Below are 72,089 nucleotides of genomic sequence, written 5' to 3' on the forward strand. Positions count from 1 at the left end.
GTGTGAGGACAAGTATATCTACATACATTGTCCCAGGCTAGTTAGGGATTGAATACTGTGGTGTGTGGTTCTGGCCAACCCTCTTCCTCATCACTACCATCATACACTGTAACAAGGAAATAAAGAGTTCAGTAGGTAATACTGTGTAGTTTTCAGACTTTTATTTGGTATATATGTTGTTACACAAAGAAGTTGTAGTTGATGACACTGAATGTTATATTATCAAACCATATTATGGTTTCTAGGATCTATATATCACTAAGGGAAAATTTAAAAAATGGAATATTTTTGGGCTTTTTACCCATTCACTGTCTTCTTTCTGTTATTCTTTATACCTAAGACAGAGTGCATAAGAAAAAGGGAAAACACAGTTTTCTGAGATTCTATAATCATCATTATTACAATACATAATCTGAATGTCACACTGACTTTCACATTCGCATTCATCACTCACATAGCACTTAATCGTGGAAGAGAATATTGAAATAAATGGATTTCATCATCTATCAATCACTCTTTTATTTATTAGTACTAAAGATATTTAGTAAGGATCTACTCAGATAAACAGCAATGTTATATTCTTCACAGCACAGTTTTATAAAAGCTATAGAAAGTATACCTGCTGAAAAATTTAAAGTTTAAAAGCACTACATAAGCCTTGGTATTCTTATAAATCAAAAAATTGTTCTCAACTTGTCGGATATGTTCAGAAATTCTTTGAAAATAGAAGGTAGAAACTGGCTAGGCAGTTTAAAAAAGAAGACAACTCAAAGAAAATACACAATTATTTTCCTGGTTAAAATCTAAAAATCCTTGGGACTCTTGGCAGCAAATTTTGTTAAAATTGTTTGTGGGCTCTGTCCTTTGCTCTAGCTTCTAAATACTTTTCCAGTGAACTCTTTAGAGGGAGTGATGTCATGAACAGAAAAATCCCCGGGTCAAGTGAATAGTATCTCTTGTCTAGGTAGAGACCTAACATTCCAATTTATCAGACTATGGGACTTTTAGGAAGATGGGCTCTACTTAAGCCATGAAGAATCATAGGCAGAATAATTAGTTATTTAATGAAATACTGTGCATTTTCTTCCCATAATAATCAACCCCAGGGCAGCCATGGAATTGGTAAGTCAGCTTGCTTTTCTAAGTTTCAAAAAAGAAGTAAACCTCTTTCTTTCTAAACATGTTTTCCTTAACTCTTTAGGGTGTTCCCAACATTTAGGTGTTCTTTATTACTTTCGTAGGACTACCATGTTATGTGGCTGCTTTACCATCATGGGGCCATCTTGTCAGCTTAAATAGCCAGTCTTTTTTTTAACTTTAGACTTATTCTGCAGGTAGTTGCAGATGTGTTACACCTTGCCTGTCTTGTTTTTTTTTTCTTTTTTTGTTCTATTTTGCTTTACTTTAATTAAAGAAAACACTGAAATAGAGTTGTCCTTGAATTTAAAAAGAAATTCCTAGTATAAATCATGGGTAAAATATGTATATATATTTTAACAATAAACGCTAATTATTTTCTAGAAACTCCCCTCAGAGCCATGTACTGAAATTGAATAGAAATATTTTATTGATGTTGTTGTTGTTGGAATAATGTTAAACATCTATAGCCATAAACATCTGAGCTATATATTCTATGGCCATCTTCTTGCCTTCTTAAACATCATGTTATACTATAAAAAATAGCCTTAGAAAATATAGACATTAGTAATTTTCCCTTTGTTTGCTTTAAATTGCTGTTTAGTAAATATAAAAATATATGTGTCTGTAAAGACAATTTTGTTCAGACTTTTAACATTGATTTTCTTGTTGGCCACAGTTTGTAGAACCCTGATGGAGAAGGCTGATTTCTTTTTTAATTTCACATAATAGCTTTACAACATTTTCTCACTAAGAAACTAGAAGCATTCTAGTTTTAGGTTCAACTTCACTCATTTGCACATCTTAGTTAAGATCATTAATAACGTTTTAAGCATTTCAAGTAAATTACAGATGAGTTCATGAATTTCACAGGCAAATGGATGGAACTAGAAAATATCATCACAGAAAAACACACATGGTATGCACTCACTGATAAGTGGATATTAGCCTAAATGTTCGAATTACCCAAGATGCAATGCACAGACCACATGAAACTCAAGAAGGATGACCAAAATTTGGATGTTTCAACCTTCTTAAAATGGGGAACAAAAATATCCATAGGAGGGGACAGGGAGGCAAAGTTTAGAGCAGAGACTGGAGGAACGGCCATTCAGAGCCTGCCCCACATGTGGCCCATACATAAATAGCCACAAAAACTAGATAAGATGGATGAAGCAAAGAAGTACAGGCTAACAGGAACCAGATGTAGATCTCTCCTGAGAGACACAGTCAGAACATGTCAAATACAGAGGCGAATGCCAGCAGCAGACCACTGAACTGAGAACGGGACCCCCGATGAAGGAATCAGAGAAAGGACTGGAAGAGCTTGAAGGGGCTCGAGACCCCATATGAACAACAATGCCAAGCAACTAGAGCTTCCAGGGACTAAGCCACTACCTAAAGACTATACATGGACTGACCCTAGGCTCCAACCTCATAGGTAGCAATGAATAGCCTAGTAAGAGCACCAGTGGAAGGGGAAGCCCTTGGTTCTGCCAAGACTGAACCCCCAGTGAAATGTAATTGTTGGAGGGAGGGTGATAATGGGGTGAGAATGGGGAGGGGAACACCCATACAGAAGGGAAGGGCTAGGGGTTAGGGGACTGATGGACAGGAAACCGAAAAAAGGAATAACTTTTGAAATGTAAATAAGAAGTAACCAATATAAAAAATGGAAAATAAATAAATTTTAAAATGTTAAAAAAAGAAAAAAATAAGAACCTTGGAAAATATGCTAAAAAATAAACAAAATATAATGTCGTACAATTCATATAATATTAGCTACTACATAACATTAACTAGCTTACCACTCTTGGTTATTTCTGATTTTGGGCTTCCTAGTTCAACTCACTTGTTCTGGATCAAACTTCTCTCCAGGATGCTTGATTCAATCTGGCTTCTCTTAGCTTCTCAATGAATTGCTCTGCTTAGCCTCAAACTAACTCTGGCTATTTACTCTAATTCTCTGGTTCCTCCTCATACTCTGGCATCAACTGCCTCTGCTGACCTGCACTGAGCTACATGAACTCAAGCACAAACTCAACTCCACTGCACTGCACTCCACTGAACTCAGTGAGAAACTCTAATGCATTCAACTCAAATGACTAAACAGAGCTAATTGAACTGTCTCTTCCTGCCCTGCTCTTAAATATCTTTTCTATTGAGAGTTAGGATTATACTATCTCTGATTCGTTCTGTCAAATATTTGTCATTTCATCTGTACCTCTATTAGATGTCATTGTTTGGGATTGAAGGGCTGTACTAAAGGAGTTTCTGCCTTCCAACTGGGTACACGGAAATAGGTATTTGCATGTGGTAAGAGTGGTAAAATTCACCTAAAATTAAATACAATGTGAAGCTTATATAATGATGCATGTATAGTCTATATTGCACATACATATATATTGTATATACATAACTTAGAATTCCATAAAAGTATATTTTATACTAAATATAAGAGGTTGTTTATTCTCATGTTTCTATTTTTCACATTTTTTACTGATTATTTTATTTATTTACATTTCAAATGTTATACCCCTTCACAGTTTCCCCTCCAAAAGCTCCCTATCCCCTTCTCCCTGCCCCCTACTTCTATCAGGGTGCTCCCCTACCTAACCACCCACTCCTGAATCAGCAGTCTAGCATTCCCCTATCCTGGGTCATCAAACCTCCACAGGAATAAGGGGCTCCACTCTCAGTGATATCAGATAAGGCCATCCTCTGCTACATATCCACCTGGAGCCATTGAGTACCTCCCGTGTACTACTTGGTTGGTGCTTTAGTCCATGAGAGATTTCTGGGGTCTACTTGGTTGATATTGTTTTTCTTCCTATGAGGTTGCAAACCACTTCGGCTCCTACAGTCCTTGCCCTAACTAATGAATTGAGGTGCCCGCCCTCAGTCCAATATTTGGCTGTGTACATCCACACATGTATTGATCTGGCTCTGGCTGAGCTTCTCAAAGGACATTTATAATGGGCTCCTGTCACTAAGTACTTCCTGGCATCAGCAATAGTGACTGGGTTTGGTGTCTGCAGGTGGGATGCATCCCTAGGTGGGGCACTCTCTGGATGTCCTTTCCTTCAATACTTGTTCCACTCTTTGTCCCTGCATTTCCTTTTGACAGTAGGAATTCTGGATTAATATTTTTGAGGTGGGTGGGTGGCCCTATCCCTCAACTATGGGCTGTACCTGTTCACTGGATATGGCCTCTAGAGGTTCTATCTACCCTTTTTGTTTTTGTTTTGTTTTGTTTTGTTTTGTTTTGGCTAAAGTCCTCCTTGTTGGATCCTGCAAACCTTGCAGGTCGCTGACATCTGGGACTTCCTAGTGGTTATCCTCAGTTTCCCCTCCAATACTGCTACAAACTTTCAAATTCCTGACCTTCTGTACTTCTCCCCCATCCTCTCCCATATCTAAACTGGTTCCCCTTTTCACCTCCCATCCTCTTTCCCTCCCATATAACTCTCTCCCTCTATTTCCCAGAGATTATTCTCTTCATACTACTGAGTCCTACTGTAGCATCCACACATTGATGTGGTCTTACTTCTTGTGTTTCATATGGTCTGTGGGTTGTATCATGTGCATTCCAAGGTTTTTTTTTTTTTTTCCGCTAATATCCACTTATCAGTGAGTACATAACATGTGTGTTCTTTTGTGACTGGCTACCTCACTCAGGATGATATTTTCTAGTTCCATCCATTTGCTTAAGAATTTCAAGAAGTCATTGTTTTTAATAGTTGAGTAGTACGCCATTGTGTAAATGTATCTGTATCCATTCCTCTGTTGAAGGACATCTGGGTTATTTCCAGCTTCTGGCTATTATAAATTATGCTGTTATGAACATAAGGGAGCACGTGTCCTTGTTATATGTTGGAGCACCTCTTAGGTATATGCTCAGGAATGGTATAGCTGGGTCCTCAGAACTATTTCCAGTTTTCAAAAGAACTGCTGGACTGATTTCCAGAGAGGGTGTACCAGCTTGCAATCCCACCAGCAATATAAGAGTGTTCCCATTCTCCACATCCTTGCCAGCATCTGCTGTCACCTGAGAATATTATCTTAGCCATTCTTAATGGTGTGTGGTAGAATTTCAGGGTTGTTTTGATTTTCATTTCCCTGATGACTAATGATGTTGAACATTTCTTTACGTGCTTCTCAGAAATTTGGAATTACTCAGTTAAGAATCTCTGTTTATCTATGTATCCCACTTTTTATTAGGGTTATTTGGTTCTCTAAAGCCTAACTTCTTGAGTTCTTTGTATAATTTGGATATTAGCCCTCTATCAGATGTAGGGTTGGTAAAGATTTTTTTTTTTTTTTTTGCAATCTGGGGATAGCCATTTTTTTCTATTGACTGTGTCCTTTGCCTTACAGAGAAGCTTTAGTTTTATGAGGTCCCATTTGTCAATTCTTGATCGTAGAGCATAAGCCATTGGTGTTCTGTTCAGAAAATTTTTACCTGTGCCAATGTGTTCCAGGTTCTTTTCCCACTTTCTCTTCTAAAGTGATTCAAAGTATCTGTATTGATGGGGAGTCCCTTGATCCACTTGGACTTGAACTTTGTACAAAGAGATAGGTCAATATGAGGTGAGGGATAGTGATTCTCCCAGAAGTTCTTTTATTGTTGAGAATAGTTTTTGCTATCCTGGGATTTTTGCTTTTCTAAATGAATTTTTAAATTGCTCTTTCTAATTCTATGAAGAATTGAGTTGGAATTTTGATGGGAATTGCATTAAACCTGTAGATTACTTTCGGCAAGATGGCCATTCTTACTAAATTAATCGTGCCAATCCATGAGTGTGGAAAAATTTTCCATCTTCTGAGATCTTTAATTTCTTTCTTCAGAGACTTCACGTATTTTTTTTTCTTTTCTGTTTTTTTCGTAGCTGGGGACCGAACCCAGGGCCTTGTGCTTGCTAGTCAAGCGCTCTACCACTGAGCTAAATCCACAACCCCCTCAAGTTCTTGTCATACAGATCTTTCAATTGCTTGGTTAAAGTCACACCAAGATATTTTATATTATTTGTGACTATTGTGAAGGATGACATTTCGGTTTTTTTCTCAGTCTGTTTATCCTTTGAGTAGAGGAAGACTACTGATTTGTTTGAGTTAATTTTATGTTCAGCCACTTTGCTGAAGGTTATCAGCTGTAGGAATACTCTGGTGGAATTTTTGGGATCACCTAAGTATACTATCATATTATCTACAAATAGTGATATTTTAACTTCTTCCTTTCAAATTAATATCTCTTTGACCTAGTTTTGTTGTCTAATTCCTCCGGCTAGGTCGTCAAGTACTATACTGAATAGGTAGGGAGTGACTCAGTAGAAAGACAGGATAAATTTTTTTAAGAACATTAATATTTTTTTAAAATTTGGAATTACCAGAATTGCATTAATTTTGAAAATGAAATAGAATGAATCTATTTACAAAATAACAATTGCTGCCTCACCTGTTTTGTAGTTATCATGTCTCCAAAATTACAGTAAGTAATAAAAATCTATATGGTCATATTGAATGTCCTATATATAAATCAAAAATTGAATGAGAAATTTGTGTGCTGTACTGAATAAGGACATGTTTAGTGTTTTATATGTAATTTTATGAATTACCCAACCAACTTTGTTTTTCAGAAGTATTTATGTCATAATTTCTAATATTCAAAGGGTTGTCATATACAGTAAAGCATGAGTGGATAAAAATATATGACTTGCCAAAATCCTGCTCACTGACTTCATAAGAGTCTCATGTCTCTTTTTCTGCTTTAATATTCATCTTGCATAATCAAGTTAATTGCATTCTTTAGCTTTAAGAAACTATAATATTGTCAGAAGGAGAAATTTCCACCAATTATCCATAGAACTCTTTTGTAAGCAGTAAAGGGTGTGCATGGTTGTTCTTTTCTCTGACATGTCTTCCAGCACTCTCAACTACTTTAGTCTTTGTAAAGCCTTCTGTCTTGAAGATAAAATTACCAACTTAATTTCATGTGGCTATCAGAATATATAATTTCCTTAATAAATATTGGTTTTTTGTATGTGATATATTTACATAACTAATAAGAACAGGTTAAAATAGTATAAATTCATTTATATTGGTGATAAAAATGAACTGTATTGATGATGTGAATATAGATCATATAGGATACCAGCCATGATGCACTTTGTAAGAATGATAACAGTTCTTTGCTTTTATGTTAAATTGTGTAAAATTTGTTTCTATGAAAAATGCTATTTTTTTATTGGTTCTTTCCTCTTCTGTCACTTTTTTAAAACCGTAGAATAACTCTCCCATTGCCATAGTTACACAACATGTCTATTTAATTGATGCATTTTAAATAAACCAAATGTCATTCAAGCAACAGATGGTTTCTGATTTGAATTACATAGGTTGGAATAACTATGCAGCATACAGTGAAAGAAGAAAAGCCTGGCATTTTCATCAATTACATAAACACTTGAATCAAAATATTCTCTGTTTAATGTCAGAGATATCAGCACAAAAATATGATGAGGAACAAAACTAGTTTAAAAATAATAATGATTAGATGATTTTCTCTTTTTAAAAGGAATGTACACAGTTGATCGTATGTCAGTGTGTTGAATTCATGCACATTGCTCACACATTTTAGAATAACTACAGTATATTTGAAATATATTGAAATATATTTTTTCATCTCTATTACCTGGTATTAATCAATATATTCTATACAATTGATATTTGTGTAAAATGTGCTACTTCCATAAAATTAAGTGAGGCAAAAAGCCACTATTCCCTTTGAGTCATCCCCATATTTAAGAAAATTTAGAGTTCTATATATCCTACAGATAATCAATGACAGAATTAAAATAGCTGAATTTCCTTGCTGTAACATTAGCTAAAAATATTGTATATGCAAGCAAGTCTGGGGTATATGACTTTGAGATTGGAGAGAAGCTACTGCAATCACTAGTATATGTAATACTGTTAAATTTTTTTACTTGTTTAAATCTCCTTAAATCATGAAGACTCTTTTTTAAGTTCCCTCAACTTATGAAGAAAATAAATTTCCAATATAGAAACACTATGCACACAGATATATACATGTGTAAACACACAGCATACAAACAAAAATCAAGCAAGTAAGCAACCAAAACGCCTCAACATGTCCAAGCATCAAGACTGAGAAAAAGAAAATCACGATTAAGCTTAGAGATGTTATATTAAAACAGATTTAGTATAAATAAGTGTAAATTGCATAATAATAACACATTATCCATTTAATAAAATTAATTACTCCTTAGTGTTCATTATGGAAAATCTGTTTTTACAGATATGGGAGTCAAGTCCAATCACAGAACTGTTAAAAGCACCGGGATGAATCTCATGATGTTGATGAACAAACTGCTAATGAAAATTTTTGGGTTAAGACTCTATAAAATCTCTAGTATTAAGAATGCTTTCATTTACATTTCTGCCAAGAACAAGATTGAATTAAAATAATGTTTCAATTTACTAAATCTTTTAAAGTGTATGATTTCTGGTAGAAATTTATTGGTAGTTTTAATTAATACAAATTAAAAAGATTATACACTACAAATTACAGATATATTCTGTTATTGGCTCCTTCAAAATCTTATTAGGTTTCAAAATAATTTTGAACTTTTGACTTCAGTAAGGGATCATCACATAAAATCCTAAAAGTAAAATAATTATTTCATTGGATTTTTAACATGTGTTCATTATTCTTAGTGATTCTCAACATTAATACTTAGTTATAAAAAGTATGTTTGGCGGCTGAGAAGCACCTAAAGAAGTGTTCAACATCCTTAGTCATCAGGGAAATACAAATCAAAACAACCCTGAGATTCCACCTCACACCAGTCAAAATGGCTAAGATAAAACTCAGGTGACAGCAGATTCTGCATGGATGTGGAGAAAGAGGAACACTCCTCCATTGTTGGTGGGATTGCAAACTGGTACAACCTTTCTGGAAATCAGTATGGAGGTTCCTCAGAAAATTGGACACTGCATTAACCAAGGACCCAGGTATACCTCTCTTGGCCATATACGCAAAAGATGCTCCAACATACAACAAAGACACATGCTCCATTATGTTCATAGCAGCGTTATTTGTAATAGCCAGAAGCTGGAAAGAACCCATATGCCCTTCAACAGAGGAATGGATACAGAAAATGTGGTACATCTGCACAATGGAGTACTACTCTGCTATCAAATACAATGTCTTCATGAAATTCATAGGCAAATGGATTGAATAAGAAAATATCCTGAGTAAGGTAACCCAATCACAGGAAAACACAACATGGTATGCGACTCATTAATAAGTGGATATTAGTTTCCAAAAGCTTGAATTATCCAAGATACAATCCACAGACCACAAGAAGCTCAAGAAGACAGATGATTAAAAGTGCAGATGTTTTTTCCTTTTTAAAAGGTGTGGAACCAAAATATTCATAGGAGGAATATGGAGGCAAAAAGTTTGGAGCAGAGGCTGAAGGAATGTAATATTTAGAGACTGCCCCACCTGTCTCACACACACACACACACACACACACACACACACACACACACACACACACACACACACACACACACACACACACACACGGATAAGATTGATGAAGCTTAAATGTATGCTGACAGGAACTGGATATAGAGCCTGCTGGAGAGACACAGCCAGAGTATATCAAAATGCATAGGCGAATACTTCAAAGCAGCAAACCACTGAACTGAGAACCGACCACCGCTTTAGAATTAGAGAACGGACTGAAGAGCTGAAGGGCTTGCAACCCCATAAGAACAATAATGCCAACAAACCAGAGCTCCCAGTGACTAAACCACTACCCAAAGACTATACCATGGACTGACCCAGGCCCTCACTGCATATGTAGTGAGGACGCCTTGTTGGGCACCAATGGAAGAAGAAGCCCTTCGTCCTGCTAAGGTTGGACCCCCAGTGCAAGGGAATGATGGGGAGTGTTGGAAGGAGGGCCGATGGGGAGGGCACACCCTTATAGAAGAATGGGGAGAGGAGATAGGGGGCTTATGGACAGGAAACTGGGGAAAGGAATAACATTCGAAATGTAAATAAATATCCAACTTAAAAAAAGTATGTTTGGAATAAATATTTTAAATACTTCTAGATTCTAGTATAATAATGACCTTTTAGTAAATAAAATTTGGTTAATTCATGACACAGAACAACGATCCTAGCTAATATTTTAATTTCAGGAAAACATTAAAAAGAATGGCGAAATTAAAATTATTAAAAAATTAATCTTATAAATATATAAATAAAACTTTATAAGTAATATTAACTAGAGGATGGAAGACCTATGTGCTAACATTTGCTTATGTATTAACATTAATATTTAAAATATTTTGCTAATATTTTAAAATAAAGATATGCAGAGTATAAAAAACTGTTGAACACACAGACCAAAATATGATATCTTTATCAATTACCTCCAGTCAAGGTTCATGGAACCTTAAGGAAGAGGGTGCAGAAAGATTGTCAGAGCTAGAAGTTATGGAGTACACCAAGAAAACAAGGCCCTCTAAATCAAAATGAGCTAAACTCATACGCACTGACAAAGACTCTAAATAGCATATATAGGTCCTGCTTACTTCTGCACTGGGTTCTCTATATATGCTTCATAGATTTCAGTTTAGTATTTTATGGGATTCTTCAGTTTGTGAACTAGTGATTATTTGATTATTTTGACTTCTCAGACTCTTTTCCTCCTGTTTCCTTGTTTTGTCTAACTCTGATGTATCAGTTTTTGTTTATTCTTATTATATTTTGTTTCATTTTACTGTCTTATTATTCCTTAGAAGTCTGTTTATTTTCTAACAAAAGAATTAAAGGAAGTGGATTCAGATGGGAGGCATGGTAGAGACAATCTAGAAGGAGTGGAGGTGGGAGAAAATTTTAATCAGGACAAGTTATGTGTTAAAAATCCCATTTTTAATAAAAGGAGTAGATATAGAATTAAATAAATTCACCAAAATAGAAAGTAATGGAGTTAGAAAAAAAGAAACCAATGGAGTACATCTGAAAATAACCAAAATAATGCACATGTTTATATTGATTATGAATTGTCTCAAATATGTGAGGAAACATTTATTTCATTATGCTTGTTCTGAAATATTTTTGAAATACCAGTTATAACTGAACGAACCATTTATAAGTTTTTTCAAACTTTTATTAGTATAGGATCAACAAATGTTACTAAAATTCTTTTTTAATTAATTATTTTTTCTTCTATTAGATATTTTCTTTATTTACATTTCAAATCTTTTCCCCTTTACTGTTTTCCCCTCTGGCATCCCTCATCCCATCCCCACTCCCACTGTTTCTATGAAGGTGTTCCTGCAACCACTCACACATTCCTACCTCCCTGCCCTGACATTCCCCTACACTGGGGAAGGGGCCTTCATAGGACCAAGAGCCTCTCCTCCCATTGATGCCAGATAAAGCCATCCTCTGCTACATATGCAGCTGGAGCCATGGGTCTCTCCAGGTGTACCCTTTGGCTGCTCATTTAGTCTCTGGGACCTCTGGTGTGATCTGGTTGGTTGATGTTGTTGCTCTTCTTGTGGGGTTGCAAATCCCTTCAGTTCCTCAAGCCCTTTCTCGAACTCCTCCATTGGGGACACTGTTCTCAGTCCAATGGTGTGCTGTGAGCATCTCAGCATCCACCTTTGTATTTGTCATGCTCTAGCAGAGCCTCTCAGGAGACAGCTATATCAAACCAGTCAGCATGCACTTCTTTGCATACACAATAGTGCCTGGGTTTGGAGAGGTAACATTATGCATACTTAGCAGGTAGTATTTATGTATTTAGGAATATACATCTAATAATATACCATCTTATATTTTATTATATTGTTAGGTTATACATGCAAAAATACAGAGTTGAAAACTATGAACTTGAAAGAGAATGGTAATATATGGGAAATGGTAGGGAATGAAAAATGAGGGGAAAATGATGTAATTATATCATGTTTTATAAAAGCAACAAATATATAAGTGCAAAGAAATAATTAATGGAAAGTTTAAAAAATCAGACAGATTAAATTGAGTCAATAGATTCATTATGAAAGAAGTACTTTTGTTCAGCACTCTCACATATGTATATGGTTAAAAATACAAAACAGAAAAAATGAAAATGACACATTTTTAAATTTTGAAAATAGAATCATAATATTTATGATAAACCGTGTCAGATTATGTAATTACGTGACATATCCTCAGTCAAATGTCTTGCATAGAGTTGTAAAATTTGAAAAATTTCCCCTGTGGTTTATGACAAGTCAGTTCATATCTTAGTAGCACTGGTGGTTCTAAGTGACTGAAAATAAATAAATGCATTTTAAAAAGATGACATAAATATGATAGGTTATGTGGAAAAAAGAGTGAATAATGTGGCTTATATATGTATGAAACTTTAAAGAATAAAAAAAGCATGACATAGGTAATAAATATATGCCTACATATACACAAACACTTATAGATATAAAATAATAAGTGTTAACAGAGGTTACATATCAAAGACTCAGTATAATATTAATAAGTGTATAAGTATAGAAAATCTTGTAACATAAATGTAAAAGATAAAAATCTTATCAAAAATTCTTTCATGGGGTTGGGGATTTAGCTCAGCAGTAGAGCGCTTGCCTAGCGAGCGCAAGGCCCTGGGTTCGGTCCCCAGCTCTGAAAAAAAAAAAATTCTTTCATGATTATGTTGGAAGTATGGTTAATTTAAAATGAAGATCGCATCTGTTATATAATCTGTTTTAAATCTTATTTTCAAATGTATCTATACCATTCCAGAATGCAAGGGACACTTCAGGTTTCCACAGTCTTTAGACAATATGAGTCATGCTACAATTGTTTGATAAAACTAGACCATTTGGAAACCCAATTCTTTCTTCCTGATACACCTTCTACAATATTATTGGCATATACTATGAATGTCAAAGAGAAAAGATTAGCATTTTAAAGATTCTGACTTAATTTTGAATAAATTTTAGAGATTAAAAGAAATGGAATTTTCCCAATAAATACACATTTTAAAAGTAGTAAAAATCTAAATATTATAAAAGGCTCACATAATCTGACATAACTGTTTCTGACCTAGGTTCTCATTGTGCATTCCAGGATAGCCTAGCCAGAACATTATTATTCATCTCACATCTGTCTTTTCAGTGTTAGGATTAATGGTGTATAATACTACATCCAGAGGAATTTTCTTTTCATCAATAAATATAAGACAGAAAATATATTATGTAGTACCTATGACTTTTTGTTTTATAATTACTTAATAATAATTAATAATATTTATTAATTAAATGCCCTAATTATTATTTTATGTAATCTAAATATATTAATCATATAATCATTTATAATATCACATTAATCATTGATAATATATTAATCATATTTAACATAATTATCTTAATAATGCAGTGTTAAATAATACCATCTGGTAGAAAGAAATTTCCATTGTTATTCCTAAAACATTAAATGATATTACTTGAAAATGAATAAATAAATCTAACTTATTTTTCTTTGTGCAGTACATAGGGAGAATTACAGCAAAAATTAAATACATACATAGATAAAGCTGGAAGAATAAAATTGGAAAGCATTACTTAGTATTTGAAATATAATTGGAAAATGTTTTTGACTATCAGGGAAGTCAAAATGGCTTTATTCTTTTAGGTTCATTTTTGTAGAACTTTCTTGAGTTTACTAGATTCTTAAGGCATTTGTAAGACTGTGTAAGACACAGCCAATTGCAATAATGTCAACCCCCCAAAAAACTTGGTTTTATACATCATTAAGGATATTCTTGTTTTCCTTTTCACCTGCTCTGCCTATCCAGATTATATATTCTATTATTAAAGTATTATCACTAGATATTTTCAGTATGCTACCAACTAATGCATAGATAGATGCAGTAATTACTAGAATAAACAAGTCGGAAACAGACTAAACATTAAGTCTAAATGTTACACACAAAATATTAAATTTTGAAAAAAATCTAAACATATTTGGATTGAGAGAATATACATTTATTAACATTTAAAAATTTTTATTATTTTTCCATTGTTATAATAATTGTTGATTATTGAATAGTAACATATTTAAATTTCAAATAACTATAAAAATCTTGCTGCCAATAATATTTTAAAATGTATGGATTCCAGCACCTGGTGATTGGCATAGACTTAAAAAATAATTGGAGTTTTCAAAGTAGATGAATATCATTATATTTGTGGAAGAAATTTCAAGAATTCAAAGAAAACTTTGAAAATGCTAATTAATACACCTTGCTTGTAATTAAGTCTAAGTAACACTGATTGTTCTGTCAATACCCTATTATCCCAGGAGAATATGTTTGTACTCTAGGTGTCTATATTCCATTCTGTGACAGATGTTTGTATTATTATGAAGTGTAAGAATTTCAATGAATTGGAAGTCTTGTGCTCAGCTCCTTTACCTCTAAGAAATTTGGAATTCATTGTTAATTTTATTGTCTATAATTTTTTTAATAAAAGGTATAGCTAAATGTTTTCTAGCCAAAGATTTTATGTCTGGCACATAGGTTAAGGGTGACTGAAAATTAGTGGTGTGGTATCCAAAGTTAAAGACATTGGTATCTAAGTGTATCATATCACAAGGGGGTCTGAAATAGCTATTACAGATTTTATTTAACTCTCTTACAACTAACTTAGAAGTAATTTAAAGAACTTTGCCATACACTTGCCACTTAAAAGGAGTTTTCAAAATAGATGAATGTTGTTACATTTATAGTAACAAAATGGGCCAACGTTTCTTTCATTAACTTTAATTTCTTTTAATTTTACCAGAAACCGTGAACAATTAAGAAGTAAGTGGCATTTCTCTATAGTGTAGATAAAAACTGTTAATACCTTAATTGCTATATGTAGTGTAGTATATGGTAGCTGTATGTGGTGTGTGTGTGTGTGTGTGTGTGTGTGTGTGTGTGTGTGTTTGTACATGTGTATTTAAACATTTTATATGGAAAAAATTCATGACTTGCAGCAATTTACAGAAGATGTACACAATAAAGGAGTTTAAATAAATAAAAGGTCTCATCTATAATATCCAAAAAGAATTTTGAGTAATTATATATCTGCTATAAATGAAGTTAACACTACTTCTTTTTCATTAATTCTCCTGTTACAAAAGTATTTAATGTTTAAGGTAGACAACATGGTATGTGTTAAACTAGCCACTTCTTGTATTGTGTTAATTTAATTATTTAAAATATTTTATTAAAAATATCTTAAAATTGTAGATGGATTGACAATGAGAGTCCAAAGTACTCTGCCCAAGGAGCAGATTGGAGGTATACAGTTCCATAAAAGAATGTTGCTGTTCCCAGTGTAAGGAACTCAATCCTGAAATGGAGACCACTGTCAATGCCATTGTCACTCGAGTACTGACTAGCTATCCTCCCATTAGACTCATGAGTTTTATATCCATTCTATTACTCTAGCCCTATAATGGCTTTGTTCTAGAATAATCTATTTTAGGATGGCCCCTTCAGTGCACTTAGAGCACTTGGACTTCCATATTTCTGCAAAGCTGAGTGTCTGCGATGCAATACTTAGCCATGCAGCAAGAAATAAACATATGAAATGGTGATTTCTGCCCTCCTGCTACAGAAGAATAAGGGACAAAAGTAGATTTTCATCACTGACAATCAGTCTGTCCCTGACAAAGGACAAAGTGTTCTCAGAATCTGATGACTCCCTAGATGTTCCATTTAATGTCACTGAGCACCTAGACAACATTGAGTCTGATGACAAGGGTAAGCGACTTTGGTTTGGATATTTCACAGGCTTCTACAAATTGCTCAAACTTTGGGAAATTTACTTCATACAAATTCTGCAACAAAAACTGTGTGACAAAGTGAAAGGCTATTGTAGTCACCATGAAGGTCCCAGTATTTGAGGCCATGGATTTCAGAACCACATTTGACAAAAATGCAAAAGATTCATAGACTTGTTTTTGTTGGTATGTGAGTGGCAATTATATTGTGCTGATTCAGACATGGATACATTATCTTTTGGTATCAGCTGACACTAGAAAATTCAGTCTTGTGAAGTTTCCAATGTGCTACAAGTATAATGGAAGCCCTCAATGTCCCTAAGGTTTATTCAAAGAGTGACTTAGTTTCTAGGCTTGTGAAAGGTTAGCCTTCTACTATCAGTGACTGTAGTTGACAGTCTATGGCTCCAGTCATGATGAAATAGGGGAGGTAAGAAAAGAATAAAGTTTATTTGCCATTAGGTACAGTTTTTTGTTTATTTGGCTTATATTGTTGGGGGGAGGGCAGCAAGGTGGGGAGGATGGGGAGGGGAACACCCAGAAAGAAGGGAAGGGGGGAGGGGGATGTTTGCCCGGAAACCGGGAAAGGGAATAACACTCGAAATGTATATAAGAAATACTCAAGTTAATAAAAAAAAAAAGATATGATCTTATTTACATTTGTTTCTTAAACTAGCAAGTCCAGTCATGTTTTCTTCACAGCTGCTTTTCCCATAGGAGAGGAGGTGTACTGGCCATCTGTGCGCCTGTGGATGACTGAAATCACAGGACAGTGCCCAAAGGTTCAGAGAGGAGTAAAGCCTATATTGGTGATGATGATTGAGGAAGCTGATTTCTCCTCTACATTTGCAGATGGAACTATAGTCACCCTAAAGCCCTGAGTCTCCAGCAAGCTCAAGCAGTATGTTCCCACTGGCCACTGCTTTTTCTTCAGCTTCAACTCCATACATTTTGCTTCAATTTCCCATCTACTTAGAGCGATCTCTTTCTCAGATGTGGTACATTAATGTCATGACTCATATTTTGTTTTATTCTATTTGTATCATGCAATATGCATATGGGAATGCAGATATGCATTCCCATCCTTTTCCTTCTCACAGATACTCACATACTTTCCCATCTAGATCTACAACCTTTCTCACCTTAGGGGAAAAACAGGTATCTAAATGATAATAATAAAATAAAACATGATAAAACAAAACAAAAACCTAACGGATTGGAATAAACAAAACAAGAAATAAAAAGGAGAGAGCCAAAGAATCAGCACAAAAAACAAATATAAATACAAATACCCATTCATTTAAAATGCTCAGGAATCCCATCAAAACACAAAGCAAGATGTGTCCAGGCCCTGTACATACTGAATCATGAAGATCCTGTGCATACTGTGTAAGTCTTTATGAGTTTATATGTGTTTCATGATGTTTTAGAAAACCTTGTGTCTTAGATGCCCTCCACTCTCCACTCCCAGCTCTTACATTTTTTCTATATAGTCATGATAAATGCATTCTAAAGGTTTCCTTAAGCTGTGAGGGGAGAGATTAGATGGAAACAAGTGTTTTACTACATATTGTCTAGCTGTGGGTCTCTGTATTTGTTTCATTTGTTTATTGTGAATTTTAGCTGTTAAGTCAATGATAGCTTAAGCCTTATCCATGGGAACAAATAAGGTTAGGTATGAGTAGGGGCCTATGGGGAGGGCTAGATTTCCCAAGGAAGCAAAACTAGAAAGTTATGGGATTAAAAATAAGCAGGACAGGAATGGAAACCACAAAGAAGAGAGGGGTAGAGAAGAGGGAGATGAGGGAGAGAATATGGAGAAGGAGAGTAAATTTAAGGATTATTACTGTGGTAGTATCAAAAACTAACATATTTGGAATCTTTCAAAATATATACATAGATGAAGGTGATGACAATGAAATCACCAAAGAATGGGGCAGACATATCCCCATGACATATCATGTTACCAAATGATTCTTTCTTCAGGTACCAGTAAGGCCGTGTATCAAATTGAATTGTTGATCAAGTATTCACAAAGGACACACAAACAACCAAGGCTATTGCCAATGTTATAAGTTGTTCTCCAGAAATGATGAGAAGGCCTTATTGCTGAAGAAAACACATACACAATACATTGAACATGAAGAAGTCAAGTTGCTGCATACATAGAGCCTTCACTACATGGCGTAATCTTTATTATGGGAAGATACTCTTCATGTTATTAAAAGAAAAATGTAACAGCAATCTAGGTACAAATCCTTTGATCTACCATGGTGTTCTCCCTGCAAGGTATGTAAGTATAGAATTCCAAAGCTTGTGGGAATAATCAATTAATTTCTGATTTGATTTAAGTCACACTCCACAAGATGGAAATGATACCTGACTCTGCTTCAGTGAGCAAGAGCCTGAGACTAGATAGCACATGAACCTAAAGGAAAGTTCTATTAAAGGAAAATAGCAATAAAATGACTCCTGATGATATTTTATAAGGCCCATAGATCAGTGCCTTGCTCAGCCATCATCAGAGAAATTTCTTATGAGGCAGATATCCCATGTTTCTAATGAAGACTGAGAAGCAAAAGAAATTAAAAAGAAAAAAAGAAAACACAAACAAACCCTTTTTGTGCAATTCATTTTTAAATTGTGTTTTGTTCTTCACTAAAAGCTAACCTCCTGACCGGTATAATAAAAGAGAATACGTAAGTTTTGCCTGAGATAAGCACTTTCCCTTTTTCCTGACCCCATGTTTGTATTCCAGAAAAGAGCAACACATCAGTTACTGGAAAGTTCCTGGTCTTCATCTTGGATCATGGATTACAGCACTGTGACAGGGCAGATAAGATGTGATGTTTAGATTTTCCTTTCATCTTTTGTGGGAGCTTTCTAAGCACTAAAATTCGCCCTGATTTACCAGAAAGTTCAAAGATAAGATCTGTATTCACTTGTCTGTCTGGTATGTGAGCTGTTTTCTTCAAGAAATAAAGAGCTTTCCTTTCCCAGACATTCCAGTTTAAGGCTTTATCTCAGATGTTTGAGTGTCACATTCGGAATACCCTAGATACCACCAAAAATGTTTCTCTTGGTTGGCAATATACAATAATATTGAGAACACTTTGCAAGCACCAGAAGATAATTTAATTGGCGTTTCTATTTAACATATATTTGTAAAGGAATATGGGGTAGGGCCCCAACAAATGTTTCTGTGTTATTTTAGATGTTTGTCAAATCTGTGGTAGTAGAGATTAACTGTTCTTAATTATATTTGACTACAATGCTTTTATCAAAGCTCTTGTGAGACTTTTGGAAATTTTGCTGTCATATAGAACTCCAAACCCTGTGATTTTTCTTAGGAATGAAAACATTGCTTTTATTTAAGGAAGCTTGTAAAATATTTTTACATGCATAGTTCTAAAAATGTGGGGGAGGATCTTTTGTTTTTTAAGTTTGTTAAAGTGAATGTTCCATTTTCTTATTGAAGTGTGAGATTTGCCTGAGGCAAGAGGTAAAGTAATACAGAGCTATGATTATTCAGAATCAGAGACTCTGGACCAGCCCAACAAAGAACACTGTGCTCTCTATAACTTCAAATTTCAGCAAAAGTAATGTATCAAGTACTTTTTGATCTATGCATGTGTGGTTTGGGGACATTTTCATTTTATTTTTTCTTCTGAACTTCAATATATTAAGCTTTTAAAATGCTAAGAGATATTTTGTGTAATTTCTTATTCCTAAAAGTTCATGTTTCTAATCTGCAAACTGTGCTTCATGTTCTGCTCTTCTCCCAGATGAGTAGCACTCTCAGATTACATTACAATATCTTATGGGGAAATTGAATTTGTATGTGATGCTGAAATTAGGCAGGGCTGTGCTTTATCTAAGTATGTCAAATATCTGCTACACAGGCATACTTTAAATGTTCCAGATTTGGTGATAAGAGCTACTAATAGCATTAATATAAATAGGATGGAGGTAAAACAGATCTTTGTGTGCCATACATTTTAATTTGTGTTCAAAAGTTCTTTGGCAGTGCAGGAAGAATTTGTGAGTTACAGAGAATGAGATTGAAGATGATTTTTCAGACCAAGAGACCCACATTTTAGAATGAAGTTCGTTCATATGTATGTAGTATAATTATCCTCAGGCATCTCCATGCCAAAATATGGATATGTCAATTTTGTGACCTTTATCTCTTGTAAAGCCATAGTTAACACTATGGCCTCCCTTTCATTTTTTCCCCTTCTTTTTGCTAGGAGTCGGGATTATAAAACCCAAGGTGGTACATCTGTAATTTCCATGTCATCACTCATCTCAGAGGGTAGGTCTTTGCCTGCTTGCAGAGACCCTTCTTAATAAAGTCTGTGCAGGATTCCACGTGAGAGCCTGAGAGATTTTTCTTAGTTCCTAGTACATCATTGCAGACAGGAGTGCACAGCACAGAAGGTCATACTTGCAGATTTTACTGCAGGTTTGTCCTGGATATCTGCCTCTTGGTTATGGTGACATGATAACACCAAACCCAATATCCTTTCTAGGTTTCTCAGAAAAATCAGTCCCCTGCAGGGTCCTGACACACATCATAATGCAGACAAAAAGTGAATTCCATTTTCATTTTGTATTTATTTACCAAAATTCTCTCTGGTGTTTGCAAAATGGGGATTATAAATAAGCAATTCTATACAATGATATACAATAAATAAATTTTCTGTTTCTTAAAAGCTAAGAATGCTAATGATGTTTTAAATATAAATTTTTGGCAAACAAGTATAAAATAATTGAACTCTGCAGTTTTCCAGAAATTAAAGCTATATGAGTAAACACTAGAAGACTTGATAATAATGGTGATAAAAATGATAGACTTTTTTAAGATGTAGATTTTCAACCACTTGGCAATTTTTGATTTTTTTTCATATTTCCTGGTAAATAAGCAATGCAATTAGTGGCCATTTGAATGTCAGGTAAACTGATTTTTTTTTTTTTAGAAACATAGGAAACATGAACCATGTGACCCTTCATTTATTTCTTTTTTAAAATTCTCTTTGGGGGCATGATGGTATAAAACTTTAATCCCAGCACTTGGGAACCAGAGGCAAGGGGATGTCTGTAAGTTTAAGGCCCGCCTCATCTACAAACAGTCCAGGACAGCCAGGGCTAAACAAAGAAAGCCTGTCTCAAAAAACAACTCAGACCCAAAAGAACATGCACAGTATGTACTCATTAATAAGTGCATATTAACCCCTATAAGTGTACATAATACACAAGATACAATTCACAGAACTCACAAAGGTCAACAAATTGAAGGGCCCAAATGAAGATGCTTCAATCATACTTGTGGAGGAGAAGAAAGCAATCAAGTGGGGAGGGAGGGAGGCACATGGGTAGGAAAGGGAACAGGAAAGAAAAAAAGGGAATAAGATCAGGTATTGGGTGAGGGAAAAGGACTGAAGCCCAGAAGACCAGCAAAAAGATTGGAAACAGACAACCTCAGGAAGTAGCAGGAAGCAGGACCCTCCAGAATGTACCAGAGACCTGAGAAGTGAGAGACTCTCAGAAATCAAGAGACAGAACCTGGTTAAAATGCCCTACAGTGGGGAGAAGGAACTTGTAGAAACTACCTCCAGCAGAAAGATGGGGCATCAATTAGGGGATGGGGTGGCTATCTCACAGTCAAAGGCTTGACTCATTATTGTTCGATCAAGAAAAAGAACTGAGATGGATATGAAGACAAATCTAATAAAAAGAAGTTTCAGCATCAGGTCAAAAGTAGGAACCAGCTCAAGGGGGAGAAACCCAAGGTTTGCACTGTTATTGAGGCTATGGAAGCTACATCATGGATGGTCAGGATTAATAACAATAAAATGGCTGTCTTGCTGAAAACAATCTACACACTCAATGCAATCACTATCAAAATTCCAACTCAATTCTTCATAGAATTAGAAAGAGCAATTTGCAAGAAGCAAAAAAAAACCAAAAAAAAACCAAAAAAAAAAAACATAATAGGGAAATGAATTTAAACAATAAAAAGAACTTGTGGGGGGAAATCACCATCCCTCTCTTCAAGCAGTATTACAGAGCAATAGTGATAAAAACTGTATGGTATTGACACAGAGATAGGCAGGTAGATCAATGGAATAGAATTGAAGACCCAGATATGAACCCATAACTATGGTCACTTGATCTTTGACCGAGAAGCTAAAACCATCCAGTGGGAAAAAAGAGAGCATTTTCAACAAGTGGTGCTGGTTCAACTGGAGGTCAGCATGTAGAAGAATGCAATTCAATCCATTCTTATCTCCCTCTACAAAGCTTAGGTCCAAGTGGATCACGAACCTCCACATAAAACCCGATACACTGAAACTAATAGAAGAGAAAGAGAGGAAGAACCTTGAACATACAGGTACAGGGGAATTTTTCCTGAACAGAACACCAATGGCTTATGCTTTAAGATCAAGAATAGACAAATGGAAACTCATAAAATTGCAAAGCTTTGGTAAGGCAAAAGACTCTCAATAGGATAAAACAGTTACCAACAGATTGGGAAAAGATCTTTACCAATCTTCCATCTGATAGAGGGTTAATATCCAATATATACAAAGAACTCAAGAAGAACTCCTGAGAATCAAATAACCCTATTAAAAAATGAGGTACAGTGTTAAACAAAGAATTCTCAACTGAAGAATACCGAATGGCTGAAAAGCACCAAAGAAATGTTCAACATCCTTAGTTTGTCATCAGGGAAATGCAAATCAAAACAATTCTGACATATCAAGTCACACCAGACAGAATGGCTAAAATAAAAAACTCAGGTGGCAGTAGATGAGGGTGAGGATGTGGAGAAATGGGAACACTCTTTCATTGTTGGTGGGATTGAAAGCTCATACAATCTCTCTAGTCTGACAGTTCCTCAGAAAACTAGGCATAGTACAACCTAAGTGCCCAGCTATACTACTCCTGGGCATATACCCAAAAGATGCTCCAACATATAACAAGGGTACATGCTCCATGCTGTTCATGGCAGTCTTATTTATAATAGCCAGAAGTTGGACAAAACCAAGATGTCCTTCAACAGAGAAATGGATACAGAAAATGTGGCACATTTACACAATGGAGTACTACACAATTATTAAAAACAATGACTACATGAAATTTTAAAAAATGGATGGAGCTAGGGTTTATCCACCGATTGTGTTACCCCAATCACATGCACACACACACACACACACACACACACACACACACACACACACACACACACACACACACAACCCCACATGGTACATTCACTGATAAGTGGATATTAAGCCCAAAAGCTTAGAAAACCCCAGAAAAAAATCACAAAATCATATAAAAGCTCAAGAAGTGAAGACCAAAATTTGGATGCTTCATTCCTTCTTAGAAGGGAGAACAAAATACTCATGGTAAGAAATACAGGGACAAAGAGTGGATCAGGGAGTGAAGAAAAGGCCATCCAGAGACTGTCCCACCTGTAGATCCATCCCACATACAGCCACCAAACCCAGTCACTTTTACTGATTCCAAGAAGAGCTTGTTGACAGGAGCCAGATATGGGCATCTCCTGAGAGGCTCTGCCAGAACCCTACTGATATAGATGAGAATGGTTACAGCTAACCATTGGACTGAACAAGGGGACCCCAATAGAGAAGTTAGAGAAAACACTGAATGAGCTGAAGGGGGTTTTCAACCCCTTAGGAAGAACAACAATATCAACCAACTAAATATGAAAAAATGAATTAACCTTTTATCCTGTACTAGTACTGTAGCACTGTGAGGCCATGGCACATAGATATCTTCATCTCAGTGTCCAAAGTGCTCCCAAATACTCTCAGACCCAGGCAATCCATGAGTCATTCCAGCATGGCACCTTGCCACACTGGTTCCTAGAGTTAGTTCCAGCAACTGTGGGACAATATGGAACTAACCAAAATTTATCTCTGGTTAGTTTCTCTCCTGATGGCCCTCTACTAGCTGTGAACTCTCCAGCTACCCAGCAAAAATCAAAGTCTTAATAAATTAAATGAGAACAATGACTATAAATTATCAAATGAATTTATATTAAATCTCAATCCATAATACATCCACACAATAAATTCAAAACCAATTGATAAATATATAAACAGCCCACCTTGATAAGTAAATTGACCTATAGAAATCGATTCTTTAAGAAATATTCATAACAACTTGTATCTATGTAGAAATGCATGCCAAGGATTGTTTATGTTGCCTGCATGTTGTCTCTCCTTCTTTGCTTCTCCCTCTTCTTCTAAAACCTCTGTTCCTACCCAACCTTCCTTCTTGTCCTTTGACAGGCCTTATTTTATCTTGTGTCTGCCTTCACCTGCATAATGATATCAATCTACAGCTCTAAAAGAAGAAATACCAAAATATGGATGCTTCATTCCTTCTTAGAAGGGAGAACAACTCCATAGGAAGAACAACAATATCAACCAACTTGACCCCACCAGAACTCCCAGGGGCTAAACTACTAACCAATGAGTACACATGGAGGGACCCAGCTCCATCCCACATATGTAACAGAGGATGGCATTGTCAACATCAATGGGTGGAAAGCCCGTGATCCTGTGAGCTAGTTCCACCAATGTAAAATACCGAGGTATTGAGAATATGAGTGTGGAGTGGGTGGGAGTGGGCATGTCCTCATTCTCATAGAAGCAATGAGGAGAAAGTGGGGAATATAGAAGAGGAAAGGGGAATAACATTTGAAATATAAATACATAAATTATCCATGAAAATAAAATTTAAAAGAGATAGAACAAAGTTTTAGAAAGGAAGTAGCAAAGAGTTTATACATTTGTGTAATCTTAAGAATAAAATAAATACATACTTTTAAAATGGCTAAAATAAGGGACCTCATGTCACCCCTGAAAGACCCATAGAACAGCTAGAAGAGTCAGATGAGATATTTTTCACCAAACAATGAATAGAAGCTGCTGAGCCCTCTGGTTGAATTAGGGAAAAGCTAGAGAAAGTTGAGGAGTAGGAGGGCAACCCTGTAAGGGGAATAGCAGTCTCAGTTAACCTGGACTCCTGAAATATCTCAGATACTGGATCAACAACCAAGCAGCATACACCAGCTGATATGAGGATCCCAATACATATACAGCAGAGGACTGCCTGGTCTGGGTTCAGTGAAAGAATGTGAACCTAACCCGAAATAGACTGTAAGCCCCAGGGAGTTTCGAGTTCTGGTGGGCTAGGTGAGGTGGGGACATCATCGTGGAGACAAGGGTTGTGGGGGAGACTCATGGGATGTGGAACAGTCAGAAGGTAGACTGGGAGGGGAATAAAATCTGGAATTTAGAGAGAGAGAGAAGAGAAAACATAGTTTTGGGGCTTGAAAAAAGGCTCAGTGCTTAAGACCACTCTAATCTTCCCAAAATTTTTGAGTTTCAATTCCCATGGCATCTCAAACAATATAGGCTGTCTTCAGGATTGCAGACTATATACCAAACAAAGTACTCATATACATGAATAACTTTTTTTAAAAAAAGAATCTCCATGGGACTTAAGCCCTGTGTTTCTTTTCTCTAACAGGGATTTCATTTAATCTGTGTCTCCTAGCTTTATTCCTAAAGTTGTAGGTGAGATGTTATACAAATTGTGGTAACTTATTTGTAATGGGATCATAAAGGGTAACCCAAAAACATATTGTTAGCATATGGTAACTTCCAGAAATAGGGGACATACACTAGAGACTTACAGTTTTTTTTCCTGTAGGACATTGTAAGGTACCCCAGCCTACAAAGCTGAATATTCACACATTTGCTTATTGTTCCTACAGATACCAAAGGTCCATGAGAAATGTCTATAATATAGATGGCATGATGTTGTTCTTTCTCTTTAACATGAATATTCTTTCTCTTTAATATGAATATTCATCTGAAGACTTATCTTTATTTCATTTCTAAGAGTGTCTTGTCAAAGAAATTGATGCATGTCTTTAAGAAAACTTTTTGTACACTGATATAGAACCAAATAACATCAAAATCATATGAATTATGATTTGTGGGGTGCAGTGTAAAAGAATGTTTCTTGTGTATTGGTTTCAAAAGGGAGAATGTAATAAGTATGAAATAATACAACAATAAAAACCAACTTAAACCTGAGAATTCTATTGTTTTCTATCAAAGTAGAGTCAATTTTATTCGCCCAATATAAGTATTGCCTCGGAGGCTTACTTCTGAATAAGCTGAATAAGCTGACTCCAATTCATTCTGGACTCTGGCTGTCTGTTTCAACTCAGCCGTTCTGGCTCAAAACTCCTCTCCAGGCTGACAGATTCAATCTGGTTTTTCTCTGCTTCTCACTTAATCGCTCTCCTTGACCTCAGTAACTCTGGCAATTCATTCTAATCTTCTGGCTCCTCATTATCAGGTTCAAGTGCCTCTCCTGACCTGACCTGAACTGTTTGAACTCATGAAGGGACTCAATTTCACTGCATTGCACAGAGTCTACTGACTTCCATCTGACTGAATCTCTCTCCTCCTGAGCTGCTCTTAAGTGGACTCTTTGTAGTCCTGTTCTCATGAGAGTTGAACATACCCTATGTCTGACTCATTCTATCAAATCATTCTCTAATTCACCACCCTGTCTGCCATTCAATTAGACATCATTTTAAAACATGGTTGCTTGCTTCTACGAATTACCTCTGTTGTTTTGAGGAGGGGGCGGGGATTAACATTGTGAACTAAGTGTATTCCATCAGGAAGGATTAAAAGGCTGTCATTCCAGAAGGTCTTTGGATGTTGATCATTTGCCAGAGCAGCCATGTTGCTGAATTAAAATTTATATCACAACATATGGTAACACATTCTCTAGAATCCATTTATTATTTCCAGTCACACTATCCATAGTTATGGGATTATAAAATTAATGTTCACAACTTAGTATATTTTAATATGTATTCTTTTATTTTCATTGATTGTACTAGAAAATAAGAGAGAATCTTATTCAGTTGCTATGAACACTACTGTAACAGTATGCCTTTATATATATGTAAATAAAATTACTTATATAGAAATAATTTACATTTTATTTGATCATAGTGAGATTATTTTTACATGATTCATGATCACACTATGATCTGAATCTAATTATTATTTTAATGGCTCCCAAAGTACCAAACAGTTTTATTTAGGAACCCTTAAGCCATCCGTCTACAGTTTATACTACTGTTCCCATCAAAATCTCTTTAGCATATCTATAGCACATAATGTACCTTCTGACATACTGAGTTATTCATATATTATTTACATTTTTTCTATATAAAGTAGAGCCTTTTGCTTGTCTAATTCACTCTAATATTATAAAGGCTTACAACAATAGGAAGGAGAGCATAGGTTAAAGTTAATAGTTATCTAATTTAAAACTAAATGAAGTGCTTTTTAGGTATGATACACTTTGTAAAAGAGTATAATTATTTCTGAGCTAAGTGATATTCTTGAAGAATATCATCATTTTAATGAATGTTTTATGCTAAATGATAAAACAAGTTAGTTAGCACTCTATTTTCCATCTTATATCTGTTCCATTATGAACATCCAGAGAGAAAAATGAAATGCAAAATATTCCTTCTCTAACTGAGAATAAAAGGCACATGTACTCTAAAATGTTAATTTTATTCGAAGAAGATACAGCAGATGTAAGCAGGGAAATATTAATATTTACCATTTCTGAGAACATGAAAGTGTAGGATATTAGAATATACCAAGAGGTAGAAACTCAATAAGACTGTTTCCAACTGGTTTCTCTATGCTTTCAATGAATAGTTTTGCTTAGCCTTAAAGTAACGCTGACATTCTGGTGTAATCTGGTTTATTCTCAATCTCTGGATGCAACATGCCTCTGAACTGAACTGACGGAATCAACTGAACTAACATCCACTGAACTGTCGCTCCACCCAAACTCATTCCTGCAGCTCTTATGTAGAATCTCTTCCTATGTATTTTCCCTAAGAGTTGTTTGTATCATCTCCACTCATTCTGTCAAATCTTCCCAGATTCTTCCACTTTGTCTTCCCTCAAATAGATGTCATCAAACACAGCTTGTTTCCTACAAAGTAAACTTTATTATTTGACAAAGGTGTATTAAGGGTGCATCTAAGTTTCATCCAGAGGGAATTAAACATGTTTTATTCCAGGCAGATCATATAAACCTAGAAAGACTTTGGACTGTGATCCCTTGACAGACAACAATTTTCTGCATTGAAATTCCTCAGCAAACTATTTTATTAAGCCCTACCACCAAAAGCCAAAGACTAAAGTTCAAGAACTACAAAAAACAGATATGTATTTCTACCCAAGACCAAGATTTCAGTGTACACAGAAGCATAGATGAGAGAGGGAAGAAGAAAAGAAAGAGAAAGAATAGAAGAAAGAAAGCAAACTAAATCATCTTAATCTATGTAAATAGCCATTAATATACTACATCATGAACTCAAGAAGCATAAGATCAGAATTAAAATTTGAAAAAGAGAATAGAAAATTTTAATCAGCTTCTGGGCATAATGTAATAATAACTAATAAGAATATTAATAAAAATGATGTCCAAAAGTACCATAGATTCTGACAGCTACGTAGCATGAAATTGCAATGCTCTTACATTGGGTGCAATTTGAAATACATTTTACAGTAGGACTTGAAATTCTGGAAGTAATAATAGAAATTGATTATTATATGATGAATCAATTTTTCTTTATAGGATGGTAGTTTAGTGATCAACAAAAATGCTTTAATACCAAGAATAATACTTGTATCTTACAGAAACTAGGCAGAATGTGTAAACTGATTGTTTCATAAATCTTTTAAATATATATGATGCAATAGATATTTTTTGAATTAAGCTAAGAATATGCCTTTTCTGATATAAAAACTGACAATATAAAGGAGAAAAATAGATTCATGTAGTAGAGAAACACACAAAAATTCATTTAAGACATGGCTATTGGCTATCTTCTGTTTGTTTTTCAGATGTTTAATAACTCCCCATATTATAATTATTTGCCTGATTTACTGACATCAAAATTGTGGATAATCTCACTCCTGAGAAATGGCTATTCAATTTATCATTTTGCATGCAGTGTTTCAATTGCAACAATTCATATGCAAATTCAAAATATGTTGAGAATTAAAATGTTCCAGTGTCTGAGAGGATACAGAAATGGAAATGATGATATCACCCTAAAATATTTTTTTCAGTGTAAGGGAAAAGTAATATCATAAAATCAAAAGATAAAACTATTTTTCAGTTTCACAAAGTAACAAAAAAGCACTGCACAAGCACTTCTTAAAAAGGAAACAATCCTAGTTGGTGTACTGTTTAGTAAGAAACACTTAAGATCGCTCATATTCTGATAATTTGCAAAAAAATGATCTACTAAAGAGAGAAATCATAAGATGCTAGCAATGTAGCTTGAGAAAGGATTTAATTTATGCTCAGACAGAGGTTTATGTGCTCTTGTAAACAACTAATTTAAAAAGACATAGTCATCACTGACACAGTCACAGGATGACATGACTATTATTCTATGAACGTAGCAATTTTGAGTTCTTTATTGGTGCTCATTTATAAACTATTGATAATGGCAAAATGATTCTGTGACAGAATATAAAGTCTATTGCATTATATCATCAATAGAGCCATTCATCTAGCATGACACTCTTAAATAAGAGTTTCTTTTGCTTATTCTAGTAAGAACTACTTACTATACATTGGCCCAAACTGCCAAAACCATAACAGTATAAAGAGCTTTTACATGCTATTAGTCACTGAAATATATATATATATATATATATACACACACACACACACACACACACACAGACACACACATACATCACACACACATTGCCTTTTCTGTTTAGCTTAAACAGCACAGCCACTCAAATAAATTATGTTGTGAAAGGAATCAGATGTTTAACAGAGTTGCTTTGATGAGCTGAGATTTTTCATAGTAGTGACTTTTATTTGAACTTCAAATTTTTTTCGTTTTTTCTCATTATACCTGATAAGAATATAAATCTTACAGTTAAAATTGTATCATAAGACACAATTATCTATAATTGTTGCAAAAGGTCTATTTAGATATTTTAAAGTGATATAATAACAGCCACATAATTACAGCTAGTTCTTGGTTCACTCTTTGTCTTTATTGCTGATCAATAATCTTAAACAATGAGAAGGTAAACACTAGTAGTGATCACATGTATCAAGCTTTTGAATACAGCCTAACGTGGAGGTAACTCACATAAAAGAAGAAAAAAAATAAGACTGTCTCAAGCATGAGAAACTATAACTGAACCACATGTCATATTCAATTGGCAGAGAAATATATACTATGGCTACTACATTTCTGTTCCATTTTCTTACTTAAATCAAATGATAATGATGAAAACACTTGAGTTTAGTAATAATTAATGAAAGTATAAATTCTCCTGCTTGATTAAAATAGTATAGACAGAAGGATTAAATTCTTTATATGACTAATAACAGACTTCCTATAAGCATCATTTCTAAAAGAATAAAAAAACTGTACATATCAGATTATTCCTCCTGTGGAAAAATATAAGGAAAACTAACAAAGATAGGGAGGATTATTCTGCTGACACAAGACAATATTTTATCTCTACTTATTTATTTTTCTTTAATAATGTCATATGGGTATGAAATAACATATTACCACTCATTCCCTATCCAACAGCTTCATTTCCTAATTTCACTTTCCTACTTTTCTTTCTCCTCGTCTTTGATAACCAACTTAGTTGAATTAGTGTTGGTCATATGTTCATGAGGTGTGCCCAATTCATTGGAATATGAATAACTCAGATCCATGAAGACAAACATCTCATGATCTTTCTCACATATGGGTCATAGTTCCAAATTATTTTTGTTAGCTTTTAAGTTGTTGCTCAAATGCTTCCATAGTGGGGAGATATGTTGTGAAAGCATAGCAGATTATAGGTAAAATAGAAGTAGAACATTTGAACACTGACAGTAAAACAGGCTTTAGTAGGGTGGCCCACTGGAGTGTGGGGTAAAAATCAGGGAGGTAGGAGAAGCCAAATGAAGGGTGAATGCCAAAACTATACGTAGGTAAATATCCCACTACACAATTAAAATATATTATAGGGAAGATAATAGGATATATGTGATAAAAATGGAGAGCATAGGGTAGTAAGGAGAGGAGAGAGGCATGAGAGGATAGGGTGGTGTAAAGTAAGGATGAATAAGAAGGGTATTCAAAATATAATACATAGTAAACTAATTTCAAAATAAAACTTTATATGTAAAAAGAGTTCAATCAGAAATATTCTGCACGGTTGTATCCTGCTGCTTACAGATTTTATGGCTTATTATTAAAAATTTACAGTGTAAGGCATGGGATACTTTCTTATGAGTTGATTTTCAGAAAGAACCCATGCGTCCTTAAAATAATACAGGAGATGTCTTTTATTACCATGCATAACTAGATGGCTAACACCTAAGGCTGAAAAGTTTATTTACTTTTGTTTTAAGATATAGAGAAAGTATTCCTTAAATGATCAGGACACGTTCTCCCTGTTGCTAGATTTCACAGTGTTTGAAGGGACTTTGAATGTTGCTGAGAGAAAAAAGATGTCAAAAGTCTTATTCATGCTGGGCTCTGTATGCTACAAAATATCAAACTGTCAGGGTAGATGTGCCCACTGTTCAAATAAGTGACATAACTATTATTGGCTACTTAACTGTTTTGGCTATGGATTTGAGACGTTTTCCACAGGAGGAAATTTTATGCATTGTATTGTAACTAATTTTGTTCAAAAGGCTGGGGAATTCGCATACCAAGAGATAAACTTGCTGATATTTTGCTAAATACTCAGTTGTCACCTTCCAGTTTTAAGAAAAAGTCTTTAAATGAAAAAGAAAGTGTCAAAATTTTACCAGATGCACTATAATATTTTATTCACAATTCTAAAATAATTATGAGTTTTATATAGAAAAAAGATCTTTTAATAGAGAAACCATTCATTAAATAGTGTGTACTATGTATGTATTTATAATAACACCAATCTCCATTTTCTTCTGATGTTTTACATTCAGTACACTTTAAGTTATTTGCTGAAACCATGAATGAGTATGTATATAAACAATCTGTGTTTAGTTCATAATTTAAGTACCATTCTCTATCTCACAACCACCCAAACATATATACCTGAATCTAATATTTTGAGCCATTAGCATAAAATGTTAGGAAATCTCTTTTAGCCATACCTCCTTTGCTCTTGAAGAGGGTATTGAAACCCCAGGGACTTCATTTCTCTTTTTCACGTCAAGACCAAAAATTTAGTCATGAATTACCATGTGTGCTATGATGATACAATGCAAGCAAATCTAACAAGGCTAATAAATACTGAACTCAAAGCTTAGAAGTTCTGTATATGTCACGGTCTGGCTGAGCATCTCAGGAGACAGCTACATCAGGCTTGTGTCAGCATGCACTTCTTGGCTTTATCAATATCGTCTAGTTTTGGTGGCTGTATATATATGGGCTGGATCCCCAGGTGGGGCGGGCTCTGAATGGCTATTTCTTCAGTCTCTGTTCCAAAATTTGTCTCCTTATCTCCTATGAATATTTTTTGGGCATCAATGGGAGGAGAAGACCTTGGTCCTGCCAAGGCTGCCCCCTCCCAATAGAGGGGAATGTCAGCATGGGGAGTCAGGAAGGGAGGTGATTGGGGAGGGGGAACACCCTTACAGAAGAAGGGGAGGAGATAAGGGGCTTATGGATGGGAAACAGGGAAAGGGAATAACATTCAAAATGTAAATAAAAAGTATTCAATAAAAAAAAAGAAAAAAGAAAGAATTTTTTTTAAAAAAGCTTAGAAGCTATAAATAAGAAACACACACACAAACACACACATATTTGTATACATATACACAAACACACCACCACCAATAAAACAAAACAAAACCTTTACAAGATTATCTCATTTGGGTTTAGTGGTGCATCTTTATTCCCAATATTTGGAAGGTTGAACCAGGGGAATCTGTGTGAGTTCAAAGTCAGAATTTTCTATGAAACATATTCTAGAACAAAGAAAATCATGTCTTAAAACAAAACAAATCAAAACGAACAAAACAAATCCCAATCCAAATCAAATCAGAGCAAAACAAAACTAAAACGTCAAACAATGAAGTAAAACAAAGCAACTAAGAGTTGAATATCTCAGTTACATGTTGCTGTGAGGCACAATTAGCCTCATTTATGATTGTAAAGAATGTAGAATGTTATGGTAACAGAAAGCTGACTAACTCTAGGCTGTAAATTATTTCTTTGTTTTACATCTTTTTACATATACATTTATTGTTGTCATTATATTTTAGAGACTATCTTAAAATATAGCCCAGACTAGTGTCAGACTTTACATCTCCCTGCCTTATTCAGCTTTCCTAATGCTGAAAATATTTTATACCACAATAAATGATTATTTACACTTCCATAGAGATCTGCAATTGACTAGTCACAAAAATTTAAAAACAGCATATTTTTTGAGAATAGAAAGCAAATGGAAAGATGAAAAAGACATAAAACATAACACAGATTTATTTTTAATAATTGATGCTGGCAACATAGAATATCAGAATTTGCCCTGGTTGCTATAGAATATCTTAAATTCTAAGACTCATAAATGTAGAAATTATTTCTATAAGTCTGGAGCCTGAAATGTTTACATTTCTTCTTTAGTATAGGCTCTTGTACCAATTGTTTTGGGCTACATCTTGTTTCATCATATAATAAAAAGCAAATCCTCATCACTTTTATAAAGTCATATGTCTCATTAAGGATTACTTCTTTTTTAAATAATTTTATTTTTCTTGGATATTTTATGTATTTACATTTAGAATGTTATCCCCTTTCCTCCACTTTCCCATACCTCTTCCCTCTCCCCCTGCTTCTATGAGAATGATGATTACTTCTAGCCAATGACTGATTATTCATTTTCAAAAGCCAAATTTGCTATTATTCTTACCTTAAAGACAATAATGTCAATTGACCTAATTTTGTGGGAAAACTTGCTTCTAGATTATAATACAAGGAAACATATAAGGTTATTATATTTTTCTAAGTTGTTTCACTGAGAGGATAATGGCAAATATTACCTGGGAACATCAATGTATATTTTGCCAAATTTCTTATCATTTTTCCAAACTAACCACATTCAACTATCTGCTTTTTATGACTTAAGAAAAGAGTTATACATAAATGAACATTCTCCTCCAAGACTTGGTACTGTTTAAATGAAGAACTACAGAGTCATAGTCTTTTGAGCTAACTGCAATTTGACTATTTCATATGAGACAAGTTTTCTGGCAAAAAAAAAAAAAATATCCATTTTCATTTAACATCTTTATGTAGGCAATCTCTAATTTATAGAAATTACCATAAAATACTTCACTCATGATTGATAAATAATAGCCCTAACATGACCTAACTCTTTACTCCAAAGATCACAGAAATCGCACGGTAAATGCTTTCTATCACAGTTTTTAAGAGCTTTATTATATTTAATATATTATGCCTGAAGGATGAATGCAATACAATTTGTACTTATCCTTTAAAAAACAAAAAGTTACTGTTACAATGTAAACTATTAGTAGATTATGAGCAAAAAGACAATTTTATAACATCCATCAGTAAGGCTTCATTTGTACTTTGTTACATTCTTCCTACCTCTTTTGCTTATGTCATGAGACATGCATGACGTATTGCCTATTTATTATTAAAATGCTATTTAAATAAAATTAGGGTCCTTAATACATTGTAATTATTTTAATGAGTAAACCATTTAATGTTTAGAAAGCTTTGGGAAATGGTTAAATTAATGGAATTTATAAGACACATATTTAGGCATTTAAAAGCTTATTTTAACACTGTTTCTTTTTTAAAGATTTCATTATTATTTACTGCATTTTAAAGACATGAAACATTTTAATATTCTTTATTTTTATAAAGCAGTATAAATTATAGTTGCTTTATTGGCAAAAGAAGTCCACTATGTGCAGGTAGATGAATTCCTCGTGAATCAAGAAATGGGAGAAACAAGTTATAACTATTGCTTTGCTCTCCAAATTATCTGCTAGTGTTTCCTCTAGGGAATATAAGTTAAAGCATTTACCAGAAGCACTGACATAGAAGGAAGTCCTGGAGGTCTAATCAAATAAGGCAAATGGAGCTATTCTTTCAGTCTATGTATTGCTTGATTGGCTGAAATATATAACAATTGGAAACATGAGTGCTTGGATGCATTGACATCAACACTTTTAAATGTTATGGTTTTGTATTTAATTCACATGGTAACTTGGAAATTTATGAGATACTTCATATCTATGCTGTTAAAAAATTTAATAGAGCATATCTCATATCATTGATTTACAAATGTGCAGAATACAGTACTACACAAATCTGTGCTCATCTTGATATCCTTCGATATCTATATTTGAAATATAATATATGCTTATAATCAAGAATATATATCAAAAAGGCAGAGGTTTTAAGATGGTTGAGGACACTAAAACAATGTCTTCTCTAAGATATTCAGGGAAAACATTTGGAGAAAAGTTGATAACAATTATCAGGGCAGGTACGTAGTAGATAAAATTTTCTAAGAACAACATAGAACAGGAACTTTCTATGGAGAAAGGCTACATATCCAAAAATATCTAAGATGCATAAATTGGCCTTGATTGGGTTTTAAAAATAAATAGAATTATTTCAAAAGGTTCACTTTTCAAATGTATCTTTCAGGTAGAGCAATGAACTTTATTTATTTGTTTTATTTTAAACTTATTCATTAAATTTGTTCATTGATGCTGTTATTGATGTATATTTTGTATTATATCTTTCTTGCCTGACCCTAACACCACTATCAGCCTACAATCTTGTTTATGAAAACCTTCCCCAGGGGTTGGGGATTTAGCTCAGTGGTAGAGCACTTGCCTAGCGCAAGGCCCTGGGTTCGGTCCCCAGCTCGAAAAAAAAAAAAAGTAAAGAAAAAAAAAAGAAAAGAAAACCTTCCCCATTTTTTTAAATATGGGATTGCTTCAACTCCCTTTTTTCTGAATAATAATCAGAGTGAATTTTATCAGATGCAAAAGGAGAAAAAGATTCCAAGAATATTTACTCCTTTAGAAAGTAAACCCAATAAAAATTACTAATTAATTATAGGTTAACATAATGAAGATTGTTTCTTTCAAATGTGCTGTTATTGTTCACGTATTGCTGGTTCTTTTTCAGGATTATTACTAATTTTTTATTAGACAAAAGTTTGGAAAACTGGTTATCATTTATTGACTATCCTCATATTTGTCAAGATTTTTTAAATTCTACCCTGTTAAATTGCTGTTTTAAAGAGATTGTACTAATAGTTAAGAGGAATTATTGCTGTCTATATTAAACTTCTTATACTTTTAAGTATTTTCTTTTGTGTTTGACTCTATGCATCTACATAAACACTATCCATAATAAAATTTAAAATACATGGCTTATAATGAAGAGCTTAATGAAATAAAAATATCCAAGATTGTATACTGGAAACATAAATTCTACTTCTAAATCCAATTCAAAATTTACTTTCTAAAACTTTTAATTTATCAAGTGAGAGCTTTATATGCATAATTTATTTCTAGTATTGCTTTTATTGCTAAAACTCTGAGGCTTCTTTAGGAATATATGAACTCTAGCTCAGGCCTCAATCCATTTACCATGCAAGATAAAGAGATTCTACAAAAATTAGACTATATTTTCAAATGTAGTACTTTTCTATTATATGATATAAAAATTACCATGACATTACAGAAATTCCTTTCAAACATAGGTTATCTGGATGTAACTTACTCTCCCAATTGATGGTTTACATATCAAATGTGATTTAGTTATTCTCTCCAATTTTCCTCTACTTGAAAAAAAAACAGATTTCCACTTGAATACACGCTATAAAAACTCCTTTTAATCTACAGGATGCTGTGGAAGAAAACTTCTAGAAGTAAAATAATGAGACTAAGGAGACAAAAAAAAAATCAAGATGTATATACCTCTCCTATTCTTAGCACCATCGGAATTCACCTTTAGGCAGGTGAGTCTGGGTAATAGGGAAATCAAATTGGGAAACTCCTGTGAAGGAAGTTGAAGAATACATTACATTTGTAGACAATAGCTTCAATTTTAAAGAGGCAGGGAAAGAAACCAAATATTCCATATGTGCCATAGGCTTAAGAGACACAAAATCGCTTGAAAAGAACACTGAACATTATGAGTTTACATGCAGTTAAAATCAGGTCATTTTGTTTTGCTTTGTTTTGCTTTTTAATTCTGGTAATTGCTGTTCTTGGGCAATAATTCAAAAGGCAATGAAATTCAAATTTGTTTGGAAACATCCATAAAAACCTTTTCAGGACTAGAATTCAGTTGAAAGACTGCTTCAAAGGAAGTGAATCTTCTAAAATAGTGGTAATTTTAGCTATTGAAACAGATTCACATGATTGAGGATTATTGTCTTTCAAGAGTGTAGAACAGTGGACCTGTGTTCATAGTAAGTAAACATTGTACTGAACAGAGGTTTTTCAGAAGTTTGAAATCAACTGAAAATTTGTTTCATTCCTGGTGAATTGCAAAGTAGCAAGCTTATATAATTTCAAAAGCCACTGCCAGTAAGAAGGAAAAGCTAGAGAAGCGAATATGCTAGTTTCCATTATCTTCCACACAACAAATATTTCATGATAAAATATAGAGAAAATAGACTATTTCATTAAAATTGATGTTTTGAAGTACAATAACATAAAAGAAAATGTTAATAAAATCTCACAATTCATTCATATTCAAATTATAAGTTTAAATTTATAATAAGATAGACAATGTAACTGCTCCCTAAATTTATGAGCATCACAGAACGTATCTTTGGACATAAAATCATGGAATAGACACATAAAGTAATTTTCAATTTCCACTGACTTCTTAACATAGTCCACAATTAAAAAATATCATTATTCACCTACCAATTCTTCTGACATTTACTTTTTGTTAAAATATGTACTACAAAATAATAATATATCAGTTTATGGTTTTTAAAATTTCTAATAAAATGGTATTTTATATTCTGAGACAAAACAATTAAAACTGAAGTAGTCAAAATTGAAATGTTTATGGTTCTTCATATATATATGTATTTGTATGCATACATATATATGTATATGTACATATATACATATATACACATGCACATACACATACATAATAGAATTACAATTGGAAAACAGAAAAGCACATACAGATTCTTAGAAACAGAAATTTGCAGTGAGTGCTAATAATGTTAATTGAAAACATGCCATTTTAAAATGAAAACTTTTATAAAAAGTACTCAGAAGCAGTAGCTTAAATCACATCTTTACTATGTTTTATAGGCTAAAATCCCGATGTGGGTATCAATAGGCTAAAATGAAGCATAACAGCAGGGCTGCATTTCTTTTTGTAAGCTATACTGAGAACCCAGCTGTCCTCAACTCTTCCATCTTCCACACACAGTCTTCTTTGCTTGTGTCATCTATCTCTAGATTCATATACAGCAATATTTTTTATTGTTAAAAAACACCTTCCATTGAACTGCTAATCAAGGAATTTTTCTACTTTAAGGGATTCTGGCATTTACTATTTATTTTATATTTTTAATATTTTACTTCTCCTAAATGCATATTGAATTTTGTCATTACAAGAGCAAATATAAGAATGCCCTTAAGAAAGGTCTTTAAGGCATGAATTTCTGTTCTTAAAAGACATTAATAACATTATACAAGTGAGTTAGCCTCTCTTGATTTTATTCATGTTCTCTCAATATCTATGTTTGTCTATCCATCTCTGTTTCCATCGCTCTCTCTCTGTCTCTCACCTCTGTCATTCCAATTGCTTCCATGAGTGTGCAGCAAAAACATTCCCAAAATCTGCAAGTACTTTCTGTTGTTCTGTAGAAATTAGACAATATATGTATATTTGTATTTAATATTAATTCTACAGTATCATTTTATTCTTAGGATTTATAACATCATGAAATGGACTAAGACAACAGATAATTCAGAGTAATTTTATACCGCAAAGTAATGTAAAATAGTGGATTTGCAAGCTTTTGATATTAAAACTCACATTATTTGGGAATTACATCATTTTCAGTACATTGGGGTATAGTCATGCACTTATCTTGTGGCACCATATTATAGGAAGAAAAATATAACAATAAGTCCTTAATGGTTGTATTAATTCTCCCAAAGTTGGAAGCAAGCTAGGATAACTAGACAAGAAGAAGATCAGGAAGTAGGAGTGAAATAATAAATCAAAGAAAAAACTGTAAATCTCAATGGATAAATAGTAAAGCTTCATGTAGAACATGAGTGATACATCTGTTTTCTCTGACAGAATCAATGTCAAGTGGTAAATCATAAGCAGAAGAGTACAGAGATGTAACTTTGACTATTACAAATATATATATATATACATATATATATATAATTATATAGTATATACAAAGCTATAATACTATATCTTTAAACATCACAATTTGCTTTGAGTAGAACATTATTTTACAAAAAGTTAAACATTATTTGTATAAATGCTTTAAATAAAGTTTTTGCTAGTTAAACTTCTTTTAATAGTTACATATCCCAAATAAATCACTGTAATAATTTATAATTGTGATTATACACTCCATTAACGGGTTAGTTAATATGCACTTAATGGCTTCCTTCTTCCCCAATGTGACAAATAACAGCACAGTGGTGCTGACCAAGCACCCCATGCTATATTTGTTCATTATAGTTTTGACATGTTTGGATTTAAAAGATTCATGACTTATCTGCATGTACCCAGTACTGAGATGAGAAACACTTGTGCCCAAGCCCGAAAAACTATATGTGGTTCTAGAGATAGAATTCATGGTTTCATGATTGCAAATCAAACATTTTGTCAAGTAATCTGTCTCCCCGCCTGCCTCCCCACATAAATTTTGTTTTCTTGTGTCAAAGTTTATGTACAAACTAAAATAACATTTATCTTTGAGTGATAAATATGAAAATTATATATGTTGAATAGTATAATAACATATTAACAAATGACATATTCAAATAATTTTGTGCATATTCAACTATGTTTCTGATCAAGTGTAGCATATACCTTGTTATAAAGCACACTATTTGTATGGAGTTCGAAAAGAGGATATAGATATTGTCCTATATTGCCTAGGAGTGTATCCTCTAGAAGGCAATGACACTCTATTTTCAAATACTTTAAAGTGAGTGTCTTTGGAAGTCAGACACTTAACTTGGCACCCTACTTAAGGAATTCATTTCAATCACTAACTTCTCAGACTTTGTGCTAAGATTTCAAGTGCCCCCCACCCCCCAGTCTATTTTCTTCCTTTTGTCCAATGAAAAGCATTTTACTCTACTAGAAGAATATAAAATTAGTTGGAAGAGAAAAATTCTTTATTAGGTATGAATAAGTTTTTATCAAACATGTCCTTATAACAAACTATATGCATTTATAGTGGCATCTAATTTTCTGAAATTTCTTAGACTTAATTAGTAAATTTGCTATAAATAAGATTTGTTTATTATAATAGGTCAATTTGTCATTTATTCCCTAATAGTTCCTTCATCTATTAATAACATTGGAATATATAATATATTGACAATTATTTTAATAAATAAGACAGAGCATCAGACAATATAGATTTCATATTGGAAATAATGTTTCTTTGGCTAATATACAATTTTAGGGAGATAATATACATTGGCATTTGTTGTACTTGTTTTAGTACAGTTTTAAATGGCACTGATACAGATATTTGCACCCAACCAATGAACAGAGGTTACTGACTCCTGTGGTTGAGTTAGGGAAAAGCTGAAAGAAGCTGAAAGAAGCTGTAAAAGGACCAGCAGTCTCAATTAACCTAGATCCTTGAGATCTCTGTGGAACAGTCACAGGGTGGACTGTGAGAGGAACAAAATTTATGTGTATAAATAAATAAATAAATAAATAAATAAATAAATAAAAGCAAGCTTTAATAAGAGGAAATAAATTACCTTGCATAAAAGATCTATTAGTAATAAGTGACTACTTTGTTATTGCAGAATTTAAAGTAATATAAACTTGGAAATGAAAGATGAGGCAAAGATGCTTTGCTCTACCCATTACACTATGAATCCCTGTCTTAGTTGTACACTCACATTAAACAGACATTTTCATTTTACAGGACAATATCAGTGACTGTTAAGAATCTGATGACCTTTTTTATTCTTCTTTCTTTCTAACCCAATAAAATTGGTCTCCATCAAAATGTCATTGAAATAAAAGGAGTTAATCTTATATCTGTAATAAAAGTTGATAAATTCATGACCCATATAGATATCTGAAGTCTTCAATGTACCTGTGAGAATTTAACTTAGTTTTTGCTGCTTAAGTAAGAGAAAACATCAAAATGTTTGTTTTGAAATTCAAAATAAAGTTCTTCAATTTCCCTTCCCCACTGTAGGACGTTTCATCTAAGGTCCCTTACATTGAGTCCTGAGACTCAAAGTCCCAGGTCTGTGGTACTAATTCTAGAGGGTCCCGGGCATCAAGTGGAGGGATGGGGTTGCCATCCCATAGTCACAAACTCTGGCCTGCCTGAAAGAACTGCCAGAACAATAATGGAGAAGTGATTTAGGTAAAGGAGGTCCAGCAACAGGTCCAAATTGGGGTCCAGCTCAAGGAGAGACCCCAAGGCCTGACACCATTACTGATACTATGATGTGCTCACAAAAAGGGTCTTATCATGAATGTCCTTCGAAATTCCCAACAAGCAGCTGAAAAAGTCAGGTGCAGATATTCATACCCAACCAATGGACTTGCTGATCCCCATAGTTGAATTACAGAAAAACTGGAAAAAGCTGAGGAAGAGGGCAACCCTATAAGATGATCAGCAGTCTCAACTGACCTGGACCCCTGAGATCTGTCAGACACTACATCATCAACCAATCAGCATCACCAACTCATATGAGGCCCTAAATACATATACAGCAGAGGTGACTGCCTGTTCTTGACTCAGGGAGCGAAGATGTGCCTAACCCTCAATAGACTTGAGGCCCCAGGGAGTGCGGAGGTCTTGTGGGTTCGGATGGGGAGGTGGGGATATCCTTGTGGAGACAGGTTGGGGGATCAGCAGAGGAGGTATGGGATATGGAATAGTCAGAGAGTGGAACAGGAGGGGGATAAAGTCTGAACTGTAAAATAAAAGATTAAGTTGAAAAATGGAAACTAATAAGAAAAGAAAATTAGTTCTATATGTTTTTACTTAAATTTACCATTTCATATTACTTTTGATGTACTAACTACTCACCCACTAAATTCACAAGTTTAATCAGAAAAAGTGTGCTAACCTTATTTTAGTTTTCTGATAAATGATCAGAAAGGAGTAATTAGTCATTAGTACTATGTTGTGTTTACATATGCAGTAAAAATAATTAATATATTTAGTGGGGTGACATAAAGAGTAAATCAAAGTACTGAAATAAATAACAGAAACTACTTATACAGTTCTCTGTATACGGCAAATAATGTAAACAAATCAAAACACTAAATATTGTGTTAATTTAGTACAAATCTTTCTTGGAAATGTGCTTTCCTTTTTTATATCCATAACACATTTAAAGAGAGATGGTGTTTTGAAATGCTAACAATGGTGTTCTTGCCCAAACAAATTTTATTTGTCTCCATCATGGTTCCCATCAATTAAAACAATTTAGTTAACTATTTATTTTGAAAAGTGTTTCAGATTAGCAAGGAAACACCAGACATAGAATAATAATGCTTTATTTTAATAGAAAAAGAGAATACAATAATCACCATAGTGTATTTCCATTAGTGATGTTTTAACCAGTAACATGGCTATTCTGACTTGAATACAGAGACAACTTTAGTACACACTTTTAATCTCAAACAATATAGGTAAGGTTAGTTTTTAGAAGAAAGCAGCCATGTTTGAAAGTGATATCTAATTGGAGGGCAGTCCAGTGAGCAGTATTCAGTTGAGTCAGTTGAGGCAGTTGGTTGAGTTCACTGAGCACCATGCAATGAAATTGAGTTCATTCTTAAGTTCATGCAGCAGTTCAGAACAGGTCAGTAGAGGCAGTTGAAGTCGGAATATGAAGAGGAGCCACAGGATTAGAACAGATCACTAGAGTTACATTGAGGCCAAGCAGAGAAGATAACTCAGAAGCTGAGAAAAGCCAGTTTGAATAAATTATCTTGGAGAGGAGTTTGTGCCAGTATAACTGAGTTGAACAAGCAAGCCAGAATTCAGAAAGAACTAAAAAGGGTGAGCTTATTCAATAGTAAGTCTTGGAGATGACAATTATTTTAAGTTGAATATTTACTTTTATACATTAGGTTTGAATTTTTCCAAGATAGTAAGATTTTCAGTTTTCATTAATCCATATCAGTAAAATAAATAACTTCAAATATTTACATTTTACATGAATTTTGTCTTATTATTTTTGTAGTTAATTATTCTTATCTTGTTTCAAATTATTTGATTAAAAATAAGAGTACAAGGGTGGTCACTTAAAGCCATATATTTACTCTGCTATTCTGGTTTGAATTATGCTAATCAATATGAAGTGAAACTTTGATTTCTGCAAAAACTAATTTATTTGCTTTATTTATTAAGAAATAAAATTAATGTAAAAATGTGCTTATTTGTTACTTGGTTTACTGTGATTTTTTTATCATTTGTTTTTGTGCTATGTAACTTAATATTTCAGAACACAGTGTGTGTTTTGAAACTGTTCAATGAGTGTAGGTTGAATGAATGACACATGCTTTCATCATTTTTTCCAATGTAGTACATACTTAAAAATAATAATGGAATTATTAATCATATAAAGTGTAATAACTTTCAAAGAGATTTATAATTCATATTACTTTTCATTTACTATAGGCACTGCATAGTGCTAGTTGATTCTGAGGACTGAAAGAAGTCACAAAAGTATTACAAACCATTGGATTTTCAAAACTATAATGAGAGCTACCCAGTAATCAGATACAAATATCATATGTTAAAAGTTTGTTTGTAAATAGTATTAGTTCACTAAAACATCAGGGTTCCAGCTACATTTTGCCACACTTCAGTAATAAAGAGATTAACATTTATTCCACATTTATTATGTATTACATGTTCATAGCTTCAAATGAAAACAAAATATAATAAATTTGGCAGTCATTTAAAGACTATAACAATTTTAATACCAATAGACATGCTACTGAGGAAGAAGAAATCTCACAAGTTCCACTACTAGACAGATATCCAAAGGTAACTAATAAGTGCTGAAAAATGAGAAAATGTCAGGTAACCTCTCCCAGTTATGAGCCCTTAATATTTTGTCAAGTATAAAGTGATCATCCCTAAAATTACATACACACAAGCAAAAAGCTGGACTCATCATGCTGTAGCTATATGTATATATATTTGTTTATATATATATATATGTATGTGTATATAAGTGTATATATGTGTATATGCATATATATGTATATATATGTATATATATGCATATATGTGCTTTATATATGCTTGTGTGTGTATGTGTATTTGTGCATGTGGGTGTTTATAATGAAATAAATAAATGGAAAAGGCCCACCAATTTGAGAGGGAGATAGGGGAGCAGACATGGAACAGATTGAAGGGAAAGGGTACCAAAGAAGTTTGAGTAGGAAAGGGAAAAGTAATGTACTTGTACTTAATTTAAAGTATATTGAATAAAAAAAGGAGTATGAATACTAGTGCCATTTATGGGTGCATAAATCCATTCTCAGACATCATAATGAAAATGTCAGTACCAGTATTAGGTTACCTCCTTATGTTCCTGAAGTCTCTCAAATAATATAGTGCATTAATGTCAGAACTATGTAAAATGACCTTATTGCTGAAGATAAGATATGCTTTGGTTGTCAGAAATTGAGAAATTAAGCTTGAACTGAGCTAGAAGTTTTTCTTGGAAGTCTTTATGGAGATTGCTGAGAGAAAATTCTTTTTTTCTTATTATTCTTAGTCTTTAAGCTTTTTTTTTTTTTTACAACCCATTCATTATCCCCCCATCAGGTCGGCTCTCCAACTGCTCCTATTCCCATGTCTCCAAGAAAATATCCCCACCCCACAACAACCCAGTTGTCTCACAGTGAAATAATAGATACAGAAATTGAGGTTCATTTACACAATGGAATGCTACTACTCAGCTACTAAGAAACTCATCATGAGTTTTGCAGGCAAATGGATTGAACTATAAAATATCATCCTGACTGTGGTAACTCAGACTCAAATGGATATGAAGAGTATGTACTAACTAATAAGTAAATATTAGCCAAAAATTGTACAGAATAATAAGGATACAGTCCACAGAACTCATGAAGGTTAACAAGCTGAAGAGCCCAAGTGAGGATGACTCGATCCCACTTTGGAGTGAAAGAAAGCAATCATAGGGGCAGGGTGTGGAGGAGAGAGAGGCTGGAAGTGGGTTGGAGAAGGGACAGGGAGTGGAAAAGGGAAACATGATCAGGTACTTAGAGGTAGGAACAAGACTGAAGCCCTGAGTGCCAGAATAAAAAAAAAAATGGGAACAGGCTACTTCACAAGGTAGGAGGTTGGGGCGAGGGGAGGTCTAGAATGTACCAGAAACCTCGGAAAGAGGTACACTCAGGATTCACAGGAAGGGAACTTAGGTGAAATTCCTAATAGTAGGGAGAGAGAACTTGTAGAGTCCATCTCCAGTAAAAAACAAGGCATCAAGTTGAGGGATGGAGCTGCCATCCCACAGTAAAAATCACTGACCCTGAATTGTTCCCTTCTGAAAGAACTTCAGGGACAAAATTGGAGAAGAGACTGAGGAAAAGGAGGTCCAGTGACCTGCACAAATTGGGATGCAACTCAAGCGGAGGTCCCAAGGCCTGACACTATTACTGATGCTATAGTGTGCTTACATACAGGAGCTTAGCATGGCTGCTCTCTGAGAGACCCAACAAGCAGCTGACCAAGACAGAAGTAGATATTTATACCAAACCATTGGACAGAAGCCTGGGATCCCTGAAGTTAAATTAGGGAAAAGCTGGAAGAAACTGAAGAGGAAGGCGATTCCATAGGAAGATAAGCAGTCTCAATTAACCTGGACCCCTGAAATCTTCCAGACTCTGAGCCACCAACCAGGCTGCTCGTCTGAGGCCCCTGGCATATATACAGCAGAGGACTGTCCTGTCCGGCCTCAGTGAGAGAAGATGCACCTAACACTCGAGAGACATGAGAGAAAATTCTTATCAATACACTTTGACCTTAAGGCACTGTGCTACAATAGTAACTTGCCAAAGATGATGTGCCTACTAGGGCAAAAGCTGCATGGCAAGTATGGAGGTAACAAACTACATTCTGAGCGCACTGCAGGTCTATTCTGCAAGAAAGAATTTGCATCTGGTATTGTAATTCTTGCATATAATTGTGGTTTGGGATGTCATAGACCTTGTTGGGGAATGTACTGATGTAGTATTATTTTTATTTGCTAAATAGATATGCTTCATTTCTTAAACTGCATCTTTTATATTTATCTTTATGATCCTGGTGTTATTCTCAGCTTTTGTCATTGAATCTAGGGTAAAATATCCTATGACTTATAGAAGCTTCATTTTACAGTGATGTTCAGAGATTAAATACTGAGAACAGCTGACTATTAAATTCTCAATATTAAATGGGTCATGTATACTGCTATCTACAAAGCTTTGGGAAGATTATGTGAAGTAGGCTTGTAAGAGTTCGAGAAGGGGTGGAGTGGAGTGGAATGTTGTGTTTCAAGTATTATATGGAGATTGTGATTTGAAATCAGCATTTGTGATTATTTAAAATCTTCAAATGATTACGATCATTTACATTCTTATATGGAATGACAAAGGAGTTCACAATGTACCATATTTCCTAGAGGATGTTCAAGAAATTAGGAGTTGGTAGGGTATAGAAGTTTATGAGGTTCTACATTTCAGTGAATAAAAAAGGTAATAGTTCCTGGGAGGAGACAAATTTTCTGCAGTGGCATAGCCACTGATGTGTTATCCCAGCTTCTATAAATAATTTCATAGCCATACTTTTCTAAATTAATCCTAATTAAACATATTGGTTCATAGAGACAGAAGATATGAAAGTATAAGTAGAAATAGTTGATAAGAGAAAGTATAAAGGCAGGAGTAGAAGGGACATTTGAGAGAATGAATATGATAGGAATACTGTACATACATGTATGAAAATGTCAGTATAACCTGTCATTATGTATAATTATTGCACACTAATAAGAAAAAAATATAAAAAGAATTGTTCTATTATATACCACCTAGTACCTTACAGTTTAAATGGCATCAAATTCATTAGTCACCCAATGAGAAAGCTACCCTTTCACATCTTTTTTTTTTTTTGAGAAATCCACTTACACCACAGTGTAACATCATATATTTTGAACCTCTTGACCCCTTTATATGTAAAAACAAAGCCGAAAGAAATGAGGCAAAAGGACTTTGTAAATTTTGGCTCCAAGTCTTTCTATAATAAGATCAATTGTAAAGAGATAATTATGCCAGTAAATTTATCAAGCTGTACTGGTTAATCACAAACCTAAAAGAATCTTGAGAAAGTTTGAGGTGCATTATCCATTCAATGTACCATTTAACTTAAAGCACACATGGCAAAAGTTCAATGAGTACACAAACTTTTTCAAAAACACTCAACAGAAACAGGAAACTCATTATTGAATTTAGTGGGAAAAGTTTTATGTGTTGAAAAATTTAATGTTTCATATTTACTAGGTCAAGAAAATGTGAATGATAAATTAGTAACAATTCTTTCCATATATGTTTTTATGCATATAAGATGAGACTTTTGTATATTTGCTTTACTAATAAGGAAATACCATTTGTTTATTTAATAAACATTAAATATATCAGTATAAAAATAAAATTTTGGGACTGTGCTGTGATGGTTTGTGTACGCTAGGCTGAGTGAATGGTACTTACTATTAGGAAGTGTAGGCTCATTGGAATAGGTATATCACTGTTGGTGTGAGCTAGAATACCTTTGTCTTATCTGCCTGGAAGCCAGTCTCCTAGTAACCTTCAGATGAAGAGGTAGAACTCTCAGCTACTCCAACACCATGCCTGCCTGGATGCTGCCATGCTCCTCCCTTGATAATGCACTGAACCTCTGAACCTCTGAACCTGTAAGCCATTTCCAATTAAATGCTCTCCTTTTAAGAGTTACCTTGGTCATGATGTCTTTTCATAGCAATACAAACCTGAGACAGAAGTTGGTACCAGGGACTGGTGTATTGCTGTGGTAGGCCTGACTATGGTTTTGTTTGGAGGAATGTGGATTTGGACACTTTGGGTTTGTAAAGCAGCATGGAATGTTTTAAGTTGGCCTTAATGGGCTATTCTAATAAGAATATGGAAGACTTTGTTGTTGAGAATGATTTGAACTTTGCAGATCTGGTCCAAGACATTTCAGTAGAGAAAAATTTCAGTATGTCGCCAAGAGACTGTTTTTGTAGTATTTTGATGAAGAATGTGGCTGCTTTCTGCCAGAGACATAAGAGTCTACCTGAGGCTAAGGTAATGAGATTTATATTAATTGCATTGACAAAGGAAGTCTCAAAAAGGCTGACCAGAGACTTTGTTCTCTGGTTAAGTCTCAAAAAGAACATTTTGAACAAGTATAGTAAGCTTAGAATGGAAAAATGTAAAATATATGGCTTGAGTATTAAATGGGCACCAGGACATAGAATGGAGCTGAATCATATGTTGTAGGAATTAACAGCTTAAGGGAGTAGGACTTTGGGACAAGATCCAACCCAGCTAAATTTAGGCCCAGGGATGGTGGTACACCTTTAATCCTAGGAAACAAATCAAGTGGATCTCTAATTCAAGGCTGACCCTGGGACAAAAACAAGTTCTAGGTGAAGAAAAGCTGAAGGACAGGCATGGTAGTATACACATTTAATCCCAGGAGACAGAGCCATGAGATCTCTGAGTTCAATGGCAATCTACAGAGCAAATTCCAGGACAGCCAAGCTTATGAATTGAAGGAGTTGAAAAACAGAAACCTAGTGATAGAATGGAAAGAGCCAGAGTTGGGGCCAATCTGAGACCAGTGGGAAAATTCCCACCACAAACCTCCAAGCACACGGACCCCTCCTTTCCAGGAAGAAAAAATCTGGTTTAGTTCAAGGAACAGCTGCAAGTCAAACTGTCACAAAAAACTATCAGTATTTCCAACTGAACCCGCTTGGGAAAGTCTTGAATGATACACTGAGTCGATCTGAAAGTTGTTTTGCTCCACCAAATGCACACAGTAACCTGCCTAGTTACCACTGTGCAAATTCTGACCCAATTGTTTGCAAGGTATATAACTCTCTATTAGAGTCTGCTCAGGATCGTCTCCGCTTGAAGTGGGATAACCTGGACATGCATGAATGATTAAATTCCTCTTGCCTTTGCACTGATCACCGCCTCCATCCAGAGATCCTTGATGAGGTTCAATTCTGACCTCACATTTGGTTCATTGGTTGGGAATCTGGCCTCTTGTGGAGGATCCACGTAGAGAGTGGTGAATTAGAGGACTAACAACTCGAGCAAGGTACCAAGGTTGTCTGTGTTTCCTCTACCTAGCCTCCTTGTTTGTGCTCTGCTTTCAGTGTGGTTCATGGTTGCGAGCGTCAGGAAGGCTTAAAGAGCCTGTGTGTAACCAGAAAAAGGCTAGGAGGACAACATTTCAGACTTTGAGACTCCAGTTCCAGCATGAGCTGACAGGGTCTCCATAGTAACTAAGGAGGGACTTGGAGGACATTCCAGTCTCAACAGCCCTGGTTCTGGTGTGAGCCAAAGGGGTTGATAGGACTTTGTTCTGGCTTGGGAAGGCAAAGTCACCAGAATCTTTGTGTATTTTGCCCATGAAAGGGGCAAAGTCTATATATAATCTGTGAGTTTTGTCTGTGGCAGGAGCAGATAGCCTGAATTCCAGAATCTCTTCGTATCTTGCTCTTGGCAGGAGCAGATAGTTTACATTATCCCTTCTTTGGCAGCGATGGGCTGCTCTGTTGCCACGTACACAGATCATAATGGTCAGCATGATGGAGATGATGGTCAGCATGGAAGATACCTCTTCTACCTGTCAAGAAACCTGGCATCGGGGTTGGGGATTTAGCTCAGTGGTAGAGTGCTTGCCTAGCAAGCGCAAGGCCCTGGGTTCTGTCCTCTGCTCCGAAAAAAAGAAAAGAAAAGAAAAGAAAAGAAAAAAAAAGAAAGAAACCTGGCATCCAGAAGTATGGCCCAGTACAGGACCTATGTGAGGTAAGTCAGTGTACAGCTGACATACACCCCACAGTACTTAATCCTTATATCCTGCTGAGCTAGTTACCATCTGCCAGGATGTGGTACAAAGTTTTGGATCATAAAGATGACTTCTTCTGTCTAACATTGGCTCCCCACAGCCAGGAGTACTTAGCTTTTGAATGGAAAGATCCTGAGAGGAGGATCACAGGCTCACCTGGACCAGGCTGCCCCAGGGCTTCAAGATCTCTCCAATCTTCTTTGATGAGGCCCTACATTGTGACCTCACCATCTACCATGAGTCTAACTCATAGATGACCATTCTGCAATATTTAGATGACCTTTTAACCGCAGCAGAGACTGAGGAAGACTGTTTCAGGGACACTAAGCAGTTACTGATAGAACTGGTCAAATTGAGTTATCCAGCCTCAGCCAAGAAAGCCCAAATCTGTGAAGGTAAGGTGAGCTACCTGGGGTCCCTTTTAAAGGATGGGAGGCTCTGGCTATCAGAGGCCAAGAAAGAAATCATCCTCCATATCCCTTCCCAAAGACCCTAAACAAGTGCAAGAAAAGCTGGACAGCCCTTTCTTCTGGGGCTAGGGAGAACAACAGGCATTTGATGCCATTAAGAAGTCTGGAAGAGCTTGAAGGGGCTCGAGACCCCATATAAGCAACAATGCCAACCAACCAGAGCTTCCAGGGACTAAGCCACTACCTAAAGACTATACATGGACTGACCCTGGGCTCTGACCTCACACGAGCAATGAATATCCTAGTAAGAGCACCAGTGGAAGGGAAGCCCTTGGTCCTGCTAAGACTGAACCCCCAGTGAATGTGATTGTTGGGAGGGGTGGTAATGGGGGGATGGTGATGGAAGCCCATATATAGAAGGGGGGAGGATTAGGGGATGTTGGCCCAGAAAGCAGGGGAAGGGAATAACAATCGAAATGTAAATAAGAAATACTCAAGTTAATAAAGATTAAAGAAAAAAAAAAAAAGTCCCTTTGGAAGTACCTGAGCTCAGGCTGCCTGACATCAGCAAGCCCTTTCATCTCTTTGTGGTGAGAACCAAGGGATGCCTAAGGGGGTGCTGGCCCAATCATTGGGCCCATGGAAATGCCCCATTGCTTAACTGTCAAAGAATAGTGGCTGGATGGCCTGCCTGTCTGAGATTAATAGCGGTGGTAGCAGTCCTGGTCAAGGATATGGATAAGCTGACTTTGAGACAGGATTTGGCTGTGACAGGCCCCCATGCCCTTGAGGAGTGTCCTGCACCAGCTCCTGACCAGTGACTCACTCACTAATCTGACTCACTATCAGACTTTGTTGCTGAACTCAGATCAAGTCACTTTCACATTTCAGAAGACCCTCAATATGGCTACTCTATTACCTGACCCTGATCCTAGAATTTACCTGCCCATGACTGTTTGTAGTTCTAGCAGAGGAACAGGGGGTGGCAGAAAGATTTCACTGACCAGCCACTGTCTGACCGTGAGGATACCTGGTTTAGTGACAGCAGGAGCTATTTCCTAGATGGGCAACACAAGGCTGGAGCAGCTGTGGTACATGGGCAGTAAGTGCTCTAGTCAGAAACATTACTCCCTAGATAGACAGCCCAGAAAGCAGAACTAATCTCACTCACCAAGGCCTTAGATCTGGGAGGTGGAAAGAAAATGAACATCTATACTGATAACAAGTATGCTTTCACCACCGCTCATGTTCATGGGGTAATATACCAGCCAAGCGTGCTCCTGACATCCAACAGCAAGGAAATTAAGAACAAAACTGAGATCAAGGCACTCTTAGAGGCTCTCCTTAGACCACTAAAGGTAAGAATCATTCATTGCCCAGGCCACTAAAAAGGAGAGAGTTTCATAGCTAGGGGATAAAACTTTATGGATAAAATGGCAAAAGAAGTTGCCTCTAAAGAACCAGTCACAGTTATGGTCCAACTAATAAAGACGACGAAGGGGGGGTGTAAATGACTGAACTAAGGGTGGGGCCTTTCTACTGTGTTCCCCACAGGAAGCAGTTCAGACCTCTGGTTACCCCACTAACTATTATCTTAAAGAAGATGGACAATGAAAGACACAAGAAGGAAAAGTTATTTTGCCTCAAGTCCAAGCAACAGACCTGCTTGCCCAGATGCACCAACAGACTCATCTGGGTGCCACCAAGAAACTAGTGCAAGCAATCCAAAAAGGTCAAGTGACATATAAAGGCAGACCTATTAGAATTACACCAGACTTCTCACCAGAGAATTAGTGAAAAGCCAGAAAACTGACAGATGTCACTGACCTTAAGAGAATTACACGCAGTTTGCGGGTTATTAGATGGAGAACCAAGATATTAAAAGGATTAAAGCCAAATTTATACAATATCTTTCAATATATCCAGTTTTAGTGTATAATAGATAAAAACTATAACACAAGGATAAAAAATACACCCTAGAAAAAGCAAGAAAGTAATCTTGCAACAAACTCATAAGCAGAGGACCACAAAACATATTTCTACCTGTAACAACAGAAATAACAGGAGAAAACAATCACTATTTCTTACTATCTACTAAAATCAGTGTACTCAATTCCTCAATAAAAGGATGTATACTAACAAACTGGATTCCTAAAGAAGGCACAGCATTTTGCAGCATACAGAAAACCCACCTCAGTGAAAATGACAAGCACTACCTCAGAGTAAAAGGCTGGATAATAATTTTCAAAGAAAATGGTCATAAGAAAAATCGTGAAGTAGCCATTGTAATATTGAAGAAAATGGACATTCAAACAAAAGGTATCAAAAAAGATAAGGAAGGTCAGATCATATTCTTCAAAGGAAAAAATCCACCAAGATGAACTTTCAATTCTGAATATCTATGCTCCAAATGCAAGGCCCTGCATTCATAAAAGAAACCTTACTAAAGCTCAAAGTAAACATTGTACCTCATACAATAATAGTAGGAGATTTCAACACCCCACTCACATTAATGAACAGATCATGGAAACAGAAATTAAACAGAGACATAGAAAAACTAACGGACGATATGAACTAAATGGGTTTAACAGATGTTTAAACAGAACATTTCATCTTAAAACAAAAGAATATTCCTTCTTCTCAGCACCTCATGATACCTTCTTCAAGCTTGACCATATAATTATTCACAAAACAGCCTTCAACAGATAGAAGACTGAAATAATCCCATGCATTCTATGAGTTCACCACAGACTATGTCTGGTCTTCAATAACAACAAAAATGACTGAAAGCCCACATACACGTGGAAGTTGAACAATGCTCTATTCAATGAAAATTTGGTTAAGGAAGAAATAAAGAAAGAAATTAAAGACCTTTTAGAATTTAATGAATATGGAGGCACAACATATCCAAACTTATGGGACACAATGAAAGAAGTGCTAAGAAGAAAACTCATGCCTCTGAGTGCCTCCAAAAAGAAACTGGAAAGAGCATATACTAGCACAACTAAAATCTCTAGAACAAAAAGAATCAAATACACTCAAGAGGAGTAGAAGGCAGGAAATAATCAAACTCTGCTGAATATGTGTTGGGGGCCTCATATCAGCTGGTGTTTGCTACCCGGTTGCTGTTCCAGTATCTGAGAGATCTTGGGTTCATTTTATTTGAGACTGTTTATCTTCTTACAGGGTCACCCCTCTCCTCAGCTTCCTCCAGCTTTTCCCTTGGATTGCCAACTGGTACAACCACTCTGGAAATCAATTTGGTAGTTCCTCAGAAAATTGGATCTACCTAAAGACCCAACAATACAGCTCTTGGGAATATACACAAAAGTTCCCCCCACCATACCACAGGGGCATGTGTGCTTTGCTCATCGCAGGCTTATTTATCATATCCAGAACCTGGAAACAACCCAGATGTCCCACAACAGAAGAATGGATACAGAAAATGTGATTCATTTACACAATGGAATATTTCTCAGCTATTAAAAAGAAGGAACCCTGAATTATGCAGGCTAATGGACAGAACTAGAAAATATCATCCTGAGTGATGTAAATCAGAACCAAAAGGGCATGCATGGTATATGCTCTCTAATAAGTGGATATTAGTCAAAAAAATGTACAGAATATCCAAGATACAGTCCACAGAACTCAAAAAGTTCAACAAGCTATAGGGCCCAATTATGAATCAGTTCTAGTAGACACTTTTTGTTAATTATTGTAAGTGTAATTTTCACACAATTTGGAAAACTCAAGAGTGTTGGTCTCCTCCATTAACAGATGGAATATTATTGATCTGATGTAAATTATATGAGAGCTCATTTTAAGTCTTAAGATTTGTTATCATCTTGTTGCTTCTAGTACAACAATGGATAGGAAAACATGCCTATGCAGGCAAAGCCAGTTGAAGATGAATACATTTTGATTTTGTAAAAATGTCTTGATTTTCACTTATTTCCAGACAACTTGCAGGAATGCCTATAGCACATTAGTTTTAGATTCTTGATTATAGATGCAAGTATGATTTAAACATAAGAAGCTACTTACAAGTGAAGCAAATAGAAAAGCATTCTTATGTTGCATTAAGAGTCAATCAACATCTATAGTTATGAATTTTGGTAATCATTTATAATAGTTAGCAGTTATTTCTATGCTTTGAGGCCATGAAAACTTTTGATTTTACATATAATCTATGTACTTAAAGTCAATCAATACTGAATAAATAAATTCTTGCCTTCCAGCGGGAAAAGTTTGAGAAAGTAGGGAATAGATTGAGTATATTATGTTTTCTCCTTACCTGAAATCAATTAAACCTAGACTTGAATGATCCTCACTTCTGATTGACAGAACAAACTAATTGGAAAGCATGTGCTAGTTTTAGATGCAGTGTAAAATGAAGCCTTTTATGAAGGTCGAATTGGAAAAGCAGAAAGTTAAATAGATTCCAAATCAAACTTTGAATATATTTAACAAATATATTTATTTTTCTGTAATTAAATATGTGAATAATTGTGTCTCACTGGAGTTTTACTTTCTAAAATATGTGAATAGTTCAAATGCCTGGACAGAGCACTAAATATTGAAATAAACTTGAGAGATCGTCATGTTCAACTAAACATGTGCCTAGCTGGTGTTGCCTGGCTGCAGTTTCCCTTCAGATGTCTTATCTGCAGTGATCTACTTTTTTTCTCTAAGAAATGTCTCAAATGAGTCCTTTCAATATTTTTGATTATGATGCTGCACATGTCCTTATATCAGAAAACTCGATTCAATTTCAATAGTGAAAATTATTTTTAAAGTAATCATTTTGAAAGTGACTGTCTCCAAAAAAACACAGTTCTTCAGCACAGAATATTTCTCAACCCAGTAGGAATGATTTAATTAAGTCATATTTACATGCTGACATTGATTGTGAGCTGTGTGACACAAGTCACAACAAGATCACAAGCAAAATGTCCTTTTAAGCAACATGTTTTAAAATTCTAACATCCAATTCAAGTATATAATATGCATTTACATAAAGATTTAACCCCTGCAGCTCTACTTTTTCTAAGGTACCAGTATCATCATGATCAAGTGAGGAACACAGAAGCTGCACATGATAAACTGTTTTTTAACATAAGTAACTTGTTATCACTAATTAATAATAATGCCATCATTGAACTCTTGTCATCTTAAAAAGAGTAAAGCCACTGAATGCATATCTCATGAGGGTTTCCATGTCCATGGTATAAAGATGTTTCCATTTCACTAACCTCAGTCTGTCTTACATCAGGAATTAATATGATGACATTTTTATTAGCTGATATATTAGAATTCCCGGACAAATATTCAAGTAAACTGTTTTCAACTTAATCTGTTCTTTCTAGCCTTGTTCTGTACATGCAAATCTATTAAAATATTAAAAACTTGGACCTACTCCTAAAATTTTTTGTTTTAGTAGGTCTGTAGGAGTGTGTGAGAATCTCCACCTCCAACCAGTTCCCAGATGATATTTCTGATGTTCTGGGAATAGGAGTTGGAAAGCCATCACTTTTCCATTTCAATTAATTGTATATAAATAAGCTATTACGTGAAAGCTTATATCAAATTCTAATTCTAGCATTAAACTCAAGAAATTTTATATGTCATTTTGCACAATAAGGCTAGAAAATGTCATTGTCATTACTTATTTTCCTATACATTAGGAAAAAAAAAAACACTTAGCTATGTTACATTTGATGCATTTTGACATTTATATTCCAGCACGGTTGAACTGGAAAAGATCATCTGGAGTGAGCTAACCTAATCACAGAAAAGACATATGGTATGCACTCATTGATAAGTGGCTAATAGCCCAAATGCTTGAATTACCCACTAGATGCCTAGAACAAATGAAACTCAAAGACGGATGATCAAAATGTGAATGTTTCACTCCTTCTTTAAAAGGGGAACAAGAATACCCTTGGCAGGAAGAGAGAGGCAAAAGATTAAAACAGAGACTGAAGGAACACCCATTCAGAGCCTGCCCACATGTGGCCCATACATATACAGCCACCCAATCAGACAAGATGGATGAAGCAAAGTGCAGAACCCGACAGGAGCCGGATGCTTCGCTCCTGAGAGACATACAGCCAGAATACAGCAAATACAGAGGCGAAGCGCCAGCAAACCACTGAACTGAGAATAGGGCCCCCGTTGATGGAATCAGAGAAAGAACTGGAAGAGCTTGAAGGGGCTCGAGACCCCTTATGTACAACAATGCCAAAACCAGAAGCTTCCAGGGACTAAGCCACTACCTAAAGATATACATGGATGACCCTGACTCAATCTCATAGGGCAAATGAATATCCTCAAGAAGAGTACCAGTGGAAGGGGAAGTTCTGGTCCATGGACTGAACCTCCAGTGAACTAGACTGTTGGGGAGGCGCAGGGGGAGGGGGTTGGGAGGGGCCCATAAGGAAGGGGGAGGGGAGAGATAAGCTTGCCCGAAACCGGAAAAGGGAATAACACTCAAAATGTATATAAGAACTACTCAAACAATAAAAAAGGTAATGGTGTTTATGTACACATGTATTTCTTCTCTTCCCTGATCACCTACTGCTACATGATTACATTTACATATGGGGTTTACAAAAATGACAAAAATGTATAAATCCAATTGGTCTTAAATATTACTGCTTTATTATACCAATAAATAAGTTTATCAGAAGTAATGAAATAGATATTTATTAGAAATTGTGAATTCTTTCTTTTTTATATGGGATACTTATGTTTTATTTTCTTCATAAAAATTATGTTAACCCTATCTCTTAGAGAGCAGTTAGTTCAAAGAGGGAAATAATTTGATAGAAACTATGTAAAGACAACATTTTTATAATATATTATTACAACTTATAATCACCAAAATATAGCTCTGTTATACTGTGAATATTGGAATAAAAATCTGATAATCTATCTCTGTGAAGTTCTCAATGATAGTTTGCAAAACATATTTTGGCACTTCAATAATATAATCTCTTTGCTTTAATATTTTCTTTTAAATGCACACTTGTTTCTCAATTTATACTAAAATATTTTATGCATAAATAAATGTAGTGTACTGTACCTTGCTTGTTTATTGTGTGAAATTTTACCCAAAAATTAAGCGTATTAATTAAAAAAGTAGGGAGAAGCAATAAAACAGTCTTTGAAGGACTTCAGAGTAGCAAGAGGCACTAAATGACTGTACAGTATTCAAATAGATTTTAATTAGATTTTCTTCAGTACAATGTTTTGAGAAATTATTTCTCATTCCTTGAACAGATTCGATATCCTTGATATATATTGAATGGAAGCAATAAGAAATCATATCCTTGTTGTATGTATGTAAAGTAAAACATTTATTCCTTTTTAAATTTAATATTAATACTGGTCTTGATTTAATGGATACATGTTTTATCATTTTATAAGTTTTCAATTTGTAGTCTTCTCAGAGTTCCTAAATCAATGTTGGAATATGGCATTTTTAGGCATTTATTGGAATGCCTATTTGTTTCATTTTATATTATCATGAATTACATCAGTTCATTTTTTAATGTTGAGATAATCATGACTTTATGGGATACATTCCACATGTCCATAAGCTAATAACCCCAGTATATATTGCAAAATTTCACTCACTCAACTTTTGTTAAGATATGTTTGCATCAATGTTCATGAAAACTTACAAGTGTTTTTGTTGTCAATATTAGTTTGAAGAATTCATATCACAGTATCTCAAAGTAAAAAGAATGAGTTGGTGTATATGCCTTTCTTTTCAGTTTTCTTAGGTTTCATAAAATTTACTATTAATTAGTTATTAAGTTTCTCATAAAAATCACTCAAGAAGTCACCTGGGCTTGGAACCATGACTTTTCCTTCTAAATTAAAGTTGTTTTAAGTATAGATTCAATTTCTTGTTATAATATGAGGTTATTCAGGGGGTTTTATTTAAGGTTAGTGCATTTTGATAATTTCTCACAAATAAGTAGTATACTTTATCCAAAGTAAAAATAAATATACTAAGAATAGATATTAATAACTTCCATTTATAATTTCAATATTTGTAGAAAATTGTCTTAGAGCACTTCTAATCCCTGACTTTAATTTGTGACTCCTATGTCATCTACTAAGACTGCTAAAAGATGTATTGATTTTCTTCACAAATATATTAACTTTTATTTTCAGTAATTTTCCTTTTTTCATTTTTCATTTTTCATTATATTGATTTATGTTCATCATTCACTTTATTCCATTCAATTCCTCTTCCTGTTTTTGACACAGGAAAGTTATGTCATAAATTTTCTAAAAATCACTGATAAATTTCCCAGTAATATGTAAATTCTCTATAATTAAACCTCCTTCTGCTTGGATTCATAATTCTAGAAACTTATAAAGTTCTAGAATTTCTAAAGTCAACTATATTCTGCTTGCCTTTATTTCCAGGCTGATAAACTTATTCAGACATCAAACTTAGACAGTATTAGAAATTAATTTCCTTTCGTTCCTAAGTTATTAGCACTCTTATGACTTTAGGTATAACATCTTTAATATTATTATTTCACACATTTGGTTTTTCTGTGGTTGCTTGCTTAACATGATAAAATTACTCATTCATTGTTTGCAAAGAAAAAAATCTAGTAATTTTATCACTTACTTTTATGTATGTAGAAACATTATCTTAAGAATATTGGCTTCAAAGCCTGGCAGTGGCAGTACACACCTTTAATCATAATACTCAAGGTAGAGATAGTAGGATCTAGGTGTCTTCCAAGCCAGACAAGCCTAGAGAGTGATTTCCATGACTGCCCAAGCAACATAGAAAAAATAAGTCTAAAAAGAAAAGCATACTGGCTTCTGAAAGATTTCAAACATATTTTGTTTAATAAATAAATTCAATGATCCAAAATTATTCAAGTTATAAATTTAAGTGTACATTTTTCTAAGAATGAAATATTTATAGGTCTGATCTTACTTATATGATTTTCTTATTTACATTATCAATATCCTCAATGATCAAAGTGAGACTTTTTTTGGAGATATTCCTCAAAAACATGTATATATCATTATATCATATATATATATGTATATATATATACATATTATATATGTTTAATAGAAATAAAACCATTTGACAAATTATATCCCTTCTATCTAAACCTCTTGAGAGGCTGTCCATCTTTAATTTCAGACAAATTTAAGATCAAAGCATCTAGAGTCATAAATACCACAATAAACTGAATTATTTCTTTGCCAAGTAAATACTAAAACTTCTTGAGCATTAAATGCTATTATCGCATAATAGCTAATAAATACAGAAGAATATTTCCATGATATCTAAATCTAGCCATTATATGAGTTTTTAATAAAGTGACTTGAATCTTCCATATATGGCTCAACATGTTGAATCTAGGTAACACCGAACAAGATGAAAATGAAATTTTAATACTGTGATTCTAATATTAATCTTTTGCTTTCTTCACCATAATAAATTCAAAATATATGGCCAAAGATAATATATTACATACATGCTCTAAATTTCTGACTGTAAACATGAGAAGACTAGTGAAGGACTTCGTATAGGAATGTCTTCACTGTTACATTGACCAAGAGTGAGATGAAGCATTTGTGCATCTGAGAAAGTCTATAAGTAGTGACTTTTTAAATTTGACATATGCAATCCGTATTAAAATGGCTAAAGTAAACTGTAACTTACATATTTCTTCATTTTCTGCTTTGAGAAATGAGAAAAAGTGAAGCTTTTATATAAAATTCTTCTAGTCTCTCATGTTATTTTCATTGTAACATTATGTATGAACAAATATGAATTTATACTAATTTAATTCATGTTATAATTAAGGTGTCAAAATGCACATACTATATACTAATGTTGCTAGACTTTCTTTTCGAAAACTCTAGAAATATGTATCCAAAACTCTAGAAATATGATATTCCACCAGAAACTTTTCTTTCTATAATCAAAAAGTCAAGTTTTTCTTCCATAATAATGAATGATTACAGGCCTATGTAACCAGCCCCTTCTTAAAACCACAGTAAAAATTACACCAATTCCAGTGCCAAAAAACAAATGTATGGAGGATGTTTTGTCTGCTTCTTAAAGAGTGCACACCTGTGGGTCCTTTTGTTGACTCTAAGTGATGACAACCTTAAAGCTTCCATAGTGCAAGGACTGACACAACCTCCTCTAAAGCTAATGGGTTAGAATCTATATGAAAATTTAAATTCCCCCATAACACTTCATTGTTTTAATCCCCTGTTCTATATGTCATCAAATATGAAAAAGGCTGCAACCATATGTACTTCAAAGTAGATCTGTTCCATTGATCCATTTCTAATTCCCTACAGGAATTGTAAAGCATAATACAATAACTAATGTTTTAATTCAGTACTTTTTGGAGTTATTTGTTATATAGACATATCCACAGAATTTACTTCTTTGATTAACATAGAGGAACCTGAAAGAAATTATTGGTTAATAACAAAATGGCATTAAGATCTGTGAACACACACTAAAAACAGAGATTAGGTATGTGACCACACTTGATTTGATAGGGAAATAGAATTTAAGAAATTTATGAAGCAAAGGCCAACACTGAAATAAGATAATTTTGAGCATCATGTGTACAGCATAATGAGACTTTTCAGATAAAGAAATGCATGAGGAGGACAGATAAACATTGTCTGGTAAATTGAGGTGTCATTAAATTGTAACCAGGATTATGCTAACTGTGGCATTTGCCATACACAAAAAGCTACAACAGAAGCCATCATAATCTGTCTTGTGTACTGACCAGGAAAGAAATTATAACACTTTGAGAAAGTGACCTGGCCCCAGGCTCAGTTTTCTCTCAGTTAAATGAAGCCACAATTTTAAGGAAAACTTGATACTTAAATTTTAATGATTTATTTCCTAGCGTGTTTGTTAAAGTGTTTATTGATGTTAGAGTGATTTTGTAGAAAGTGATTTCCTAATATTTAATCAGGCAGCTAGATGAGTCTTTGCTTAGAATTCGCAAAGCTCTGAGTTTACTCTACAGCACTACAGAATAAGGTTGTACTGTCAGAGTTTAGAGATTTTTTTTTAAATTTGTAATATAGGTGAATATTTGAGAGATCTTTGCTATTTATTTTATTTTCATTGTTTATGATTTGAGACTGTGTGATGAATAAGAAAAATCATTTAGTACTAGAATTCTTTATGATTAATGTCACTGCTTTTGGAAGTGCAAACAGAATGTCAGGTGGTTACATTTTTCACTTTTGTAACTGCATATCATTTGTTTCAAATATTATAGTATGGAAATGACAAGACTCAAGGTGACCATGATACATGGAATTATTATGTATTACATTGTTATCTTTTCTATATTAGAATCTTAACTCTTCCATAAATTTTGATGGGGATAGTCAGTCTTTGTGTTACTTGAAAACATTTAAAGAAAAATGGAAGAATTTCACCGACCAAGTTATTTCAATAGCTTCACAAAGTCCTGGGAAGCTTTGAAGCTGTAAATGAAGGTAAATTTATCTGCTCTATGAAGTCAAACTGTTCCCTGAATTGACACTACAGACAGACTGCCAAGTTTATTTATAGGTGCTGTCGAAACACCAAATTAACACACTGCCTTCCAGCAAAGGTTTTCAGAGTTATATGGGACAGTACATGCTCTGTGGTAGCCTCATGCAAGATCTGAGTACTCTAGCAATAGTAGAGGAGGTGGCAATGACTTTACTGAAGCTTGACAAATACATCTATTCATAGAAAGGAAGGAAGTTTGTTTATGTCTCCATCTGAATATGTTGACTTTTCCTCCCTGTGCCAGTCCAACATAAACCTCCAATTTGAAGTAGAAACACTAAATCCCTTTTTGCAAAGTAATTACAATATAGAATATGTGGGATGAGTGTAAATTCAATCCTGATACAAATTTTTGGTCAATATTAAATTATATCTTAGCTTACTTACATTATTTATATTCATGACAATACATTATTAAAGTTCAGAAACATTTATATCATGAAACAGTCCTGTTTTGCTTCTATTCTTATATTAGTATATGAAGCTTATAGAATATGTTATAAAGTGTTGTACTAAAATGAATAAAAAAATGTGATCACTTTATGGTAAATATGATAGAATGATTTCATAGACAGAAAATATACACATCTCCATTATTTCACCATTTGTTTTTCATGGTACAAAATTAATTGCAGTATTTATAAAGTAAAGAGTAGAAAGTTTATCACGTGTCCTGTGACTCTACTACTCAATGTTATGATAATTAATATTACTATTTTTTAAACAAACGAAACGTGGACAGATAATTCAGGTTTTTTTTTTAAACTCGAGATTTTACTCTCCTCCCTGTCCAACCTCTGACTGTTCCACATCCCATCCCTCCTTCCTGCCTCCCTACCCCATTCTCCATGGCGATGTCCTCAAACCACCATCCCCCAGACTTCTAAACTCCCTGGGGACTCTAGTCTCTTGAAGGTTCACCCTACAGTGGGAAGAGGGAACTTGTAGAACCCATTTCCAGCAGAAAGACAGGGCATCAAGTGTGGAATGGTGTTACTATCCCACAGTAAAAACTCAGACCTATAATTGTCCCTGTCAGAAAGAACTACCAGGGATGGAAATGGAGAAGCACCTAAAGAAGAGAAGGTCCAGCTACAGGCCCAAAGTTGGATCCAGCTCAAGTAGTTCGATCCTTTTGCCTATTCCTAAATGTTTTACTTTGAAATTATACTAAGGTTTCTGACCAACATCTTTGACAATGCCAATTACTGACCTTAAACAAAAGCATTAAGTAACAAACCATTTATGCAATTATTTAGTTCATTTTCTTATCTCAGGTGGTACCTACAGAGTCTTCCTCAAAGGAAACTTGAAGTTTGGCTATGGAATCACAGAGAGAAAAAATATCAGGTGAACACTGCTTACTATTGACAAGCCTACTGCGAGCTTAGCACTTGCATGATTTTTTTAACTAATTTTAAAAATATCAACATGGAGCTCATGGACTATGGCAATTTCTGAATTAAAGAATAAATCAAATCAGTTATAAAATGCAGCAAGACAATTAAAACACGAGGAAAATATTTTAATCCAGATTCCATTTTAGTAGAATGATTATATTCAAAAAATTTCATTCATAGAAATTGTGATGTTAGTCATCAGGGAAATGCAAATCAAAACAACCTTGAGATTCCACCTTATACAGTCAGAATGGATAAGATAAAAAATGCAGGTGACAACAGACGCTGGTAAGGATGTAGAAAAGGAGGAATACTCCTCCATTGTTGGTGGGACAGCAAGCTGGTACAACCACTCTGTAAATCACTCTGGAGGTTCCTCAGAAAACTGGACATAGTACTACCTGAGGACTCAGCTATACAACTTCTGAGCATATACCCAAAAGACGCTCCAACATACAACAAATACACATGCTCCACTATGTTCATAATAGCCTTATTTATAATAGCCAGAAGCTGGAAAGAACCCAGATGCCCTTCAACAGAGGAATGGATACAGATAATGTGGTACATCTACACAATGGAGTACTACTTAGCGATTAAAATCAGTTGCTTCATAAAATTGAAGGAATGGAAATGAATGGAACTAGAAAATATTATCCTGAGTGAAGTAACCCATATGGGAAGTGAAGGAACACATATGTTATAAATGGATATTAGCCTCACAGATTGGATTACCCAAGATACAATCCACAGACGACATGAAGATCAAGAAGAAGGACAACCAAAGTGTGAATTCTTCCATCCTTCTCAGAAGGGGGAACAAAAATATTCATAGGCGGAAATACGGAGACAAAGTTTGGAGAAGAGACTGAAGGAAAGAAGGTCCAGAGATTGCCCTACAGGGGGATCAGACCATATACATACAACCACCAAACAAAGACAATGTGCTGATGCCAAGAAGTGCATGCTGACAATTCAGTTTATTTCTCCTGGATGGCATCAACTTGAAATCCACGTAGATGCTTGCAATAACCACTGATCTGAGAGCTGGGTCCCCAGTGGAGTAGTTAGAGAAAATGTTGAAGGAGCTGAAGAAGTTTGCATCACCATAGCAACAACAATGCCAACCAACCAGAACTCCCAGTGACTAAACCACTACCCAAAGAGTACACATGGACAGACCCATGGCTCCAGCTGCATATGTAGCAGAGGATGATTTTGCTGGGCACCAATGCAAGGCAAAGCCCGTTTTACTGCAAAGGCGGAATCCCCCCCCCCAGTAGAGGGGAATGCCAGGGCAGAGAGGTGGGAAGGGGACGTGCTTGGAGAGGGGGGACACCCTCGTAGAAAATGGGGAGGGGGAATGGGATAGGTGGCTTATGGATGGGAAACCTGGAAAGGGAATAACTTGAAATGTAAATAAAAAAAAAATATCCAACCAAAAAAGAGATAAGAGTAAAAATACCTAACCCAAATCTCTGTTCATTAAACTTTAACAAAAAGATTCCAGTTTTCAAATACACTTTGTCCTATATAGGTCTGGCTTGAGGAAATGGCTGGTGTTACATAATATTTTAGTGATTCATGCAAGTGTGTGGTTAATATCACTGTGCATTTGTGTGCATCCATAAAAGTGCAAACAGTTGAAAGGTGTTTACAGATTCAACTAGCTCAGGGCTCCCTGGGAGATGTACATATTGATTGTAGTCTTTTTCTGGCATTCACATCCCAGGGGCATGGATGGACATATTCAAAATTCATGCTTGTACTTGAAAGGAAAAGAAATGAAATGGAAACTCTAATCATAGCATATTAAGAATCATTCAAGCTGAAACATACTGAAACCCAGATCTGTAGAGATTTTCATGGAAATATTAATTTGCCATGCACAGTTAGGTAAGCAGACTTATTATATGATATTTATCTAAGGAACATTTCTTAGGATTTTTGTATTGCTAAAATTTATGTAAATGACTCAATATTCTGTAATGCATTTAAACAAGTCTATTCAATGAAATCTGTTTGATATGTATGAATAAATTCAGTACATATAAAATCACACAATTATCATTAATTGGTGTAAAAATAACTTTAATTTGCCTGATGTAATAGTCATCTCAGAAGCTTAATGCTAAATAAGATCACTCTTTCTACTCTTTTTAACCTCTGTATGACTGGCTTAATTTAGCTGTTGTAGCACAGCCACCTCCCCAGATTGACCAATTCAATCTGGCTTTTCTTGGATTCTCAGTTAATTTCTCTGCTTGGCATGAAACTAACTCTTGCAATTTGTTCTAATCTTCTGTTCTTTCATATTCTTTGGTTTCAACTGCTTCTCATGACCTCCACTGAATTTCATGAAATCATGAACAAACTGAACCCCACTGCATCGTACTAAGTACAGTGGTAGCCAACTGACTAACTCTCTTTCTGGTGCTCTTATGTAGATACTTTTTCTTGTCTGTCCTCCTAATAATTGATCATATCCTATTTCTGACTGACTGATTCTAACAAATATTTCTCTGATTCACCATTTTGTCTCCACTTCAATTAGATATCACTTCCAAATATGGCTGCTCCCTTCTACTAACTAACTTTACATATTTTATTTGGGATTAAAGGTATATAAAGTGGTGTGGCTAAATTCAACGCAGATGGATTAAAAGATAGGTACTAATAATGTGTCTGTATTCCAAACAGATCATAGTATAATCTATGTCTTTAGACCAGAAGGTCTTTGTATATGATCTCTTGCTAGAGCAGCCATGTTGTTCGATTAAAATTCCTCTAGAGTTAATGAAAAATACATAGTATATCATCAAATATATGACATATATGGGTGAAATGATATTCTGTATTTAATATGTAATGTAAGGTTTTTAGAATTGAGGTACACATATTTGAATGCTTAATCAGGAGCACCACTAGATTAATCAACTGGGGACTTGTAGCAGAATCTTCCCCTAATTCATTGATTGGATAATAAAGATGACAAGAAGCCAGTCTCTGGGCGAGCAGGAGGTGGGTCTTCCAGGCCCAAGAATGTAAGAGGGAGCATAGGAGGAGGGCACAGCATATTTGGATGGTGAGGGGGGAGCCAAAGGAACCAAAATGTAGACTGTTAGTTCACATTAGAAGATTTCCAACATAGAATAGTTGATGAGTTTAGGATGATAGACTCCATTCCCAGTGGTTATATTATCTGTTGATTCTAAACTAAGATTGTCTGGTGTTTTACAATCTCAGTGATTCAGGTTGACCAAAGAGAAAGAATTTAGCTAGACAGAACTTGGCCAGGAGTTGGAGTGGGAAGATTGGGCAAAGACCAAGCTCCACAGGAGAGGTAACTGCAGTGGAGCAAGGGCTGGTGAGAGTGCACCCACAGCTAGCCTCAGAAACTAGGACTGTGGAACAGTTTGGAAGCAGCTGTCTGTGGGAACCTAGAGAGTGATCTCAGAGCTCTGGAGAGGCAGAGGCAGTGTTTGGGGGAGAGGATAGGGGAAACATGCAGTCTTGGTCTCCGACAATGGACCATACTAGGAACAGATTGAGACCACAGGTGCCAAGCTAGCATTAGCTTGGCTTGTATTTGTAATAATTACAGTCTACAGGGACTGGAAAACCATTGTCAGTTCTCTCTATTAAAAAGAAACAGGAGGTATGACTATGTTGGAGTAGGTTTGGCCTTGTTGGAGAAAATATGACACTGAGGATATGCTTTGAGGTTTCAGAAGCCAAAGCAAGGCCCAATGTCTTTATTTTGCCCATGGATTCAGTTATAGAACTCTCAGGTACTTTACCACCAAGTCTGCTTGAGTGCTGCTATAGTGATAACAGACTAATCCTCTGAAACTTTAAGCAAGCAATCACAAAGTAAATGCTTCCTTTTGTAACAGTTGCTGAGATCATGATGTCTCTTTACAGCAATAGAACACTAAGAGTAGAAGGATATAGAATTTATTAGTAGAAAATGAAGTAAGTTTAATTAGGGCATTTTCAAAGAAAAATCGTTTTTGTCCTTCACTTACCCCCTGTCTTTTTTTATACACCTGTTATCCCTCAGGTGTCCTGCTCTCTAAACTATATTCTTTTCCTGTATTCAAACATTTAGACCTTCGTCCAAGTATATCTTGGACAAAGATCTGTCTGTCATCAGCATCAGCCACTCAGTACTATTTAATTTATCAGAAAACATCTAAAATATACTTTCTTAAAGTAGAGAACTTCATGACATCTTTGGTATACAAAGGAAGAATGATATTAAAAGCTTTAGTAAACCTCACGATGTCCTAATTCTTAATAGCTGAGTAGTATTCCATTGTGTAAATGAACAACTTTTTCTGTATCCATTCTTCTGTTGTAGGACATCTGAGTTGTTTCTGGCTTCCGGTTATGACAAATCCCTTTTTCACTTTCTCCACATCCTTGTCTACATGTGTTATCACCTGTGGTTTTGATCTTCAGCCATTCTGAGTGGTGTAAGGTGGAATCTTAGGGCCATTTTGATTTGCATTTCCCTGATCACTAAGGACTTTGAACATTTTTAAGTGCTTCTCAGTCATTCGAGTTTCTTTTGTTGTGAATTCTCTATCTAGTTCCATACCTCATTGTTTTTTTTTTTTGTTTTGTTTTTTTTTTTTTTTGTTTCTTGGTGGTTAGTTTCTGGAGTTCTTTACATATTTTGTATATTAGCACTGTATTGGATGTGAGTTAATAAAGATTTTATTCCCAATCTGTAGGTTGCTAATTTGGCCTATTGGCTATGTCCTTTGCCTTACAGAAGCTTTCCAGTTTCATGAGGTTCCATTTATCAATTTTTGATATTAGAGCATTAGCCTTTGGAGTTCTGTTTAAGGAATTTTCCCCACTGTGCCAATGAGTTCAAGGCTCTTCCCGAATTTCTCTTCTAAATATTAAGTATATCTAGTATTATGTTAAGATCCTTGATCTACTTAGACTTGAGCATTTTACAAGGTGATAAACATGAATCTATTTTCATTTTTCTATACACAGACTGCTGGTTAGACCAGCACCATTTATTGAAGATGCTTTCTTTTTTCCACTGTATATTTCATGCTTCTTTGTCAAGGATCAAGTATCCATAAGTATGTGATTTTATTTTGGGGTCTCTAATTTTATTCCAGTGATCAACCTGCCTGTCTCTGTACAAATACCATGCAGTTTTTATCATTAATGCTTTGTAGTATAGCTTGAGGTCATGGACAGTGATTTCTCCAGAAGTTCTTTTATTGTTAAGAATTGTTTTTGCTATTGTGGGTTTTTTGCTTTTCACGATAAATTTGAGAATTGATGAGCCCAATATTGTAGAGCTCTCATGCAGATAAGCAGTTTCAGTAGGTTCATTAGTACACAGTCTATGTCATGTCCAGTCTTTTTTTTTCTGCACACAACCCCTATCTCTCTTTCTGTCAAAGTATGCTTCCAATGCTTTAGAAGAGTATACATTACTGTCCCACTTATGGCCAAAGACCTACCTCCACTACCACTTATTTTTGGTATTTTGGCCATGTAGAGGTCTCTAAAATTACATCTGCACACTTCTGTAAGCTTCTTTGATAAAATCTGGACACTGCATTTTTCTAGGTACTTATATTTTATATGTGCATGAGTTTGAAATTGTGTGTGCTTTGTGAATGATAATTCATTTTTATCCTTATATTATTTTCCATTAAAAACTCTCCTATATTGAAATTGTAACAGCTAGGAATACATAGGAATTACAGGTTTGATCATTATTAATGTCTTAAGGACCTTGAAGGGTCTAACTAATATCTGCAGGTAAAATTTTCATGAACATTAAATGATTTTTTCCCAGAAAAAATTAGCCATGAATTACAATGTACATGATATAAGAAAACATATAGTAATCCTTAATTGGAATTCAAATTTTAATTTGAAGAATGTCTTAAATGTTTATTGATTATTGCAGAAGGAACAACAGAGTAAAGCTTTGACTGTAATTATAGCATTGGACAGTTTACCAAATTAAGTACTATATTGCTCTACATTTAACCAGCATTCTCTCTTTCCTAATTTTCAACAGATACATTTAAGTGTCCCTACACAGATGCACATATGCAAGCCATGATAACTGCTTAGACAAAAGGCACTCTGTTTTCTTGAATTGTTCTCTTATGATCTTCAGTCACTGACTATTATTGATTAGTAAAAATATGCCTCATTTATGTTTTTATTATTCAGGCTGACTCTTGTTAATTACTCTTAGCTGAAAACACTTTATATTTCATTAAGTTCAACAAATTGAAGTGACTGAATTATTCATGTTACCCTCCTCAGTACTCATGACTTTGTCACTTAGTTATTCAAACAAGAATAAATAATAAAGTAACATTTTTATTTATTCATTAATCCCAATTGTTGATATATATATGTGTATATATATGGTGTTATTTATTTATATTTGTTTTTATAATTTATTTATTCTAATTAATTAATTAAAATATTTATTTAATATAAACTCATTTAAATTTTACAGTGACACAAAGAGATAATATACGCTTATAATCTCTACTTTTCAAATTACAAAAATCTTGAATATATATATATATATATATATTTCAATTGACTTTTTGTGACACAATTCCATCCTATATTATCAGTTGCTATGTTATTAATCTTTCAGTGGCTTTAAAGAGTAGAGTAAATTCTGCAATTGAAATTATTTAGAATTCAAGATGGAAACTTACCTTTTTAAATACTCAACATGAAACAACAAAAGAGCCCACTTTCTTCACTACAATTTTTAAATTTTTTATTAGATATATTTCTTTACTTACATTTCAAACATTATTCTCTTCCCGGTTTCCTGCCCATAAGGAAGCCTACCATTCTCAGACATATTTAAGAATATGTCTGAGCTAAAAGTATCAGTTTATCCTACAATGTTTGTCTTCTATTTATTTGGGGTTTGCTTTAGTATCAATTTAAGAATCATGATGTATACGCATGGATTTCAATGTCATATACACAAAGGATTAAAAATACTGAGCAAGATCAATTGAGACAAAACTATCAAAGAAATATTTTATTGCAGAAAAATCTATTATTTTGTTTCAAATCTCAATAATCCCCATATATCCTGCACACTAGAAACATTTTGTTTGATAAATTTAATTCAATTACTTATTGTCAGGAATGCTGATTTATTATTATCATTGTCATTATTATTAGTATTTTATTTGATTTTTATCCAAGGTAGTTTACTTACTCATTATGTAATGGGGTTTCTTTTTCTGTAGCAGCCACTGAAATTTTACAGATAATATGAAACCTTTTTAAATCAATTTAGTACTATGCTAATTTTATAGAATCATTGCAATGCAGTTTTGCTGCAATCAATAAAAATGACATATAACCTGTTTTAGAACTATGCAACCTACACTTGTCAATGATCACCTTCACTACACAATATGAAACAGATCTCAAAGATGGATCTTTCAATGGTAATGATTGATAGTATTACATTCAACATTCTTTTACTATAGAAAATATTAAAGATCAGTATTTGAGATTTGATCTTATATATATCCTATTTCTAGTAATATAAGGAGGGTAATCAGTCATGTTAGTAATGTGACACAACTTATAAAGCATTGTGTGGTTCAAGGAGAAAAACTGACTCGTAAATCAATGTTTAAAGTATATTTTGATGACAAGCTTTCTCACTTATAAATAATAAAACAAGTAGTTAAAGGGTACCTAATAAATTCCTTAATGCCAAAGGAGTAAAGTACAGTTGGGAAAAAAGATGAGATCGTAAGAAAATTAAAATGTCAAGCTGTATATGGTTCACATAACCAAGCAATGGACCAAAATACATGGTTTAAATAAAGGACATGAGCAAGCATAGAATGTACAGAAACCTATACCCTTGACTGACTAATCATGACTGAAGCAAAAGTTAAGTATAGTATATTTTATCCAAGAGTAATAATCTATATGTTATTATTTATCAAACATCATACTAATTATTGCAAATTGAAATTTGGAATATATATTTTAATATGTGTATACTTTACCATGACCCTCTTTGAGGTCAAAAAGTCTATGGCAAACTTTCAGATACTTTTTCATCTGTGAGCATTTATTTTCACACAGAGAAAACATACTATGTAAATTTATTAAATAACTTAC

The sequence above is a fragment of the Rattus rattus genome, chromosome X, assembly GCF_011064425.1.
Source record: "Rattus rattus isolate New Zealand chromosome X, Rrattus_CSIRO_v1, whole genome shotgun sequence".
Lineage (NCBI taxonomy): Eukaryota > Metazoa > Chordata > Mammalia > Rodentia > Muridae > Rattus > Rattus rattus.